The 68364-nt window shown below is 50.2% G+C and overlaps 6 protein-coding genes across 6 annotated transcripts; 4 read left to right on the plus strand and 2 right to left on the minus strand.

Moving 5' to 3' along the window:
- Positions 1-5836: 5836 nt before the first annotated feature.
- Positions 5837-20504, plus strand: C26H6orf132 (chromosome 26 C6orf132 homolog). Its single transcript, XM_075174183.1, has 5 exons — positions 5837-5981; positions 10714-10829; positions 15397-15472; positions 15817-18709; positions 19114-20504. Exons 1-5 carry the CDS (start codon positions 5837-5839, stop codon positions 19217-19219), a joined length of 3336 nt encoding a protein of 1111 aa, XP_075030284.1. The 3' UTR covers positions 19220-20504.
- A 3432-nt stretch (positions 20505-23936) lies between these two features.
- Positions 23937-29210, minus strand: WDR77 (WD repeat domain 77). The gene is made up of 10 exons (XM_075174357.1): positions 29037-29210; positions 28750-28935; positions 28521-28662; positions 28399-28448; positions 27651-27721; positions 27213-27267; positions 26883-26954; positions 26671-26779; positions 26128-26196; positions 23937-25915 (listed from the first exon to the last, which is right to left on the minus strand). Exons 1-10 carry the CDS (start codon positions 29185-29187, stop codon positions 25756-25758), a joined length of 1065 nt encoding a protein of 354 aa, XP_075030458.1. The 5' UTR covers positions 29188-29210; the 3' UTR covers positions 23937-25755.
- Positions 29211-29271: 61 nt separating this feature from the next.
- Positions 29272-32466, plus strand: ATP5PB (ATP synthase peripheral stalk-membrane subunit b). The gene is made up of 7 exons (XM_075174361.1): positions 29272-29411; positions 29520-29562; positions 29970-30115; positions 30643-30806; positions 31194-31319; positions 31542-31721; positions 32308-32466. The coding sequence occupies exons 1-7, from the start codon at positions 29384-29386 to the stop codon at positions 32377-32379; spliced, it is 759 nt and encodes a 252-aa protein (XP_075030462.1). The 5' UTR covers positions 29272-29383; the 3' UTR covers positions 32380-32466.
- A 259-nt stretch (positions 32467-32725) lies between these two features.
- On the plus strand, positions 32726-37105 carry C26H1orf162 (chromosome 26 C1orf162 homolog). Its single transcript, XM_075174360.1, has 5 exons — positions 32726-34527; positions 34882-34981; positions 35331-35419; positions 36032-36111; positions 36674-37105. Exons 1-5 carry the CDS (start codon positions 34497-34499, stop codon positions 36731-36733), a joined length of 360 nt encoding a protein of 119 aa, XP_075030461.1. The 5' UTR covers positions 32726-34496; the 3' UTR covers positions 36734-37105.
- Positions 37106-41683: 4578 nt separating this feature from the next.
- Positions 41684-43633, minus strand: ADORA3 (adenosine A3 receptor). Its single transcript, XM_075174358.1, is given in 3 exon segments — positions 41684-41736; positions 41739-42298; positions 43284-43633. Coding segments are annotated over 3 exon segments (963 nt in total).
- A 334-nt stretch (positions 43634-43967) lies between these two features.
- Positions 43968-47872, plus strand: LOC142093306 (adenosine receptor A3-like). The gene is given in 3 exon segments (XM_075174362.1): positions 43968-46437; positions 47026-47118; positions 47120-47872. Coding segments are annotated over 3 exon segments (939 nt in total). The 5' UTR covers positions 43968-46096; the 3' UTR covers positions 47625-47872.
- The last annotated feature ends 20492 nt before the right edge of the window (positions 47873-68364 follow it).

The following is a 68364-nucleotide window of genomic DNA, read 5'->3' on the forward strand; positions in this document are numbered from 1 at the left end:
CTACCCAGTTTCTGATGTTCCCGCTGTCAGTCTGACCTGGCTCACCCTTTCATCGCTTTTGGGGGATACTACGTTTTCCTTCTGTGTTTGGCACAGTGGAGCCCTGGTCCCAGATCCGAGTCTCAATTATAATAGCTATAGATGACAGCAATACATGCTCCTTGTAAAGTCTTTACCAAAGCACAGCCATGGCAAACCAGCCATGAAGATGGTTCAACCCAGTCTGACTCACAAGACGCAATGGGGCCTATCAGTGGTGACAGAAACATAACGCTGTCCTTTACAAACACAGCCTGGGGCATCAGCTCAGCAGGCTCCTGGTCCCTCTGCAGGTACCTACCATCACGCTGCACCTTGTACTGCCGTGCTAATTGCTCTTGCCATAACTCTAAGTGGATTTTTTCCCCCAGAAACGTGAAGGGAAAAACAGGGTTGTTGATTCTTGTGAGGCAAGCTCTTCCTTGTCATCAGTTGGGTCACATTTCTCAAGTCTTGGAGCAAGTCAGTGCCATCACCCGTAGGCACAGCGCAGGGGACCAAGGGCTGTAGAAACAGCCTGTTTTGCCTGTGCATTTGCATGAACCCTTTGCAGAGGAGGCGGTGTGGATGTGTGCCCCAAGACACACGTGGGGCTGGCTTGTCACCCATGGCTGCTCCAAGGCTGTGCTTGACTGGGAAAGTATTTCTGCTGCTGTTATTTAACCGTGACTCAGTTATCTTGTTTTCATTGATGACACCTCTGTGCTAATGGAAACTGGCTTTTCCCCCAGCAATTACCCGATTTACTCTTGGGCGTCCTAAATAAACACTTTGCTGTCTGGCTTTATTTTTAATCATGTAAAGAAGTTTCCTAGTTTCCGTGATGCCCTGGCTTACTCGGTGCTCTATTTCTGTTCCCTGTAGCTGGCTCTGAGCACCGGCTCTAAACCTATTAAGAGGGGGACACCTGCAAATTGTTTAGAAATCTCCTTAACACCTTTGAGGGAAATGGCCAGATCCCCACAGGTTCACCACCTCTTTTTGTCACTCATTTCCCCAGTACAGCCACCTGCCAGATGCTTGAAGGGCTCCGTGGCTGGAGCTCAGGACAAGTGTTATTTCAGCAGTTGCTGCCGTAAGGAAACGTCAGCCCATTTTTTCCACAGGGGATAAAATACTGGGATTTTGACTCCTGAAGAGCAGATTTTGTACCACTACAGTCATTTCAGTGTGGTTTGTGTATCCCTGCTCTGAACACACTTAGGTTTGTTCAGAAATGATAATATTCACATACATGCATGATTATAGCTCATGGCCTTTCTCGCTTTGGAAGATAAGAGACAAGTATGCACACGACCGCTGCTGCAACTGCATCCACCCAGCAGGAAGGCATTAATGTTATTAAAGCAGTGCATTTGGGGTGTGGGGGTGAGGCTGTAGTTACTTTGAAAAACCCAACTGCTAAGTCATGTAGATGCTTTCGAGATGTGCAAGCCTTGCATGCGCTCGGCGATAGAGGGCTGACAGTCATTTCCAGTGATGGGCAGGATACCGTGCCAGAGAGTGCTGAGCTTTGGGCTTTGCTTTTACGATGGGGTTCGTCTGCCCTGGGGGTTCCTGCCCATCCTCTGGGGCATCTAAAGCTTGGCAGAGACATCCTTCTGCCTGGGTGAGTGCACCTGCTTACATGATCACTGTCTTTGAGGGGGAGCACCAGCTCAATGTCCACAGCGCTATTTATGGCACTGCCAGAACTCCGTGCCTGAATTAAGAGTCCCACATAATCCTATTGCATCAGTCATACGTTTAGAGATCCCTAATCCCTCCCAAATTGCCTGTTGTGTCTCAAAGAAGATCCTCACAGGTGGGGTCAAGAGAGAAGACTGACTTCAGTAATCAAGAAAGCACGAAGGGTTCAGACGTCCACCCCAGATGAAGTGTTCTCCGGGGCGGCTGCCGGAGCCCTGCCTGGCTGCCAGCGCTGCCCGTCCTGCCCCTGCGCCGCTGCCGCCCCCCTCGCTCTGCAGCGGGGGGTCCCCACTCCTGCAGCTCCTCGCTTGGAGCCGCCCTAGGACTATCACGCGCGGTTTGCTCCGAGCTCTCAGCCGCCACGGGAGCAAAGCCAGCTGACGGCGGTGCAGCCGGGATTTGTGCAGCAAGGGAGGGACGATGCATCCCACCGACACCACCAGGACCTTTTTGTCCTGGCCACCCTCAGGGCAAGGGTCTTCCAGACCCCTGCCCGCAGGAAGGGGACACGGCGAGCTGGAGTCCCTCCTCCCAAACCGTGAGCCCCTCCTGCCAAACCGTGAGCCCGGGGCTCCCACCTGCGCGGTCATTTCCCCAGCGGGGAGCCCGGCATGCAGGGCCGTCTGGGGTGAGGCTGGAGGCAGCGCTGCCAGGGTGGGCAGTGCCGGCCGCCAGGGCCGTCGGGGCCATTGTGACCACTGGTGTGTCACCAGGGTGGTGGCTGTCATAGGCGTGCCCAGGCTGAGCAGGGTTGCTCGGGCAGAGGGTGCGGAGGAGCACAGGGGCTCGGCCATGGAGGGTGCTTTAGGAGGGTGCTGTTTCTCCTGGGTGGCTGGGACAGGGGAAGACTCGCACCGAAATGTGGCCTTGGCAGCGCGGACCCGCTCCCCCCTCCAGACAGGAGCTGTTTCTCTTTCCACATGTGCAGCTTGCTGTTCTGCAGCCACGCGCGAGGCTTTCTCCTCCCGTCCCTCCCTCCCTCCTTCGGGTCCGGCCGGGGAGCTGCGCTGCACAAGCACTTCGCACACCTGCGAGCGCAGCAGGGAAAGATCTGCATCTGCAGGGTGCAGCTCCTCACGCTGATGCAAAGGCAGATTGTTCTGGGGTGTTTACCCATATTAGGATCAAAGGCAGCCTCACACTGCGGTGTGTTACATCAGAGCAGTGCTCACATGGCTATTTCTATGCCATAAAATCTGCTGGCGATCTTCCAAGTGCTTTCCCGTGCTTTGTGCCCAGCCCAACCCACCCGTCCCTTTCGCTGGTGGCCTCTGTCGCTCAGGAGATCACGGCGAGTGGCAGTCGTCCTCCCTTAAAAATACAGCCATGCCACCAAACTGGGCATCTTTTCCACATCTTTTGCGTTTGCACTTTGCAGAAGTCAGCCCGCCCAGCACCACACCTAGCACGCTCTTCTTGCTAGTCCTGAGCTTGTTCTGGGCTTCTGGGGGGAGGTCCACGCTTTACTGGGAGGTGGAAGGTAAAGAACAAATATTTTTCATCTAGAACAAATAAACAGGAGTGTGCACATGAGCTCTTGCAGAATTGTTTACCAGCTTGTGTTCATTGGGATAATAAATTCAAACTCAAAACACACATCCCTTCATGTTGTGAGGAATATGTTTTCCTACGCTCACCACCCAGGGTGAGGCAAAACCATCGTTGGTGGGGTGGGACGGCTATGGCTCAGCGCCCCCGGAGCTCACGGGTGCTGCTCTGGAGTCCCCCCTGCCCCTGCCCCGGGGGCACAGGAACACCTCGGGAGCTGAACCACGCTTTCCCGTTCCCGCAGAGCATCGCAGCAGCTGTGCGGCCCCTCAGAAGTCTCTTTGTGTAATGACATTTTGTGGGACACCTTCGTGCAGGAGCCCAGGCTTTCTCATTCCATGGGATTTTATTGGCTTCTCTTCTTAAAATAGTTCCTCTTCTCCTTCCCCTTTTCCTTGACTTTGTCTCTCTGTATATCCTGTTCAATTTGTTCAGTCAAAGACTGTGAATATCAGCGAGCACGTACGCCTTGCCTATCTTGCAAAGAAATTGTGTCCTTTGTCTTTCCAGTAGCGAGTGGGTCCTTCATTTCATCTGGTTTCTGCTTTCGAGAGGTGTCAGTGAATTTCCTTTAAATGTCTCAGCTAGGTGGGTTCCTGCACAGCGCTGGTCCAGCACCGCCCTCTCAGGAGGAACGTTGTTTCAGTTTCCATCCTATTACCACTCTGATCTGCAGGCAGGATCATCCCTTTTACTACGATCTCAGCTAAAACACGACTGCATGGCCCTGCGGCGTGTTCCCTGTGCAGCGAGCTCCGGGCGTGCAGGAGTCACGCTGGTGCAAATGTTTGCAGGATTTGCAGGATTGTTTCCTTTCCCTGTCTCACACAAACAACAGTTAAGATAACTGTCAGAAAGGGTGCGAGTCCCACTAATTGCAGGCCTTGTGCGCGGCACAGAGCTGTCCCTTCGGCATCACTCGCTGCTCCTAGAGCGGATTCAGGAGCGGCAGCAGGAGCTGGGCGCAGGCTCCCCACGGAGCCTCCTCGCTCCCGGCCGGGAAAAGGTGTCCGACCAGCTGGATGGAGCTGCACGCCTGCAGACCAGGCTAAATTCTCTGAAAACTGTCTTAAATAATTATAACCCCTATATTACAACCACAATATTGAATCCATGTGGTATGACATTTTAACTCTCCTTTTCTTTCCCCCTGTTTGCCATTCATGTTAATTCACTTTATTTAAGTGCTGCCTGACAATTTATGCCATGATTAGATTTTCCTTTTGAAATATCGTAACAGTACTCATTTTTCATTGTTCCCGGGTGATTTAATGTGTGGCCCTAATTTGTACTTTGCAGCAAGAAAAGGTTGTGAAAAGCATAATTTCAAAGTGATTAAATAAGTGATATTTATCACTGAAAAAAGAAATCTGTTATCATTTTCACTCCACACATGTGGTGGAAATAGAAATAGATACAAGACAGGATGACCTTACCCTGAAGCTGTGTTTCAGAATTAGTGTTTCGACAGCTATTTGGGGTTTAAAGTTTTCCAGAAATCTCAGCATTTATTAATCACCAATGTTACTCATTAACTCTCAATTTTCACTTGCATGACACAGAAAATTGTTGGCAATGCTAGACACTTGCTTTTGTACCTGAAACAAGAAATTATTTGGGGTCAAGTCCCACTGTCCTTAAGCTTTTGTATCAAAAAAATCCCAAGCCCTAATAACACAATGCAGGTCGCATCTGGCAGTGGTCAGATGGTCCCACCGAAGCCAGTATGGATCTGCGCAGGGGCTCATATGCGTAGAGGCGGGGGGCTTTACCGCTTAGTAAGACACCTCCTAAAAACTCAGTGCTAATTTGCTTTCTAGCGTACACACAGCAGAGGGAAAGGATTACAGTTCGGCTTCCCCTGACTCTGGCTGACATTTCCTTGTATTGCAAGGACACTTGCAGATCCCAGACAGGAACTTCAGGTCCCAACGCACTGCGCAAATGGGTACGCAGAAAGTCTTGGGGGGAGCCCAGCCCTCGGGTCAGGACTACAGCAGCAGGCGAATAAACAGATAAACAGTGAGAGAAAGATCAAAACTCTCAAACCTAAATGTTCAGTATACGAGCAGCTTGAAAAGATTGATAGTTTGTGTTGGGTTGGGTTTTTTTAAGAGGAATCAGATGTCCAGCTACATTTACACCGCGGACCCCGCTGACCCTCGAGGTTAGCTTGTCTTACGCACGCTCCCCAGCAGCGGGACGGGGCGGACAACAGCCCCGCTCCCGCCCGCGGCACGGGGACCCCCAGCCCCTTCGCGGCTGCAGAAGCCCCTCGGGCTGGGAGGCCAGCTCAGCTCCGGGGAGCCTCGTAACGACCCGCGGGGGCAGCGGGGGCTTCCTCCGCCGGGCAGGAGGAGCTGCGCGGCCCCGGGCTGGCGGCTGCCGGTGCGGCGGGACGCACCTGGGCCGAGGGAGGGGCCGAAGGTGGGGCCAGGTGGGCCCGGCCCGGCCCGCCCCCGCCCCGCAGCCGCTGTGGCAGCGGCCCCGGCCCCGCGCCCGCCTGCCGCGGCGGGGCTGCCCGGCTGGGAGCGCGGCGGGCAGCGCCAGGCTCGCCAGGATGAAGAAGCACCACTCCGTGCAGGGCACCTTCAGCCGCCTCTTCGGGAAGCGCCACGCCAGCCCCGCCGCCGCTTCCCTCTTCGCCACCAACCCGCCCTGGATCTTCACGCAGGAGGTGACGGCGGACAGCGCGGGTGGCACCGGTCAGTGTCTCTCCTCCTCCTCCTCCTCCTCCTCCGGTTTGCCCCGCCGCGGCCGCTGGGAGCTCCGTGCGCGGCCGCGCGTGACGGCGGTGCGGGAACGGGCCGGTCCCGGCGGGCGAAGGGGCCGGCCGGGGCCGGGGAGCGGCGGCGGCTCGTTCACCGCCTGGTTGGGAAACTCCGGGAGGCGTTCGGTAGGGCTGGGTTAGAGCAGCGCAAGTTGAAACCTGCGCTCCCGCGGGCCCGCAGCTGGAGCGAGCTCCGCAGCCGCGGAGGAAGGCGCGGGGGCTCCGCACCCGCTGCTCGGGACCAGCTCGCTGCTCCCACGGGGCCGTAATCCGCTCCGGGGAGTTCAACTTGACTAAAGCAGGCTGATAAATAGTTGAGAATCTGTTTTATTGCTTCCAGGAGCTCTTTCCCACGCCATGTTTGATCTGCTCCTTCCCAGCTATTAGTTATTTACTTGTAAACCTGTTTCTTGAAGGACTGCGTGCGAGGGGGGAGTTGAGGGTTGCATATTCCTCAGGATTTATTTGTATTTCTTTGTGGTTTTAATTGCAATACTGTGCCCTGGAGGCACATGTAGGAGGGAGCCAAATTAATAGTAATGGAGCCAGGTAGATAAAAGATAGCAGTTTGTGGATGAAGTTTGGTGGCTGTAAGATTCCAATAACCACTTCCAAGCTTAAAAATGGAAGCGCCGCGTGCTGAGCTGTGTGCTGTGAAGCAGTGTCCATTAAAGCTATTGCAAGGTGGTTACACCCTGAAGGCCAAGCTGGTGAAACTAAGATAAAATGAAAATGTGACAGAGAGTTTCATGCAACTCTTAAACACAAAAGGAAAATTGCTGATTTCTAACTGTTGTAAATCTGAGGAGGATTCAAGCCTCCCTCTGATGTGGTTTGGATTTTTAAAAAAAAAAAAAAAAAGTCGCTGTGTCTGCTTATTACAAGCCTGATTTCCGTGGCTGCAATTGCAGTACAAAGGCATTCCTTTCAGGTGTGGGGAACTGCTGTGTGGATCAGCTTGCAAAGTAAAAGCCAGCAGTCCTTGAAATCTGAGCATAAATAAAGGCTATTGAATCACTCCTTAGCATCCTCTTCGCATTTGTATCATTAATTTAATTTGTGTAGGGTAGCGTGACACACAGAAGCTGAGTGACCATGTTCGGAGTAATGTGTGTTGAGGTGTGGGCTCGTTGCGAGGAATAGCATGCGCACAGCTAAGCAGTCCAAGGGGCAGATTTTATCGTATCCTGACTTCCACAGTGCCACGCTCTTGTGAAGCCCCATCCCTGGCCCTGTTTGTTGAATATTTGCCGCATAGCTTCATGCCATCGATGCTGCCAAAAGGAGTCCACTGCTTCTGCTAATCCCCACCTTAGTTTTTCATACAAAGTAAACACAAGTTAAGCAATGTGGAATGGGTGTAGGTTTGCATGTCACTGACTCAGAGATTCCTGAATACAGTGACTGATGCCGCCTCCTCGCTGTGAGCTGTGGATACCCCAGCGTCAAACCTGCTACGCCTACTCCAGGTGATGCAACCTTGAAGTAGGAAGAAGTTCCATTACCTGTGTTGTAGATTGCTTATTTTGTTTCCCATGACTGAGAGGACACAAACGTCTCCAGAACAGGTTGAATGTCAACAAGTGGCCAAAGTGTAGTTGGGGCCAGCCGCTTCTGACAGCCTCCGAAGGCGTGTTTCCTGATCCCTCCTTCCAGGAAAAGAAGCTCGCAGAGCACAGGTCTTACTGGTGACAGGCTCTCAGCAGGCAAGTCCTGTTTATCTAGCAAAGAAAACACAACTACAAGCACTTCATTTTACTTTAATTAAATGCATTCAGGTTAGCGATGCTTAGTAATCTAGGATCAAAGACCTTGTGATCTTTAATCCGGTTTCTCATTGAGTTTACCTAGTGTCTTGTTTAATGTAAAACTGTCATCGTTTCAAGTCTCTGAACTACTCTATCGCTGTTCCACAAAGCTGTCTGAATCCAAACTCTCACGTTGCATTGGCCTTAATTCTTGCTGCTTACTCGCCGAATGTGGGGTCACCCAAGGGGTTATGCAAAAATAATAATAATTTGCTGGCATCTCTGCCATCCTCGGGACTCCAGCAGCTCCTCCTTTGCGCTTGGGCCCCTCACAGGCAGGGAGGTGTTAAACCGTTGGTAAGACCACACTAACTGAAGTGCAGGCTGGTTAGTATTTTGAAAGCTAAAGAAAATATCCTTTTTGTAAAGAATCCCTTTAGAAGTTTGGGATAAGGGAAAGGAAGTCGTGACTGACCGTAAGGACAGTGATAGGATGATGGATACTCCTGGGTGTATCCCAGGGTAACTTGTGGTGTAGTGGGTGGGAGAAAGGAAAAGCTTACATGCTTGCTGGACTCAGTGGCATGTCTCAAGGTTATGCAGAATTCATCTGCCTCCAAACCCATACCTTCAGCAGAGGCTGTGGTAGCTCATGGCCAGAACCTGGTGTGGTCAATTCTTCATTCCAGGTGTTCATGCAAGTGCTTTTCTTCTGTGGGAATACACACACGAGTATTTGCTCTCCTTTTTTTTTTTTTCCACTAAGCTCAGTGTAAAGCTGTGTTCCCTTGTGAGCTTCTTGCCTGATCTCTGCCCGTCCAAGGAGGGCAGAGAGTTAGTGACAACCACAACTACATGCCATGGCAGTCTATGATGGGTTGGGGACCCCGGTCATCGGTTCCACTGGCACGAGGTGGGTCCAGCAGCGTATGGAGGGACCAGGCTGTGCCTGTGAGGGAGCAGGGACACTCAAGAGGGAGCGGGGACACTGGCTGGGGCCGTGGCAGTGGCCGGTTGCTCGCACGGTCTCAGTCAGGGACTCTCAGTCAGGGCTCTCAGTCAGCGAGCGCGGCCCTCGGGTTTCGGAGGCTCAGAAATGCAGCCCAGCCCCTTTGCCTGTGTGCGGAACTTACATAACCTTCACCTTTCTGCTCCTTGGCTTTTAATTGCTGTACGATACTTGAGAGAAACTGGTTTTGTGCTTCACACTGTAGCATGGGGTCAGGTTTGAGGACTGCTTCCAAACTTTTTAGGGGGAAAAAAAGAAAAAAAGCTGTTTACTTCTTGGTGTTTGTGTTTTGGTGCGGAGGGGGAGGTTGTTTGCTTCTTCCTTCTCACTGAAACCACTATCGAAATCTGTTAGGTGGGAACACTCCTGCAGAGTTTTCTCTCTGATCACAGCCATTTCAGTCGCTTTCCCCCTCCTTCCTCAAACCCTCGTATTTTCTTTAATGTTGGTCTCCTTGGCTACGAATTATTTGTGTATCTCCTTCCAGCCAAGGTGGGGTTTACATGCTTCAGTGCTTCTGCTTGTTAATTCATGCTGTTAATCAGACACAAAGAACATAATTAAACTAATTTTATGAGCTTTATTCACTGTCAGAAATAAACCGGCCCAAAAGGTGTGGTTCAAGGTAAAAGCACAGGGCTGGGAACCAGGAGTACCTGATAGCTTCTCCTGCGTGTAACACCAGGGCTCTGTGACTGCCTTTCTGCCATAGCATCTCCATTCATGGTGGTATTTCGTGGAAAGACATTCAGAGCATTTCTCTGTAAGGCAGGCTGAAGTGTGAAAGTGTTGTGGCAAGCACAATTTGTCCTCCAGTGCCAATAGCATCAACAAATTGCTCCAGCAGCATGCAGAAGGGTGCTGTGGGCACTGGTGGTGTCCGTCCACAGCAGGGAGAGCAGCCATGGCACCTCCCTCCCACTGCCCTCAGCCGCTGGCAGCAAAACACGGAGGGGGAAAAACCCCCTTGGGAAGCCCCTGTGTGTCCCGTTTCCATCGCCGTGTCCGAGCAGTGCAGCGAGGCGTTCCCCTCCGCTCGCCCCGGTCCTGCTCGGCACGAGCCAGCGGGAGTCCCGAGGGACGGTGCCGCTGCCGGCGGGCAGCCAGGGGTCAGGGACACCTCCGCTGTGCCTCTCCGCTGCATAAGTGACAGGGACCTGTTGTCATGATAGGGCTGAGCGAAGAACCTGTAATTAACTCTGCGCTTTGATGCAACCGCTCTGCCCACAGAGCGGTCGGCGGGCGAGGAAGGGCAGGAGCTCGCTCTCTCCAGTTGGCGTGGATGGTGGTTAGACTCTGCTGTTGCCTCCCCCCCAATTCTAGCCACTGACGGATCGGCCAAGATCAGATCCTGCCCGTGCTTACGAGCTGGTTTGTCACCTCTGCAGGCACCTGCCCTGGACCCCCCCCCGCTCTCCTGGGGGTCGGAGCCTCGCCGCGCTATAAAGAGCTGAGCCAGTTGCTCCTGAAGCATTTTCCTTCCCTAAACGTAATCTGGGTGGGGAGTGAATGGAGTGCTTGTGTTAACTTTTGACCCTCCTGAGGTAAATTTAAGTTAACTAGTATTAGAAATAAGCCTCTCGGAAGAGACTTGACATCTGTGCTCTTTAAACTCCAGCGTCTGGAGCTCTGGGAAGGGTCTCTGCACCCTGCGGGTGTGTGCCAGGGCTGCCAGCGCCTGCCCGGGGGTCCCGCTCACCTGAGACCTTTCTCCTCCCATCTTCAACTCAGCTCCAAAACACCCAGATACTCCTCTGATGGGGGATCAGAATCTGACAGGTTTTGCCCATTCCTGGGAGCTGATACAGCAAATCCTTCACAGCACTTTTTAAAATTAGGTGGTGTCCAATGTTGTTTTTCCTGTTGCCTCGAACGCAGTGCTGCTGCTAACAGTCTTCTCTTCCCCTCAGGTGAGGTGATTGAAGTGTACTACGGTGACAATCGCTTTGGGACAACGACCGACTCTGGCACAGCAACGCTTAAACCTCGTCCAAGAGTCCGGCCGCTGCTGACTTTCTTACCCCTCGTGAGTATCCGGCTCCCCGCTGGGATTCGTTATGGCAGTGCGTGTAACTGGTGCCCAGAACCAGCTGGGCTGGCTGCTGCTCTCATCCCCTACCTGAAGGAAGAAAATAAATGAAAAGCAAAACCACTCTATAATAATGCTGGATACGAGGGATTAGGAGGTGATCTGAGTTCAAGGCTTGTGTTGGACATAGGCAAGATACTCAGGCGAGAGACGTAAGCATCATCAGACTTGTATTTTCAATTAAAAAAAAAATTGCTGAGCATGTAGATGATAGATCTGGCTTGCACTGCATTTTATCTAACCGCTACTGGCAGTATCGCTCTCTGGATCAGGCATGTCGCTGGAGAGAGCATTAGCAAAACTGTGTCCTGTTTACAGCAGTGGAACGAGGAGGCGATGCAGGAGGTGTCTGTGCAGAGGCTGATTTTCCAATCTCTATATGAGGGAAACTGTTCCCTGCAGCGCTACCGCTGCAGGGACCGAAGCAGCAAGTGCCAACACAGCTGGACCCAGAGGTGGCTTTAACCCAGCGGGGACCCTCCTGCTGCCTCCAGAAGCCACACGTGGTCGTTTCTGGCTTCGATGCTCCGATGCTGTGTGGGCTGAGCAAGCTTTCCTCCCCCAAGTAATGCACCTTTCCAAAGGTCTTATCCCCTAAAGAGTACAGCGAGGGACATGATTGCTCAGCGATATTTTGGAGATGGCAATAGCTAAACTCTGAAGTGATACAGGCAGGTCACTGAAGGTCACTTAAGACAGTAAAAGCTCTTGGTCTTGACGAGGGAATCCTCTGAGAGCAAGGGATGTTTTTCCTCGTACATCCTGGTCCTTTAGAGCAGCCATCACCTTCAGCAGAAACCGGGCTGGTCTGCTGTCAGCCGGGTGCAATTAGGAGTTAATGGGGTTGTGCAGGTGTCATCTGGAGGACAGCTGCGGGGGGGGGAAGGAGTTTATATATCTATTTGAGAGCATAATTAGGAAGTTATGGCATTACACAGGTTCCACAAAGGGGTTTGCCCTCTGTGATGCCTTCCAAAAGATCACAACGGGTGAAAAATCTCGCCTGGGCTCTGAGTCGAGTAACTATAGGACTGGTGCCTGAGAAACTCCTCTCCAGTAGCACAGGCTTGGGTGTGTGATCATAGCTGGCACCCCATATCACCAGTTTTTAGAGTGCAACTGGCCTTTTGCATCTTTTTAGAGCTTTCACATGCTTTACTGGTGGAAGTGTATGTGGTAGAGGAATAAACAGCACAAATGTCCCTGGGATAAATACTCAGGGCTGTCACCATGGTGCTTTCCTGCTGCCTGCAGAGGCACAGCTGGCCCTGGGGCTTTTTTCCCCTCAATTGCCCTTGTGAGGGTCCCTCTCGCTGTGCTTCTCTTCCAAGAGTAACAGGTTTAACTGAAGAAATTAGTCGGAATAAGGAACGCTCTTTAAGGACCAGTCTGTGTTGGATATTTGCATTATTTTGATTAGGTTTGATTATGATTTGATTTGGCACAGACGCTTCTGCTGCCACATACATACTTGCACTGGGCTGTTCTGCAGCTCCTGCCTTAACCCTTTCTTTCCACCCACCCGCTCTCCAGAGCGGGGGGAGGCTGAGGAGCGGCTGCTTGCCCAGCTGTGAGTCAGGAGGATGCACACACCCTGCCCGCCAGCCGGGCCCGCCGGGCTTTGTGTGCCCGCGCGCCTGGCAGCTCTCCCCACACGGAGCAGCTTCCTTCCCCTGACCGCCTGGCCCTTGGCCGTGCCGCGCTGCACAGTGAGCGGAGTTGCAGCAGGGATTGCAGGAGAGGGGGCTTCACTGCCTGCCTCTTGGGTACCACCACGTCCCCCTGCCCACCCCGCTTCCCAGGCACTGCAGGTGCGGGCAGAGCTTTGGCATCCTGGGGGAATAAATTCCTTTAGATAGCCACCAAAACTTCCCTAGCTCTGCTTCAAAACAAGGAGCTTGGGGGTGGCTCTTCATATTTGGAGAAATCCTTGGCCTCTCTGAGACCCCAGGATGCTAAGCAGTTGTATTTTGCTGCGTTTTTTGTAACAGGCAGCCTCAAACCTAGCTCATTTAATGCGTGGGCTCCCGAGAGACCAGGGAGCTGGGGACCGTGAGGACAGTCAGGCTCCCCTTCACTGGGGACAGGGATCTCTAACTCTGTTCCAGCACTGAAAAGCGATTCCTGGTGGTTACAGCGACAGCTCCCCTCAACGGGATCCTCGGCACACGTAAATCTGATTCAGGTACCGCAAACTGGAAATGCAGGTTCCTGGCGCACCACCCCGGGCGCAGCAGCCTGCTCTGAATCAGCTGGAGGTTTGCTGGGCTGGGCACTCCCCTCGCGAAGACAGGAGAGGGAAACAATCTTTCTAGTCATCTCTGGAGATGCTTTCCATTGCAGGAGCCAGCTCGTGACGTGAGGATGGGTGTTTTTTGAGAGAGATGCTGAGCATTAGCAGCTGCAACAGAAATTTTTGGTGTTAAACAGGCTTGCCCAGTTTTTAGGACCTGTTGAAGTGACATGTCCAAAATTACTACTCGTTTATGAAATGCGGACTCTGTTTCCTCCAGCTTTGCATAGATCTCTTCCGACTGTCATTCCCTTTCTACTCCTGTCCAAACATGTGATGCATATGTTGCTTTTAATTCAGTGCCCAGACATCTTTGTTTCCCTGTAGATGGGCAGGTATCCTCAGTGTGCTCTGGAGACCGGCAGCAATGAATTTCCATAGCAAATGGGAACTGCTGGGTTTTTTTCTTTGTGGTTTTTGGTATCTCATTGCTCTGGACAGTTTCATTATCGGCTCTTGAAGTGCCTCTGTTAGCCTTTGTCTTCCCTCTGGCTTTCAGCTGAAGTTAAGGATCTTTCCTCTGCGTTGTACTGTATCTTTGGGACCAGTAAAGAGGTTTAGATGGGGCTATAAGGCTCACCTAGTCTGATGTTTTGCCTCTAACAGATCTGTCCTAATGCCTCAGCAGACCTTGGCTTCTCCATCAGCACCAAGTTGTCTGATCAGTTGTGCAATCCCAGGAATGTGAATTCCCACGCACTCTCTCCTGGCTCACCAATAACTGGCTCATTCCCTTGTGGTTATAGAGGATCTTTGGTCATCTGCAGGGTGACAGACTTTGCAAGCAAAGCGTGTGTATTTTCTTATTATCTTGTCAAAAGCTGGGGGATTCCAGGGCTCTTCGGAAGGAGCCCAGGCTGCTGCTGTTGAAGTCAGCTCTGCCCCAGCAGCTCCTACGTTCCTGAACTACACCCAGGGCGGTGTGTAATGTTAATGTGCTGTCTGAGCCCTGCATGGGGCTGGCTGTATAAACCCAGCTTGACCTTTGATCAAGGATACTTCGGAATGCTATGGCAATCTCTTGTAAAGATAGTGATAATGCCAGTGAAAGGCAAAGGGCACAGGCTCAGTCATTATTGGCTTTTGTATGCAGAAAACCACCGCACTGAGCGGTGCAGACTGGTGGTAGGATAACGTTTCCTTTGCACAAGGGGCTGTTAACAGCTAGTGCAAACAGCTGCCCGGGGTGAGTGGGGGTGCAACAGGGTGGACCCCGGAGCCTGGGAACGGGGCGGTATGTCCCTGCATCTGTGAGCTCCCGCTGCTCATGGAGTGTTACTTCCTTGCTATGGGTCTCTCCCAAGGCTGGTATGTGAAAGCCCCGTCCGCTGCTTTGTCGCTTACGTCTGTGCTGACAGCCTGCTTCAGCATCAGGCTGTGACTTGGGTGCGTTAGTGTACGTTTCACGAGCAGCTCCAGTCCCTCTGCAGAGCTGTCTTAGCGGTGAGTCACTGGAGGAAAGGAGAGGCTTTCTGCTTCTGGCAGGTGTAGGAGGCAGGAGCCCTGGTCAGCTCTCCAGGTGAGTCAGCGTGCCGTGAATATCTCACGGTGGGTGGCTGTAATTATCCAACGTGCCCTAGCTGTAAGCATCCTCGCAAATGTGTAGGCTGCTAAATTGCATGGTCCTGTACCAGCTAAATGCACTGCTGAGTTTTCAGCATGAATGCGAAGGGAGTAATTGAGAGTGAAACACAAACCACACAAGTAGCAGTTTTCCCCAGACTGTTCAGATATGCTGGTGCCAGTTTCCCAAAAAGCTGGAAGTCTGTCTGTGACTTCAGTGCGGTGTGTACGTGACTGCAGCATGGGCTGGCAGTGCTTGCTGGAGAGCGATACCCACAAAACCAGTGGGAGCTCTTAAATTTGCTTGGTACGTGAATGGTGAGAAACTAGTGCTGCTGAGCTTGGGCTGGGGAGCCCTAAGCTTGGATGTGAAATAGCCGTGCTCCTCTCCGGCCCCTCTGCACCTGACTAGCCCAGGGGAGTTGTGTCCGTGGCTTGTGCAACCTTGGTCACTTCACTCGTCCCCTTAAACCCTGCCAACAGCCGCTACCGCAGGGACCTCCATGTCTCGGAAATGGCCCTGGATCCCATCCGGCTCCTGTTTGTGTAGACAAATTACCAGCTATACAGGCTAGGACCTGCTTGTCAGCGCTTTGCTCTGATACCCTGGGTGTTAAACTAACAGCTCCGTTTTCTCAACTATTGCAGAATGCCCAAGAATCCCACGGGGTGGCTGTGCCAACGCCGTCGGTGCCAGAAGACTTTGAGGAAAAAGCAGCTCTTGGTAAGGGATCTTCTCTGCTGAGTCCGTGACTGGTGCTAAGCGCTCAGCAGTACTGTGCCCTCGGGGGAGGAAGTGTGTGTATATCAAGCTGTGGAGCAGACAGTCTGATCATGAGATTTTTCATGCTAAAATAGTCTACTATTAATTATTTTTTGAAGTCATTGAAAATGAATTAACTTCTAAGGGGTGAGGCATAGTGGCTGTCACAGTTCAACAAGCTTTAGGCAGCTGCTGAGGAAAATAAACTGGCTTCCTAGGAGGACAGCTGGCCAGGGGTGAAGCTAGCCATCACGGTGCTGACTGAGAAGGTGCTCACACTGCCATGCTCTCGCTCTTCCTTGCAGGCTCCGGCTCCCAGATCAATGGGAACTACCGAATGTACAGCTCGGTGGGGGACCTGCGCCCACAGGCTCTCGAGGGGGATGACCTGGATGAAGACATCCCTCCACCGCCGTCGGTACCCCCGCCACCCCCTCCAACGGCACTGGCACCTGTGCCACCACCTCCCGCCTCGCCGGTCCCTCCACCACCTGAAACGCTGCCTCCACCACCGCCACCACCTGAAATGGTGCCGCCACCTCCTGCCATGGCACCTCCGCCACCTCCAGCCTCTGCACTGTCCTCCCCCGGCACACCGGCTCCTCCAGACTTCATCCCACCAGCCCCGCCGGGTGCCTCGCCGCTCAGCCAGGCTCCGGTGCCCTTCACCACCGGCATCTCCAAGTGGAAGTCCGAGACGGTGCTGAACACTAGGCAGGCGGACGCTGAGGGGCCGCTCCACCCTGCCGAGGCTGGGGTGCCGGCTGCCCCTGGCCCAAAGGAAAGCCTGCAACCCAAGCACTGCCCTGAGCCCCACCTCACCTTCCCGAGGTCCTTCAAGGTGCCCCCACCGGCCCCAGCCCGGTCCTCCTCCATCCCCGTGCAGGAGAGTCAGCCTGTCCGTCAGGAGCCCTTCCCCAGGCAGCCTCACGCCCGGCCTCCCCTCCCACCCTGCTTCACCATAAGACCCGCGGCCAAGGCTCACGCAGGAGGAGAATCCGAGCAAAGAAATTCCCCGCTGAGACAGGCCGTTGCGAAGCCGGCTGTGCCAACCCCCCCACCGCTGAGCCCCAAGCCGGGTCCAGGGCTCAGCCAAGGGGTGAATCCTGCTGGTCGCCGCTCCCCGCTGCCAGGCGCCGAGATGGAGAAGGTTCCCCAGCCAAAAACAGCCGAGAGAGACTCTCCTCCAAAATCCGAATCTCTCTCTGCGAATGACCTGGACCTCCCCCCTCCAGATTACCCGACCTGCGAGGATGACTGGAGGGACGCCAGCAACCTGAGCAGGCTGCGGCACGAGCTCTCGGCCCTCCTGCGCTCCCCTCGGCGGGAGGAGAGGCCGCTGGAGAAGCCGGCTGCTCCCCGGCCCGCGGATGGCAGTACCGACCATGCCGGCAGCCATGGGCCCAGTCTCAACGGGCCCCAACTCGCCAGACCTGCTGGGAAGGACGCACAGTTACCCGCGGGAGGGGAGAGCGAGAAGAAAGGGGTGCCCAGCAGCCCACGCAGTGCCAAGGGGGGGTCTCCCAGCACGGCACTACCTGCTTCAGAGAGCAGCCCTGCCATGCAGACCCACAGCGTGATGAAAATCAGGAATGAGCTGGAGGCTGTGCTGTCTCTGAAGAAAGAAGGGAAACCTGCTCTGGGGCTCGGCAGCCAGAAGCAGGGCAGCGAGGATGGCAGCAGCACCCCATGTACGAAGAAGAGCCCCCCTGACTCGAGGAAGAGCCGCCCTGACCCAAGTGACTCGGTGCTGCCGAAACCAGCCCCAAGCCCGCTCCCAGCACCAGCGGCTGCAGTGGAGAAGGATGAGATGGAGCACGAGGACCATCCCGCTCCTGCTGCTAGCAAGGCTGCAGAGAACTTGAGCCCTGCTCCCGGGTCCCTCGACAGCAGCGTGAGCCCCCCAGACCCACCTCAGGGACCGGCAGAGGAGCCCCGTGCTCGCACTTCCCCCTCACCCCCCATTTCTCCCGCACAGAGCCCAGCACCACAGCCCAACACGGCCATCTTCCAGTACAAAGTGCACCAGGCTGGGGCCAGCTCAGCCGAATCGCCCCGTGCCTTGAGCTCGGCCGAACTGCCCTGCCCCACAAGCTTGGCCAGGAGCCCGCCGGGCGCCTCGGGAGCGGGGCAAGAGGAGGTGCTGATCCACCCCGTGACGGGCGAGCGGGTGGAGCGGGGCTCCCCCATGGCGCTGCTCCTGGCAGCCCGGCAGCGGGCCCAGCGGGGCCGGCAGGGTGGTGAGGTGGGAGCTGCGCCGCGGGCGAAGCTGCCCCTGAAACTCGGCAGCGCCTCGTCAGACACCACCTCCACCAGCTTCTACCGCCACGAGTCCAAGCCCTACTCCTTCACCGTGGTGCCCCGGCTGTCTGCGGCAGGTACGGCGGGGTTAGGACAGAGCAAACCTCCGTCCTTCTCCAGCTCCTCGGAGCAGGGCCGGGACGTGCGGGCAGTGGGTGAGGCGCAGCCCCCGAGCCTCCCCGGGCACCGGCGGGCCGCTGCCTCCAGCCTGCTGCGGGGCCTCCTCGAGTCCGGGCAGCTGAACCAGCCTGGCCCGCCCCGCCATGGCATGCCCAGGGAGGAGGAGAACGGGGAGTCGGCGCTGGACTACGGGATTATCCCCCCACCGCCTGAATTCAGCAATGAGGTGGACGAGGCCGAGGGGCCCCTCCCAAGCCGGGAGGAGAACCGCAAGTGTCCCAGCTTCCCTGACTGCAGCCGGGGCTCGGAGGCGCCGCGGTATTTCAGGTGGCCCGGCTATGGCCGTGGCTACGGGGGCAGCCGTGAGCTGCCGGCTCCGCTGCCCTCAGAGAAGAGCAGGAGGAATGGGGACTTCATGCCCCAGTACCCAGACTACAGCAGCTCTGCTGGTTACTTCAGCCGCTGCCCGAACCCTCGCCCGCTGATCAAGAAGCGCCTGTATGTCTCTGAGCCCGACAGCTCCTACCCCCGGGCAGCCGCAGCGCCCCGGGGCACGGGTGCCCTCTCCTACGGCCCCGGGGGATACAGCTCCCCGGCCGGGGAGGGGGTCCGCCGCCTCGGCTCTGCCCACAGGAACGGCCCCGCGAGCGCGCAGGGCAGGCGGACGTCCATCGATGCTGCTGGGAAAGCCGTGCCATACGGCAGCGCCGGGGCCGACGCCAAGTACAAGGGGCAGAATGGGGATTTCTCGCCTGCCAGCGTGGTGGCAGCCAGCAGGTACGTGCCCCGCTGAGCTGACCCCTTCCCTGTCCTCTGCGTCCCTTTGATTTGAAGGAGAGGCGGGCTGGGCCCTGGGCTGGCCCCAGAGCAGCCCAGAGGCCCGAGAGCAGTCGTTCCGTTGGCTTGTGCAGTGCTGCCGGACGCCTGGCTGTGCTCGCTCCCGGCGGGGGCTCCTCCCGCTGCCTCGGTCCAGGGCCGCGGCTGTGGCACGGCTCCTCCCTGCTCCCAGCCGTAACCCTGGTGCCCATCGCCCTCTCCTCCCCGTGTCGCCGAATGGAGACGTGAGGTGACAAAATTCACCCTCCTCCACTAGAAAAAAAAAAAAATTTATAGTTGCAATATTGAATAAAACCAACAGGTTTCCTTGGCTTTCAGTGACTTTCCCTCTGTTTTCCCTCCAGACCTGCCCACGGCAGCTCGCAGTACAGCGGACCTACCAACACCTTCACGGTCAGGCCCGGGGCGCGGCAGCCCATCTCCTACGCCTACCAGAGCGGCCACCGATAGGCTTGTCCGCAGGGCTGCTCCGCCGCCTTCGTCCGGGAAGGGGCAAGAAGGCGCCTGGGTGAGTCGTCTCCTTCTCCGCGGGCACCAGGGACGGTCCCAACCCGGCCAGCAAACGCACTGCTTGAAGCTACTGATGGAGAAGGCGGGGAGTGAACCTGGGACTTGGACTCTTCTCAAAAGACTGTCATGGAGAGTAGTTACTACAGAGGACAGGCTGCTGTCTTGTTACGTGAGCAAACATGGGTTTCCTCCTCCTATTTCCCCACCATATTATTTTCAAAATTGCAGCCTGATAGGTCTTCTAAAAAAGCCAAAGAGCATCCTTAGTTCTCTTTAAAGAGCATCACCACTGGAGAGATTGTTTTCAGTTTGTTTTTTTAATTGGTTTAAATCCAACATGCTTGGGAGTGGGGAGAAACCAACTGGGAGATGTGCATAATGGAAGCAAGCCAGTGTATCGCTAAATGTAGGGGAATTAAATAAGAATGTGAGGCCAATGGGATAGAAATAGAGTTTAGGATGTCTAGATCCTTACCTCTTCTGTCCCCACCTCCTTCAACAGCCTTGAGCAAATCAATTATGCCGATGCCTTAAAAACAGCTCCTGGCTTTCAGTGCCTGTCCTGCCGAGCCGGGGCAGCTCTGCTGCAAAGGTCCGAGCCCCCTTCTCCAGGGAGCAACTGCGGGGGGGCAGCAACTTCGGGAGCACGGGCCCTTGCTTTCCTGCGCCTTTTGGTCACTGTAAATGTTTCTGCTGGTAATTATTCCTCATGGAAGAAGGCTGTGAGGCCTGGATGGGTGGCTGTAAAGCACTTTGGAGACTTAAGATATTGAGCAATCCTTCTTTTCCTTTATCAGCTGGTGGGTGTCAGCGACTCACCGAGGTGCTGTGCTAGTGGTGCTTTCCTCGAGGGGTCTCTTGCCACTTCATACCCACGTAAACCCCACCTCTAAAAGCTAAGCCACAGAGTCCTTATAAACTGTTATACTGAGACTTGGCTTTAGTTTGTCTGATTTGGGGGACTAAGAAGCTAAATTTTGGTGTGACTGTGGAGTATTCAACGCTCCTGGTGTGTGGAATGTCTGCAGTGAGATGCCCAAGGGACCTGGCTCCTGCTGTTCCCATAAGCGCTTCTCTGGGCGCTGGGCGGGCGTGCAAGCCTGTCCCTGCTCCCTGCCAGTGCCTCTCTGAAGGAGCTAGTGGTGCGGGTGGGTGGGAGGTAGGAGCAGCCTTACAGAGGGTATTTTGTACTGCAGAGCAAGCAATACCGTCATACAATAGCTGACCAAAGTTTTGAATAGCCAACTTCCTGAAATTAGAAATATGTAATTTTCCTCGTAGGTAAACTTGCTGAAAATCACTGTAAGATAAGTGTAAAAACTTGTAGAGAATGTTTTCTGATCACTGACAAACTAAAAGCACTTTGAGACATGAGTCTACTTTTATGGAAAGCACTTTCTATTTTCAATACTATACAATATCACTAGTTCCACTCCGACTTATCCTGCATTGCATGCACGTGTGTGTATGTGTATGTAAGCAGATTTTGCTTTACAATTCAACTCAAAATTCAGTCATAAATTTTCCTTCACGGTGGAGTTTGCCAAAGAGTTATCTTGATATTAATGTCGCGTCGTTGACGTTCTATGTTTCATGTTATTTCCAACCTTACTTAATAATTTAACAGCTGTTTCAAATATTGCAGCAGCTTCAAAGTATTCTGAACTTTACTTTGCTGTGAATAAAACGAAAACGCAAATACCATAATCGGTCTAATAGCTAATTCAAATGGCACTTTTATGCCAGTAAGTCACAGTGACTTGGAAGATTTCCAGACATGCTCATCCCAGCCAGTATTAAAATAACATATTTTAAATATTGGATCGTTGGTTTTTAAAAAATGTTTATGCAGAAAAGTGACTATGGAGTAACTATCTGGGTATTTAAGTGTGCCAGTGTCATGTAGAGTCGCCCCCCTTAAAACAGGGAAGTTTCTCTATGCGAGGAGCATCTTGAGAATTCTTATTTATCTACGGAAGTAAAGCCATGATCCTGTTTGAGTGGCTTCAGGGTCATGTTTCAGTATTGGATGAAGTTTCACCAGTTTAACCTGAAACAAAACAAAGAAGCCTCTCTGATAATATTGCAACCTAATTGTTTTGTCTTCCTGATACTTTTTTTTCAAAATAAGAAGTTATAACTGCAAATTAATGCTCAAAAGCAGTTTTAAATGTAAAGGCTTGTGGGAAGACTTCGGCCTTCAAGATTGAATTTGCCCCGAAATGGTGTGTGTGCAGTTTTCCCCCTCAAGAATTCATATAAATTTAAGCGTGTCCCCAACACAAGTTTGTTTTGTTTTGTTTTTTAGCAAAATGTGAAACTCCAGTGGTGGCACTTGCTTTGAATTTCACATTTACTGTTTCACCCAGACACGCAATTCATACGTAGTTGTAATATGCTGTTATATAGTGTGGAGCGTCTTGTTTCTAGCAGATGTGTATTTGTTTATATTAAATATTAGAAGCATGATAATGTAAGTCAGCTTTATGAAATAGCCATTATTCATTCAAAGAACACCCATTCTGGGAATGCATAGTGGACTAGGCTGTAACTAAATCAGGTAGGACTCTGCTTACAGTTGTAAAACTGGTTAGCATGAATGTTTTAAGCAGAGGAACTATTCTATTCTTTAAACACTCGGGCTATCCCTGCTTCTTTTGAATGCATGAAGCAAAATTCTAGTATTTCAGTAACAACTAGACATTTATGCTGGGGCCATTGGGAACTGTTTGTGTTACAAAGAAACCACTGTCAGAGCTGTTGGCAGCCAAAGCACTTATGGAGAAAGTTAAATCCGTAATGAAGAGCGGGGACCTCTCAGCTGCAGGGATGGGGAAGAGCTCTCTCCTCCTTGGTCAGGTAACTTTGTCAGGACAGCACGTAGATAAACTCTACTCTGATTCTCATTTCTGCTCCTTTTCCCCAGCTCTGTTTCACTATATAAATTTAGCAATAGAAGAGGAAGAAACTGAGGGCAGTAATGGAGCAAAGCAACCTACCTTATTGCCCACTCTTAGTGCTGAAAGCAATCTTGAAGCCTGACAATGGAATTATTCTCACTTCAACCCTCTGATGCAGTTTCGTCATTCAAGTCTTGATACAACTTAAATTATCCCCTGCAGCTGCCTCTTCCTCAAAAGTACCTGCTAATGTAGTATAAGCGATAGCTTTACTTGTAAAGTGTCAAACAAAGTCTCTTATTTATGAGTGCCATTGAACACCAACCTTCTTGCATTAAATATATCTGGACGTATTGTTTTATTACATGTGTGGTCTGACTTTATTTAGTATTGCTTAAGTGGTCCGTCTGCTGCGAGATTGAGATCTTTGCATGTAAGATTAAAAGGACAGGAAAATGTAGCTCAAACTGGCCTCAGCAACAGGCTGAATTTCAGCTTACCTAGGGCTTGGTCCGATTTCTACTTACCAGTTGTTGATACAAACCCTGTAGCAATTTAGGTGTTTTTAGAAGCCCCATCAAGGAACGAACGGGCAGCTAGCCCTAACTGCCCCGTCACTCTGCAAACACCCCTCACATCCAGCTGGTTAGGCCGGCTGGTAGAGGCGCTTGTGCAGTTCAGCCTGTGCTGCTTCTATAAATAGTTCTTGGTTTTGAGCTTTTCATTAGTAATGAAACTTGCATACTTATTTGCAAGTCCTAACTAGAACGTTGTACTTAAAATTGAAAACGCAGCGTGAGCAATGCAAGCAGCAACATAAAAGGCAGGCTTGTCTTCATAGTGGCTTATTCTCTCCACTCCTCAAAATTATACGTAATTGCATTCTCATCTCTCTAATCCAGCTCTGGCTACAGAACCAGGTTCTTCAGGAGGGAAGTGTGCAATGTGTATCTCAAAGCTTTTACTCTACCCGCAGTGTATTTATAGAAGTGTCCCCAAACCTGAAGGGCATGTAAAGCAGTCCAGGCAGTGTGAGCATACCACAAAAGCCAGAGAATTCTCCAATTCCTTTGCAGATAGCTACGAAGTCAACAAGCATTGATGTGGTATTGTCAGTGTTTCTGCCGCGCTGCCTGCGCATCGGTGTGACTATTTAATATAGCCATGCTAGCCATGGTACAATCAACTAGGAGCCAGGCTAACACAACACGAGTGACTGTTGCTCTTCTGTGCTTCTCTCACAATGGAGGAAAAAAACAAGTGTAAGTGGCTAAAAAGAAAACAGTGGATACTCTTTAAAGGAATGGGTAAACGTTTGGGGGAGATGCTGCCTTGCCACTTGTCAAGCTGGCAGTTGCTGCCCTCCTGTGGCAGAACATAAACCTTCACCCAGATGCTGAACCTTTGCCAGAAGCTGAAGCATTTTATTTTTTTTTGTGCTGCCATACTAAGTCTTTTAGCAATTGTAAAAGAACAAGATTAATATATCAATAATGACCTGTTGTCCATCTAGGCTTCACCTTCCACCATTATGCTTTTTGCCATGGACTGTTGCGTTTCGCTCACAGGATGTAATGTGAGGAACTTAGCGTGGTTTAATACTTGATATTTGAAACTTTCCTTTTTAGCTATGTACAATGGAAATCCTACTTCAAGTTTTGGAAAGAAAAGCTTTGTGAAAACAGGACTTACAGCCTGCCTTGCACTAGGGCTGAAGAATCATAGCACCCTAGCATTAAACAGTAATACGGTACACATTTATTTAAGAACAGTTTTAATTTCAGGGACTGAAATCACAACTTCACTTTAACTGTGTGAATGATCTCAGCTGGCTCTTCAATGCTACAGAAGTGGCCCAGTGAAACTTACACCCAGTTACAAATGAAAACTATGATTTATTTAAAAACTGTCTTCCACTTTTTCCAAGACAACTTTTTCACAAACAGCACAAGACCTGTTTCAGTTTTCAGTACACCATCAGAAGTCCATAACAGGTAACTTTTTTGGTTGTTCAAGGGGTACTTTTGAGGAAACTTGTCAGTTTTTATAATCATTTACCTTTTCCTTGTCATACACTGCTCTAGATCAGGTAGTTTGCTCTGTAAACACCTGTATGACATGGGAATTATAAAAGCAGCAAATGAGGTTTAAAAAGAGCATAAGAAAAGTACATGGGGAAGCTTAGTCTGCCTAAAATTAATTGTTGGCTCTGCATAATTTGGATCAGCCAAAACCTATGTTTACGCAGGGATAAGCCCACTGGAAGTGGTGTACATCTTAGTGTTCCTATCATGCTAAAGAAACAGGAGTAGCATCCATTTCAATAGTATTTTTTTGTTTCATTAGTCAGGACCTGCTTTATTCTCTCTAGGAAATATTAGGACAGACCAAGCCACATCTAGAGCAGTGGCAATGCATGCAGAGCAATGATTTTTTTCAGTTATATATGTTCCAGGGAAACAGTTTAGTTTGAAAAGCATGTGATATATTACAAAAAAACACCTTTAAGGATTATGTGGAGTCTGTTTTGGGGATTTTGGGAATGCTTGGTCCCCTCAGTCTCCGGCACAAAAAGTCACTCATCACAAGTGCATAAGGAGTCTCATTTATCACTAAGCAGAGTCTGTTTATAGGAGCAAGCAAATGAAAACTGAAGTCCTTAGTCCAGTTTTTCCCTTACATAAACTTTTGTTCACAGGTCTTATCTTAGAATAAGTTGTCTTCAGCACAGAGGAGATGAAACATGGTGTCAAACAGCATAGCAACGGCTAACTTCTCTTGGCTTTCAGCACCCTACAGTAACAGCCCCTTTGAGCAGGCCTCAGCTGCAAGCCAAGGCTGAGCATCACAGGTCCCAGTATTTCAGCATGTCATGCACTATCACGAAGGTGTTTAATTACAGGGCTACAGCTGGGATCCTTACCATAAAGCATACAAGACTCCTCACACCAAGCACTGGTATTCCAATACGCATCAAGGGAGCAGAAGTGCATGAACAGTGCTCACCATAGGATCCACACTAGTATATAGTGAAGACCAACCCTCTAAACCACATGCTGCATTAAGGACAACAGTGGAACCCTTCTAGTCGTTAAATGCTAACCTGTCTTCCCATTCAGCTGGAAGAACTGATTTACATAGCAAAGAGCTTTGCTCAAGGGTGAGGCTCTGCCATCCAACTAACAAGAGGTGTTGTTTTCAACCTCCCCAAAAAATGTTTCTGTAAATTCCATGGATGGTTTGGAGAACTGAGGGAGTAATTGAGCTTTTTTTTTTTTTTTTTTTTTTTTAAATTAGACCTAATTCCCTATCTCTCCAAGTCTCCTCTGTGCCTGAAGTCAATTTTTTTCTGGATAAAATACTGAAGTTTTATCACAGGTGAAGCCAACTCCTGAGGAGAGGGTAAAGCTTGGTTTGTAACTAACTTATGCCTAATTCAAAACTACTACAGGAACCTTCTTAGTCACAAGCTTCAAGGCAGATAACAGACCATACCCACTCCAGTCCACACACACCTTTGACTTCAGCAGAATCAAAGTAATGCCAGGAAGGAATTTGGACTGTGAGTTTATAAAACTATTCTTTTACACAGTTGACTCCAGAAGCTTCACCAGTTGGTATGGGGACAGTGTGATGTAAAACCTGATGATCCCATCCAACTGTAGTGAGCAAGGCATTGTCTGAAGGAGACCACGATAAGCCTTTTACAAAGTCTCGATGAGAACGGTTTCTGAACCTGGAAAACATGAACACTGCATTAGCAATAAAGCATTGTCACCAAGAGTTTATGGGCTTGGGCAATTCCTAACTGCTAGTTTGTTAGGATGATGCTCCCCTATTTAAGGAGTACTTTCATCTTCCACTCAGCATATGGATAAAAAAATAGCTTACTGAGAAGTCAACAAGACAAACAGCTACAGTAGTGAATACATTCTGTCTAGTACTTACACCTCTGAGAGGTCTGAATCAAGAACAGCTACTGAACAGTCTTCACTGATTGAAGCCAGTAAGGGTGAACTAGGGGACAGAGATGAGACCATGGTTAGAACAATCAAATACAAGAAAGCTTCTTAGGGATAACCTTTTGAAAAGCACATTTCTTAGTGAGCCTGACCCAGGTACAGTGAATTAACAGACACCAAATCTTACAAAATTTTTTTCATCATCACTTGGAAGGTTGCCAACACACTAAGCAAGAATATTCTATTGGCGTTGGAAAGCAAGTAATCCTTCTTCAAGCAGAGGTGACTGTAATTAGAAAAATCCCCACAGTGATTGGGGTCAATAATTCTGAATACTGCAAAAGTGTTTTCATGTACATTCACATGCTTCTTCGCAAAAGTGAGACGTTGTTTGGTTTATTCTATTCTTCACTATCAATCTTCTTGATAAAAAGACCAAAACTAGTACTCTCACAGGTTTTACTCTAAAAACAAATAAGGCTTTTAAGTGTATGTAGTCACACATTCTATGCCAGTATATCAACTGTACCTATGTGCAGAAAATGCAAACCCCGTGATACTTCGGGCATGCACAGTGGAGCTGAGGGCAGAATCAGGATTCTTTGTGTCTACTAGTGCAACTGTTCCATTTTCATCACCTTTAAGAGAGGAAGGGAGAATGAGGTTATTAGCAAAATTGTCATGTGAAAAGAAAGACCTTGATTTGTCTGGTGAAAGTCAAATAATAAGATCACTTCTTACCCAAAGCAAAGATGTCACTTTTCTGTGGATGCCACATGACTGAGGTAGGGAGGTGATTACAGGCACTGCAAACTGCGAGTAAATAAATTGGCATGAGCGTGAAAAGAGTCAGTAAAAGGATATTCCTACACTATCTCAGTCAGCACTGCTACGGCACTAAGAAAATATTTAAAAGCTTATTGTACTTCTGTGCTTAGTTTTAATAGGCTTTTCTGCCCAAATGGTCAGATTGCTAGAGTTGAAGTTAGACATAGTGAAATCAGGCATAAAATAATTTTTTTCTTCCAACAAAAACTCATGCACAAGCAGTGACTGCATACAGAAACATACCAATTCGAGTAGCTGGTTTCGGGCATCTGGTGTCCCAGAGTAAAGTTCTGCTGTCCTATAAATCCAAAGTTAATGAGAAGGTTTTTACAATTTCTTTGTGGCAGGGGGTAAGCATAAACTCAGATACACTGCAGAACTGCTACTGACCCGCATTCAAACCCACACCACCTCCTCCTTTGTGTTAAAATGATACTGCCATTAACTGCAAGTTAGCTCCTTCAGTCATCCCCAGGACAGAGCTGGGAACTCCCACATTTTAATACAAACCTGTAGAAATCAGCTTGGTAAGCTGACTGGCAACTTATCAGACCAGAACATTGAAATAGCACAGGTATGCAGCTTGTAACACAATAGGTGGTTTCTCAGTATGTGCATTTAACTGTAAATAACTAAAATAACACTTTTATCGGGTAGATTTAGACAGAGAGAGCGCTTTACCTCTGCACAGGACAGGAACACAGTGTCCTTACCAGGACAGGAAGCCACACATGTCACTGAACCGGAGTGAGCTATCAAAAGCACAAAAGGATAAAGAGCCTCAAAGATTGTATCCAACTTTCCCACATGTTCCCAAGGACCTCTGAAGGCACAACAGTATAACAAATAATAGTTTATGCCCAGATACAAGGTTAACTTCTACTCAGCAATAGCCAACTGCTTCCTACCAAACCGATGAGCTGCCAAATCCAACCAGAGCCACTGCAGACAAGTCCCTGTGACGTGCATAAGCTTGAGAAAGCCTCTCCAGAGAAGAGGTCGGTTACCAAGGGGCCGGGGGGGAGAGGGTCAAGCAAAGTACGGTCTCTGCTGTGGCTAGAGATCACAATACCGCATCTCTAGAAAGCGGCATCTCCAACAAGCTGTTGTTCAACACAAACACGGGTTAGGAGACCACACGATCGTATGCAGGTTGAAGAAAAATTTCAGTACAGAACAAATACTCTAAAATACACTTAGAGATGCAAGGCAAACCAAGCCTTATAGCATTCATTTTGTGGGGAGAAATGAACAACAGACAAAGAAATAAGGCTGTGCCAGAAACTCCACAGACTGGCAATCAGATCACGGCCCCGAGTGAGGTTTGGCAGATGGGAGATAACCAGCGATGCTGCAGGACTGAGCTCAGCCTGCAGCAACCGGTGAGGGGCCAGGAGGTGCTGGGCGATGGGGTCGGCGTGGCACTCACCTCTGTAGGAGTGCAGCACCGTTTGCTGTGGGAGGTCCCAGACCTTCACGCTGTGGACAAGAGCGAGCAGTCAGCACCCGGCACCGGCCCTCGCGCGCAGCACCCAGGCTGGCGACACTCACCAGAAGTCCCTGCCGCCGCTGATGGCCTGGGTGCTGCTGGCCAGGACGGCCACCGTCATCACGATGTCATCGTGCTCGTATTTACAGAACTTGTTGACGATGAGGGTTTCGTTCTCGTCCAGCTCCCACAGCTCCACGGCACCTGGGGGGAAGCGGGGAAGGGCACCCACCTCAGCTGGGGGGGTACCCACCTCAGCGTGGGGGCCCCGGGGGGATTCCCGTTGCTTACCGGAGTCGGAGGCCACCAGGATGCCCCTGTCAGCCACCCAGCGCAGGTCGGCGACGCCCGCCTCGGTCTGGACGCCGGCGGTGCAGAAGCCCTCGCTGGGGGCGCGGCGGGGGTCGGCGAAGACCCAGAGGGAGCCGGCCCAGCAGCGCCCGCTCAGCCCCGAGGCGCCCAGCAGCAGGGCCCCGTCTGCGGGAGAGGCGGGGGGAGAGGCCCGGTGAGAGCCCGGCCCGCTCCCCCCCTCCCCGCTTCCCTCCCCCGGGCCGGCGGCCCGCCCGCGGCCCCGCTACCTGCGCGGTAGTGCGCGCCCTCCAGGTGCCGCTCCATGCAGGCGGGCGCGTTGGGCGGGATGTTCCACTCGGGGCCGGCCGCGGCCGCGGCCTCCCCGCCCGCCGGGGGTGCCGGGGGCGGCGGGGGCTGCTCGGGCGGCGGCTCCTCCATGGCGGCGGCGGGAGCGGGGCCGGCGGCGCCCCCACGTGCTCCCGCGCCGCGCGCCGCGCCGCCTCTCGCGAGAGCGCCCGCCCCGCCCCCCGCGCGCGTCTCGCGAGAGCTTTTCTGCCGCCATCTTGGTGTGGAGGCGGCCGGCGGTCACCGGGACGAAGGGGGTTGTGCCGCTGCCTGCCCTGTCCCGCCCGCCATGCTCTCCCGCCTCGTCCTCCGCGCCGGTGAGACGGGGGGAGGAGCGCCGTCTCCCTGGGGTGGGGGTGGCGGGCGGGGGGTTGTCTTGGCTGAGCTCTGTCCTGACGCGCTCTCTGCCCCCCTTCTTCCCTCAGCCCCGGCCGCGCTGAGGAGCCTGCCGCCTCCCGTCACCGTGGGGTGAGTACGCGGGGCGCGGGCGGCCCAGGGGCCTGGCGGGCAGCGCTGAGGGCTTTGACCTCCGGCTGAGGCCTAGCGGCGCCTCTGGTGTGCCCGGCGGCCCGGCCGGCTGCCGTCCCCTCCTAGAGACAGGCTGCCTGAGGAGGCCTGGGAGCGCCTCAGAAACCTACCGGTCGTTGTTTTTAAATAACGTTATTCCGGGGTTTTGTCTTTATCCTTCTAATTAATGTGGGCTTATAAAATAGTTACGGTCGGAAGGAACCTCTGGAGGTTATCTGATCCCACCCACTTCCTCAAAGGAGGCGGGTCTAATGGATGCCTCCCTATTTAATTGGAAATGTGTTTGGGTCTCATCTAAGGGTGGGTTTTTTTAAGAAGCTTAATGGAAACTTTCTCATTATTTATAGTGTATTACACATCACAAGACCACTGCATACAACTCAGCAGTGTTTGGCTCCTTTGCCACCTCTGCCTGAGAAAGGAGGAGAAGTACGTTATGGTTTGATCCCTGAGGAGTTTTTCCAGTTTCTCTATCCTAAAACAGGAGTTACAGGTTAATGTATACTTTTTTTTAAAAAAATGTGTGTTTAGTTGTGCTTATTTAGTTCTGTCCACCACTTCTGGCTGCTGAAAAGGTAAAATATTAGGGAAAATTATTTTTTGCATATGCAGAAGGAGGTTGTGGAGAATGAGCCAGTGCAGCACTTCCTGGCTCTAAAGCTAGGCACCCGTGGTTTAAATAAAGGCTACAAGAATGTCGTGAGCTTGATCTTGCAGGGAGATTTATTTGCCTGCTAACCCTCAAAACCTGTAAACAGAGATTTTTGCCTGTTTCTGAATGAGCAGAAGCAGCAGGTCCTATGCAATGTGCAAGTTGCTTCTGCTTCTGGTGAGCGCCCTCAGGGCACCCGTCCCCTTGGTGGTGTTGGGTTTCTACTTTTTGTCATGGTAAAAGAGAACACTTCCTGATCTTCTTGTAAGCCTTAAACTAGCTGCCTCTCAGTGAGCAGTCAACTAGCTTGACTTTAGTGAGCCTCTTTATGCTTTGTACAAATAATACTGCTTTATTTTTTTCTTTAGGGCCTTACATGTTGGGAACTGGACTCCTGCTTTACTTTCTCTCTAAGGAAATCTATGTAATTAACCACGAGACAGTTGCAGCTGCCTGCATATTATCAGTCATCATATATGGCATAAAAAAGTTTGGGTCTGATGTAGCAGCTTTTGCTGACAAACTTAACGAGGTAATAAAAGAATCCACAATCTAACTTTGTAGTAGTTTATAACTCTTCTAAGTTACCTGCTTAAATATTTAAAAGAATACTGTGTCCAGGCTGTTGTAAAAATCTGAGTCTAACATCTTCAGAATGTTGCTTAAAAAAGGTATGTTTTAGATCTTATGTTGGTATTGTTACATAAGTCTTCAAAAATAAACCATCTCATACCAGCACGATTGATTGTGAACTTTAATTCTTCTGTCTTGCCATCCTTTAACCTCAACCCTGGCACAATCCAGTTTAGGCAGACATTTCTCAAATCTTAGTGCAGCATTTCAGAAGTGAATTACAGATCACTTGTTTTCCTTGCATCTTACTTTCATTCTGAAGCATATTTTTTGTTTCTTCTTCCAGGAGAAAGTTGCTAAAGCTTTATCTGTGAAAAATGAGGCTATTAAAGATCTTGAGACTGCCATTGAACAGGAGAAGAAGGAGCAATGGCGGGTTGAAGGCCGCAATTACCTCTTTGACGCTAGGCGGGTACGCAGTTCCAGCTCTATTGTTCACTTCCACTGCAGTCTCCGCTATGTAATCTGCTTGCCTCTTAAATTGCTAGCGAGTAGCAAACCATTTACCCTCTGTGTTTCGCAGACAGGGCCAGTTCCACCACCTGATCCAGTGACTTTTGCTATAGAATGTGTTCTGCTGCTATTTTGTATTCTTGCCAAACTTTAACACTTTGATTTCATCTTCTGTGTCTAGAATAATATTGCAATGTTGCTGGAAGCTAATTATAGAGAAAGATTGCTGACAGTGTACAATGAAGTAAAGAAAAGGCTGGACTATCAAGTGGCTCTGCAGAATTTAAAGCGCCAGAAAGAACAAGATCACATGATTCAGTGGGTGGAGAAAAATGTTGTTCAGAGCATCACACCTCAACAGGTACTTGCTTTTTTTTAATCTGCTTTACATTTTAGTCTGTAAAAATACTTGCTGTCCAGTGATTCTGGCTTAAGCCAGAAGATGATAGGTCATCTTTGGGTGACTTCCAAACATGGCTGCAACACGTCCCTACTGCTGAGTAAGAGCTAACAAGCCCAGTTACTAGGTGTTGCTGGTGGTTTAAGCTAGAGTCACATGTGATGGTGGTTGTTGCAGCCTAGTGCTAAGCTTGGGATAAGATGCATAGCTAACAGGTCAGGGAACTCACTTGTAAAATTCTCTGAGTAAGACCATGGCAGCTTAAGATCTGCAGATGAGCTCTAGATGTCCTTTCTTTTAAGGAATGAAGCTGAGAACAAAAAAAAGAAAATATGTTCCTAGCACTGCATGCAGATGCTTTAAGGCAGGTCATTGTTTGGATTTGAATCTCTGGCTTCATGACCTATAATTATATCCTTTTTAATCTGTAACTCATTTTATGGGTCTAAAAAGGAGTATCTAAAATGCGTTAGAATGCATATTTTGCTTGCTTAAATGTCTTTTCATAAAGTCTTTCTTCTGAAAGCTGTTTTCCTTTCATTTGCAGCAGAAGGAGAGTATTGCAAAGTGCATTTTGGACCTGAAGGCATTATCGAAGAGTGCACAGGCAGCAGTGTAACTACGTCTGATTCCACTGACAAGTCTCATTACTTACTGTTGGAAACTGTATGATTCTAAAGTATCATTAAACAAACAAACAAACAAACCACTCTGCTGTCTTTCACTAGCAGTAGCAACGGTAATTTTCTTTGTGTGTTTGAAGTGGCTAGATCGGTCGCACAAACCACTACGGTTAGTTTATAGTGGGGGATTATTTGCAACCACAGTATGTGTGATTGTGTTTGGCTCCTTGTTTGGTCATGAAGACTTCCAGAGATAAGATACAGAACTTCACAGTGAAAAATTATGGTGGTAATACAATGATCAGTTTTTGTTTTAGAATTCTGTGTGATAATGACCTATAGATATATCTACTGTAATTGTAAACATGTTCTAAAACCAAAATGAGGGCCAGTGCTCCCATTCACCTAGTCCAATACTTGGAGGTACTCTGAATTAATGTCCTTGTTTTAAAAATGAACTGAAAAAACCACTTCATAACAAAGCTTCAAGTAGTGATGAAAATGTCTTCCTGTTCTGTGGAAAAGAGGAAGCAGCTGGCAGGAAGGATATCAAAAGCTACCGGAAAACTTGTCTTCAACTGAACTTGCCAGTATTAAGTTTAAAACTGTGAAATGGCTAAGTTTATGGTGGTTTAGAGGGTGGGTTTTTTTCTGGATTTTCATAGGAAAAAAAAGTTGCTTGCTTTTTTTTTTTCTCTTTTTTGAGTAACAAGGAAAATAGTTTTATGTGTATTATGATAACATACAGTATAAGCCTTTTCATTTTCTTTTTATAGGAAACTTTTTCCCTGAAGGATTTTGTTATATCTCAAATGTCTCAGCTGAGCAAAGCACTTACCTATGTGTAATCTCATCCTTTCTGTGTTGGGAAGTGATGTATTTAGTAAATAAACCTAAGTAAGCAGACTAGGGTGTGCTTACATGCCTCTTTTATATGGATTGGTACTACAGTAGGGAAATGCTTATTTTTAGTGGACTTAGTAAAATAGCAGTTTTCTACACTTTTCAATACAACAGTTCAGCAAAAAAAGGTGTTCGTTAGGGGTAAGAACCTTTCTTAAAAGTAAGCTAACTTAAGCTGAAGCTGGCTGACTTTTTTTAGATCAACAATTCCTGAGAATGCAGGTGTTTTCATAGTTTCCTGTTTCTTGTTTGAAAAAAAAAAAAAAGTGAAGTTGCTCAACTTCCACATCTGTGTAACCCCACATTTGAATGATACTTGAGCTTTAACTACTTTGACAGAGGTTCTTTTCACAAAGCAAATGGTTAAACCGCTGTGCTAAGGCTTCAGGAGTTCTCTACCAGCAGGTGGGCAGCAGTTCTATGGTGCAAGGTAAGATGGAGCTGTATCCCTTATGGTCGTTTCTGTTATTACTGTAAACAACGCACTTTTAGACTTGGTGCGGGACACTGGGAGGTCTTAACCGTTTGACTCTTCTGGAATGTGGGCAGCAATGGGCATGCAGTAGAAAAAGATGACGGCAACAGAGGGCAGGATGTGTCCTTTCATGTTGTCGGCAATACTTTCATGTTATTCACACTGTGCAGTTTGCAAGCCATGTAGCGAGAAATACCAGTAGTAGTATAGTAGACTGGTATTTCCCTACCTTGAAGATTCCACCCCCAAATTTGAAGAAAGTTATCGTTCCTGCTTTGGTGGAAAAAGTCAGTCTAACTTGAGAAAGAAAAACTTAAAGGGGCATTTTGTTAAAGCTGCTTCTGATTATGAAAATGCTCATAAAGTTCACTCAGTTCTAGCTGCTGCAAAAATAATACTGTGGGCACTTTTCTAATTATTAAATATACTCCATCCTCCTGAAAGAAGGCGGCGTGTTCATCACAGTGTAGTGAACACGCGTGTGCGTGCACAGGAACAAGACGTTGGGAAGTAGGATTCATGCCGAGTCATTGCCGGGTTTGCTGCTGTGGCTTTGTGCCAGTTTGCATAAGATGTCTGAAGCATTGATAAAAACTAAATAAAGTCTGTGAGGTAGAAGAGGGTGATAGGTTTGTTTTGCTCTAGTGTGTGTGTACGTATGCATATATAAATATAATTTTCTTTTCCCCTCCCCTCCTTTTAGCCTCTTTTACTGTTCATTAGTGTTTGGAGAGAATGGGAGGTGGTTCCTCAAAAGCAAATGCAGGTATTTTCTTCTTTAAAGAATTTTCTTAGATGCAGTATTCTCGACTAAGTTGATATCGCCCTGACTAAAAAAGGGCTGCTGTGGGCGTAGCTTAGCAGGAGATGTATGCATTTGGGGAAGAACTGCATGGCTGCCAAAGGCTGCTGTGGGACAGTAATAATATGAATAAATTTTTCTATCTGGTGTTTCCACTCTCAGTCCTCTGCTAGAGAAATGTTATACTTACAATAATACTTACTTGAATAGGTGCATGCTTCTATGTAGTTCTTGTTGTAGTGCTTGTAATATTTCTGGAGAAATTATCATGTTTTAAAACCAGTTTTTGATTTTTTTTTTTTTCCAATTCATTTCCAGTTACACCAGAACCCATTTCCACTACTGTCACTGTACATACCACTGTATATACTTCTGCGGCTGACTTAAAAGCTTCAGAATTCAGATGCTGGATTGATAAGTAAATGCTCCACCTTTATTTCTTGACTTCAAACATGGAGTTCCCTGAGACTGCAGACTCCTCCTGTAAGGAGGAGTTATATTACATATAACTCCTCCTGTAAGGGAGGAGTTATATGTAATACACTTTGTCTTGAGGGTTTTAAAGGGTTGCTTAGAATTTCCTAGTCTGTGCACTAGATATTTAATTCATAGTGATGCTTAATGCAGATATGCACCTTTTAATCTCCTGGGGCTTGGGATAAATGATGTATTACATTTCGTAAAGTTTGTTGAATTTGAGCACTGCTGATTTTTCAACACCTCTGTTAAAACTGGGGATTCTGACACTATTTTCTGTGTATCAACAGCCATGAAATACTCTACATATTGCTAGCCTTTATCTCTGGCATCCTGTTGACTGTTGTGGTTTTTGCAATCATCTACCTCTTCAGAAGACGTAAGTGGAGGGAGTCACGGCTGCATGATGATCCAGACCTCGTGGCAGAGAAGTGCTTAACGTCTTGTGCTGCACATCTTAATACGGATGGTGCTAAGTTTCCGTGCTCTTCGGCCTGCATCTTGCAGCACTAGGGTTTCGAAGTAACTTCTACGGAAGATACTTTGAAAGAGGCTCAAATGATGTCTCCTTTGAGTAATTAATGTATTGATGAACAGGTCATTCCTGGCAGTAACTCCTCCTGAATCATCCCAGGGGCTGTTTTCATGGAAGAATTAACTTTAGCACTGATGAGTTGTGGTGGTTTTTGTTGGTTGTGTTTGTTTTGGTTTGTTTTTTTTTCATCCTAACACTGGCTGCAGGAAGTTCTCACCAAATTCATCAGCTGCTTTCATCCTAGCCACTTCCAGCAGGTGGCCAGGGACTTGGGCTACCCTCCTACTTGGGCTGCCAACTGCTCACTTTGCAGTGAAGGGCTGTGACAGGTTTTACAAGCTACATCGAAGCCATGCACTCTCTGGTGCCACTGTCACCCCACTCTTGCGCCTCTCTTGGGCTGCTGTCTCCAGACACGGAGCAGACAGCTGAGACTGGTATCCCTCTCCTTCCTAGACTATAAGAGATCCCACCAAAATTTACAAGAGCAAGTTCCCTCCCAGAGAGTGACTGAGGAATCTGCTAAGGACATCCAGGTAAAGGTCACAACTATTACTTGCAATACTTTATGCAGAGACTTCAGATTCTTGATAGAATGGTAAATATTAATTTAGGAGGGGGAGAAAAGAGGTTTGCTCTTGGAAGACTCAAGTGTTAGTCAACAGTTCTTTTGACTAAGGAAAAGTGCTTTCTTTTGTGCATCCAGGGCTTCAGCCTGTGTTTGCAGGGAGTTACCCGAGGAGGTACCTGCACAGTAGGATCTCTGTTATCACAGGGCTCAAATGCCATACTCCCCACATATTTCAAGGGTTCTGGGGCTAAACTAAACCACTAATTACGCAGGTTAGGGGAAAAGCTTTTTAAAGGGGAAGCATTTCTGCAGTTTTCCTTCATGATATTGATTCTTTGGAAGCCCCTAATGCAGAGTTGACCCAGGCTAACAATTGGTCTGATCCAGCGTAGCGTTTAGTATGTGCAGGGAGAGACTGTGACTGCTTATGGTGTGTAGTGTTGAGGACAAATTAAAAGCAGGAAATTCATGCTGAAATGTGATGCTTGCACACTCTTTAATGTTTGCGGCTTCTTTCACATCCCCAGAATGAGGTTGCCTACACCACTCTGGTCTTCCAGCGGAGTCGGACACCGACAGCTGTGTGATGATGAAGTTCCTAGTGAAATGAAGATGCTTGCACTTCCTGCACATCAAATGCTACCAGAACATTGTATCAAGGCCTATAGTGCTCTGAGAAATGCCAGCGCTGCCGTATGTAACATCAGCTCGTTTTATAGTTATAAGGGAAAACTAATGTCTCCTATTCCAAACTGCTTGCCAACAGTTGTGGACAAATTGCTTTTTATACTGTGTTTCCTCATCTGCAGAAATCTCAGTGAGTCCTTACAATACACTTGTGAAGTTTCCATTTGTGTGTTTGCTATTGCTTTGAACTACCAATGAGAATTGAGAAATTGAAATGTTTCTCTGCATTTATTCATGTCTGTGCCCTTGTTTCCCTTTTCTGTCACTGACTATAGCATTTTTCTTGTTTTTTGATTGCCAAGTACTCTGATTAGTTATTTTCTGCTTTTTGAAGTTATGATAATGAAATGTTTGTAGGCAAATGTCTGCTTCCCAATTGGGTCACATAAAAGAAATGCGCAATCACAGCGTAACAGTCAAAATTTCTGGAAATGTTCATTCATGTGTTATTACACAGAGTGTTCTAAATATACTGTAAAAAGTTAAAAATCACGCCCTTTTCATAAGCTGGGGAATAAGCTACCATTAGTGACTCAGCCTTAGCAGCCCTGGAGAGGTTTCTCTGCATGTTCCTGTGCCCATGGGTGGGAGGTCTGGTGTCCGAGGAAGTACAGTGATCTCCATCTGTGGTACAACGCTTCTCTTGCAAGGCTGCATCGGAGCCAAGTTTCCTGCTGCCTCAGGCCTCTGGGCTCCAGAAGTCTCCTTGTTTCTGGTCACCAGAGAGTGTCAGATTCTGGCAGGTATTTCTCTTCTCTGAAAATGCAGATGGTTGCGTGCGTGCTATTGTAAACAGCTCTCTAGAGGAATCTCTTAGGCAGGGCAAGTGCCTCGGGTCCTACAGCCTCCTGTGCGCTGCAGCTGAAGAGAGCAAGTCTGACATCTGAAGGCTTCGGAGGAGTGGGGCTGGATGTGCCGCCTGATGGCAGCACGAAGCCACAGATGGGCAGCTGGATTTAGCTCAGCTTAGACTGGTGCGGTTGGTGTCTTTCCAACAGTTAGCAGAGCAGTGGCTCCACTCTGCCAGCTCCGTTGGGTTGTCCTGCCTTCGTGACTGCAGAAGCTGGTGGAAGTCCGGGGGACCACTGAAACGCAGGTGCACAAACACCATTACATTCTGAAACCTGGCTTGAGAGGTGTCCTGGCTGCTGACTGTTTTACAGGGTCAGGAGTAGAACTTGTGGTCTTTTGCTGTGTCTGCTCTCATCTCAGTCTTGGCAGTTTTTTCAAGCACTATTTAATAGAGACAATACTATATTATTTCTCAAAAATGTGCAGCTGCTGAGAGGTTCATGAGGGATGATTGTAGTTGATTCACAGTTTTTTTGTTTGTTTAAAGTTAATAACAATGTTAGTCTGCTGCCTGACAGCAACTGAGAAATAAGAATGTCTGAAAATTTACCTGGCTTGCACAAATGTTACTTCACCATACCAACAAGCATGCTACCTTCCTGTGTTACTGTTAGATCCTGGGTTAGAAGTGCGAGAAAAGGTGACTCACCGTAGGCTTCCCCCTGCTGTCCCGGAGACCAGCTAGGATGTTGGGGTTTTCATGTAGGTGTTTCCTCACTGTGAGTTGCGCTAAGACTTAGCACAACCATTTCATGTACTTTGTGAAATGCTGCCAACCAGTGCAGCAATTTTGTGTGCCTGCCTAGAGAGCTGAGTGTGGTATAGCCCTTGGAGATGGAGGCTGATAGAGAACCTCCGTTTGTTGCATCGCTGCTAACAAGTCCCAGACTCATCCCAGAGCATCCGTCTGTCTCTCCCTTTCGCACACCAGGAGCTCTCCATAGTCATACGCAGCTTTTAATGGTAGCCATCAGCCAACTCTTTGTTTTATAGACAGAGGAATTTGGGACAACTGTGTTTGCTAATTAGAATAGAGGAGATGGTGTGTGTCCTCTGTTTCTCTATTCTGGTTCTCCCATTTTCACTATTTCAGTAGGTTTCTACTAGAGATGTTTGTACTTTTGGTCTCCCTAAAGACAAGCTTTCAGAGCAGGAATTTGCCTGGGTATGGGAAAGTCCAGTACAAATTGTCCAACCCTGGGAGGGTGGGTGGAAATGGCTCACAGGTTAAACGGTGCTTTGAAGGATGCATGGACAGTAGTGGCCTGTGATATTCCCTGGCATTATTGACATCTGCTTGCAATGTTAAAAGGATGGATTATTAGAGCTACACCGATGATGTTGATGTGACTGTCGGGCTGCATTTCCCTCAGCCAGCAATGAGTCAGCTCTCGCAGGAGAGCTAAATCCTTTGCTCTCCCCGAGTGGTATTTGTATACATGCGCACTGTTGGTATGTGCCTTCACCCATCTTCACATCTAGTTTAAGCATTATTCAGCCTGTTTGATCTCTGTCTGGAGCTGAATGGCACAACTATTTCCAGAGTAACTGCTGGAAGTGAGAACCAGGGACCTAGACCTGCATGAACGTTTTCCAGCCAGCACCACCACTGGCAGAAGCCAGCTGATGAACCCTCTCCCACAGCAGGGCGAATGCTTCTCTGGTTGCCCTATGGAGACAGGCTGGGTCCAGCCGTGGCGAGCGTCTTGCTTCATCACGAAAAGGTGAGCTGTTGCCCGGGGTTCCCTCTCGGGGGGCTGAGCAGCGTCAGTCAGCTTGCTGAGACTGCTCTCCTTTGCAGCTTTCCTTCAGAAGGCAGGACAGCTTCCTCTGCTCTCAGTCCTCTCTGTTTCTGTTCTTTCTCCATATCCTTATGCCTTGTTCTCTTGGAGTTTGTCAGGCAGCCTGCTAGGAATTTGGTGCGGTGTTGCTCCCTCTTTTCTCAATTTCTCAAAAATACATAGGCAAAGTTTGCTGTGCATCATTCTAATGAGTAACTTTCTGCTCTTTAGGTGGGACCTGTTTTTCTGCTGAAAGCAATCAGCTTTATCAACTGATAATGAGAGATCATGTAGCAAAACTCTGATGTACTTATGCAGTGACTTCCTTTGCTGGCCTGTTTATTACTAGAGTCGAACTATGTAACAGGGCAGAGCTTTGGCCTGTGACAAGGGTTACATCAGATAATAAATTGAGATGTCTGATCTCAGCTAAAGGAGCAGATGCCAACACTTTGAGATAAATAACAGAATGATGCACTCCCTTTTCTGCTTTTTCTAGACCATTTTTATTATTTAAAGATGGAGAAAAAAGAGCCTGGCCTTTAATGACGTATTTTCAGCTTGACCCTTGTTCCCCGAAACCAGACTGTGTGAGCTGTGGTGTAATACTTACTGCAATTTCTGTGCCGACCTAGTCAGGACACGGACTAAAACAGCATGGAGATTTCATGCAGGCTGCTTTTTTGATTGTCATGGGAGATAAGCAGGCTGAATTAATATAAAATCCATCTAATATTTATTATTATTCATGAAAATGTGACAACACTGACTGCAGCACAAGTTGACCAGACTCAAATTTACTCTAAATTGCCAGAGAAGACAAAGAATGTAAGAATAGTCAGTGAGGACATGCCTTGATTGCGAGCTGCTGTGTTACTGACAACAAAGAACACGTTTATTCTATTTTTCAGTGGACCCAACCAATCATTGTGTAAAAAACAAACAAACAAAAAAACCCAACCAAACAACAACAACAAAAAACACTGGGCAAAATTTTTCTTAAGTCTCTCTTCTGTATCTTGAAATTATTTAATCCAAAGACATATATAGACACATATTTACATACACCTTTAGAGTAGTCTTCAGATCTGTTACAGACTGCTACAAAAAGAGCAATTGTTCTTCGGGTTTACAGAGGAGACTTGCAGCAAATTACATTTAAATCAGGTGTTAGGAAAAGAGTTTGTGACTGTAGGGAGAATTAAGCATGGGAATATGCTGTGCAGGAAGAATCCCCCAAATGGATGAGTTTTAGTAACAGATTAGGAAAATGCATCCTTGATGGTTTTGGGATAGTCGATTCTATCCTTGTTCAGGTAGCTGGGGGAGGAGGGAAGAACTTAAAGAAATAATTAGTTTATTTTTTGACAGTCATCTCTTCCTGGCACGCTCCCCTGTGCCCAGCATATCTCACTAATGAATAGCTTCAGTGTATTCGGCAGTTCAGCTCTTGCCTGGTGCTCTATGTCTGAGGTCAATTTTGCAGGCTTCTGGGGTGAGCATTGTCTTGGTTTAAAAGCAATGAAAGTCTCCCACTGACAGGATCTCCCCCAAAGAAGAGGAGGGTCACTGAAGTCAGTGCAGCTTCTGGCCTTTCAGCGGAGATGGTCAGCAGTGGGTGAGGTAATGTCACAGTGCAGGTGGAGGTGTCGCAGGAGATGCTATAGTTTTATTGGACAGGCGCTACTGGACAGAAAAAAAAGTCAGGGCAAGTCTGTCTGTGTGTAAGCAAAGGGCCTATAACTGGGCAAAAAGAAAATCAAAATTATAACAAAAAGACTCCTCAGTCTTGAGTTAAAACTAGAAATGAACAGGCGCTGGTTTTACCAGCTGGTCCTGGATCTGAGCCAGAGAACTCGGAGCAAGAAGTCTGCCTTGTTAACAGTGCTTTGGGTCACTGGTCTACCAAATAATGCTCAACCCAATAAATAAAAACTGGAAGGTCCTGTTAAATGAAGATTTGCCTGGAAGGTCTGGGCTTGGTACAGTAACCACCAAGCAGAATTCTCTGGGGTACAATAATGCAGAAGATCGTAAATGATCCTTTTGGGCTTAATGTCAAATATGCATCAGATTGAGTAAGAGGAGTTTGCGCTTATCGTAAAACAGTTTGTGCAAGAGAGGCAGTAGATGAAACAGAACACACATTTTCCCATGAGTTTCTTAACAAAGCAAAGTGGTTTATCAACAGTCTGGTATATACTGGCAGGTCAGCATTCATTCTACATTTATGACTGTTGGTCTGTTGTTTGCTCTGTAAGAACTGGGTCTGGTTTTTTGCACAGGATATAGGTCCTTAAAATTAAAAGGTACGTGGTTTTGAACTTCTTTATCTTGCAAGCATAGACAATGGGGTTCATGGCAGAATTGGCATGGGATAACAGGATTCCCAAGTACATTAAATACGGAGGGATCCGACATTCAGGGTAAAAATAGGAAATGCAGTTTATAATGCACAGAGGCAACCAGGATATTGCGAACAGGAAGAGAACAAGTGCTAGAGATTTGGCTGTCTTGAACTCCTGTCCATAAAAAGCTCCTGTCCCTCTCACATTGGTTGTACCTTGACTTAGCTTTGTCCGGATGATGTAAAAGATTTCAACATACAGAGCACACATGATGAGCAGAGGGACAAGGGTCCATGTGAAGAAGCCAAAATATACCATGTAATCCATCCTCATCACGGAGGTAAATTGACACCTCAGAAAGTCAGAGTTTTTTTGTTCTGATTTGTTCCATCCAAACATGGGGACTAATCCTACCAGCAGAGACACAGACCAGCACAAACCCAGTGCCCACCAAACTCTTCTCTCTGTAGTGATTATTTTATATCTGTTGGGGAAGAAAACCCAGGTCGTGTTAAACAGAAGTGTTTAAAATAGTTAAGGATGGTTTCAAGAACTCACTACAGTTTCATTGTTGCAAAACGAAGCATTAACTTTTTTGGGGGAGGAAACCAAATCTTACTTTGAGACAAGCCCTAATTCTTCATTTGTAACAATTACTTTACAGCACCCATAAGAAGAACTATGCTTAATTTCCCCTCTTTATAATTGTATATTTTCAGCTATTTTGCTTCTTGTTTCATTATGATCTTAGTGCTCCTCTTGCCTAGGTACCGCTTTTCTACTATTAGCAGTCCTATCTTATTTCTCAGCTTCCTTGGGTGTACCTTACTCTTTACATTTGGCTTATGCCATTTGTAGGACCAAACTGTTCTTGCACTCTTCAATTTTATAGGTCCTTTCCCCTTAAAAAATATGACTTCTTTCATGCTTGAGGTTATGCTTTGCATTTCTAGCTTACGTACTTTTCCATTCAAATATAAAAAGTGAATGACTTCTTAAGTTAGCCCTTAATAAGTCTGTTACTTCTTTTGTATTTTCAGCAAACACTAAAAGGAATTTTCTTTAAAAGACTAGCCTCAGAAACCCAAGGAAATCTATAGTATTCTCAGCATCCTGAGCAATTACAAAACATCTGAATAATTCAACTGTTTGACCACAGGCTCATCCTGTGGCCAAATTCTGATCAGCAAAAACACCGAGCTCTCAGCCTCGCACAAACACCCGCGGGTCTGTCCACGCTGCATTACTAACTGCAGGGAGTGGCTCCTGCTCTAGGAAGCTCGTCTTGGGTGGGCTTTTAGGCACAGGTAATTTCTCCATGCGCAAGCATGCACCTAGAGTAAATATTTGTTAGAAAAGGGCCAAGTTAAGGAGGAGAGAGGAGATGGCACCCGTGGGGCAGAGGCTGGGCATGGGAAAGCTGGCAGGAGCGGGGCGAGCGGAGGGGCCCGTGCTGGTCCAGTGCTCACCTGGTTGGCAGCTTCACTCGCAGGTACCTGTCGATCGCAATGGCCAGGAGCGAGAGGATGGACGCGTTGGTGAAAACCACCATCAGGCAGCACATAAAGAGGCAGGTGTAGAAGTGGATGCTGATGCCCAGACTCACCACGATGGCCAGGGGCATGACGAGAGTCCCCACTGCGATATCAGCCAGCGCCAGGGAAACGATGAAGTACAGAGTCGTGTTCTGAAACGTCGAGTTCAGCTTCACCACCCAGATGACCAGGATGTTACCCAAAGTGGCAAACAAAGCAACCAAGCACTCGGTTCCGATGTAAATCCCATCCAGGCTGCTCAGCACCAGGCTGTCATTTGGCATGGCGAGGTGCTCCCACCCTGGCTTGAGCTGCAGAAGGGAGCATGGGCATCAATGACCGTGTGTGGGATTCGTCCTCGGTGTCTGGTGCTCAGTTATTCCAGTGACTCTCCAGTATGCAAACCTCTTCCAGTATTTCACGTCCTTGGCACTTGGGCAGCAAATCAGCTGTTGTCTTTCCACAGAGCTGCAAATACCTTAGCATCCAGGAAACGTTCCCCTCTCTGGACACACCTCCTGAAGTTCACAGCATCCCTTCAGCAGCCTGGTATCAGTAAAGTACTTTTGGAAAGCTATTTTGAAGGAAAAAAAATGGAAAAGCTTCCACAAGCCTGCTTACCAGCAACCTATAAATAAATACTTTGAACTGCTTCCTCTTCCAAGCCACAGTTTTGTAAGTGGGAGAACTGTAACCAGAGTTGACTGTGCAAGGCTGCCACTTATCAATCTAGATAATCACTCTGCAGTCACTATAGGAAATGAGGCAGTGCAGGGGATGTTAGAAGGGTGTTTAGTTAAATTCCAATACTTGATTTAATTCAGGGTATATAATTTCAGTTAAGGCCCTAAGGTGGCTGAAAAATGCTCTTTGCTTGGACTTTTCTCAGTCTGACAAGAACACTCGTAATGCAGGGGACGTTTTCAGTGAGAACCCTCATTCCAGGTAGAAATCGGTATGACAACCAACCAAGTCATGTTCAGAGAGCGGCATACTTTCTTATGCTTTGTTTATGGAAGATGGAAAAACTGGGGAAAGGTGTGGGAAGTGATGGGAAGTGGCGGAGCGAGGGTGTGAAAGCTGTGATCGGCTTGCTGCGGGTGAGCCCTGCAGTGCGTGATGCCTTGCTCCTTGATGTGGGTCTGCAGTGAAAGAGCTGCTCCCATTTCAGATGAAACTGAGGAGAGATGCAAACATGTGAGCTCGTGTCAGCCTGCGAGTCACAGGGTAACCTGGCTCTTGGGCAAACAGAAATGCACGCTTTCCAGGAATGAGCAAATAGCAAGCGAACGATTAGGTGGATGGTGCCATATTAGTGTAACGAAGCCCTGAGCAAATATGGATGGTGTTCGGTTTCCCAGACACTGAGTCCTCCATCTCTTCCACCCAACTTTCTGGCAAAACTGAGGATGCGGAAGTGAAATCAGCCCTGGGAGGAGACAGAGCCAAAAATAAATGAGACTTCTTTATTCTCTGCTGTCAAAAGAGTTGGACGAATTCCGCTTCCTTGAAATGGATGTAAGTGCTTCTTGCTCCCTGACTGGAGGGTGTTTTGGTAGAATTACTGCTGGGAGAATGGTGAGCTGTCTACAGACAGTCCCAGTCTGCAACTGAACTTGGCTGTGCTGGTTTTCTAATGAAATCTGACACAGGATATCTGTGGGTGTAGGAGATAAATTGAGGAGAGGCATGTGAAGGTCACAGCTGGGATGTATGCTAGGCTTTCATAAGCTGAATGAGTTACTTCTCTGGGAAGTACCTGGGAAGGAGCGGGCAGCTGGCACTTCGCAGCTTTGAGCAGACATAGGAAATGTCTCTGTCCTCCTGGCTGCCGGCCGTGCTTGGGCAAGAGGGCTCCCCGCCTCCTGCGCTCGCTGTGCATCTCCTCTCTTGACCTCACTGCCAGCTTCCTTTTCCTGTCATCTGCTCCTGTGGCTGCAGCCAGATGCCTCTCGTAGACAGCTACTGCAAAGCTGGTTATAGGGGCTTCAACAGGGCCCACCCCACTCTGCCTGCTGTAAACGCAGCTCCTGAGAAGAACTTGGTACTGCGTGGGACCTTAGGGGAGCAGCTTGTGTAAGAGTCAAAAGAAAATGTTTCTCCCTCCATTTGCTCACCCAAAATCCAGCTGAGTGTCTTCACATTTGCCCTCCCCACCCCTTCTTTGTGTCAGGGGAGCGGACTAGATCACTCAAGGTCCCTTGGCCCTGTTTTCTCTGATGCTACACCTACACTGCATGTAGTACAGGCTGAGCAGGCTTTAAAGAAGCTCAGAGACAGAGCAATCTAGCCACAGTGCCGTATAGCTGTGCATCGGCTAATTCACCCTGCTAGGCAGTACAGAGCACCCAACTGGGGAGGACATTGTGCATTTGGGGCTCAAATAGACTAGCAAAATTACCAACAGGTAGTCCCTGTGGTTTGCTCATAGTGTGATGCTGCCACTGTATAACGTTGACTGTTCTACGAAAGCATACATAAATGTGTTGAAACCTCAAGGAGACAGAAAGAAAGATGTTATGGGTTTGTTACAGAAGATCTGATAAATGGATCTTCATGGACAATTTGCTCTGCTCATCTTTAACGAGTGAGTTGTGTATGCAGGTCAGAAAGTGTGCAAAATTCTGAATGAGGGACTTAATTTAAGGCAGATCAGGGAGGAGCTGGCTTCTGACCTGGCTGTTAGAGGGGAAAAAAAAAAAGAATTCAGCCCAGCATTTCTTAATTTTGGTTTTAAACAGCCTCAGATGTCCAAAATGTTAGTAGGCAGCCTGGATGTGATCTGTATCATGATGGAGTCTGTTGTTGGGATATTTGCAGTGGTGGGCAGTACCTTGGTGATCTGGGCAGTGAAGCTGAATGCAGCTCTTCAGAAGACCACCACCTTTTACATCGTTTCCCTGGCACTCACTGACATCGCCATGGGGATCTTTGTCACACCGCTGGCTGTCACGGTGAGCCTGGGAGTCGTCATTTGTCTCTACTCCTGCCTGTTCATGTGCTGCCTGACGATCTTTTCTAATGCCTCGATCCTGTGTCTCCTGGCCATCGCAGTGGACAGGTACCGGAGAGTGAAGCTGCTGACCAGGTGAGTCTGGGCGAAGGTCCCATCTCATCACCTTTTCCCCATTTCTCTCCTCCTTTATATTTTCCTTCTCCCTTATTGGCAGCATCGTAGGGCTTCCTGAGCATCGTTGGTTCTCTGAGAGGTAAAGGCTCCCAAAGCCCAGGCAATGGAGCACCAGCAGTCTGGGCACTCCTGGAAACTCAGCAATGCCTGAAAACCTTAAGCTACAGAGAGTCAGGGGAAGGTTGCTCATAAATGTGTATATTCTTGAAGTCTGGATAAGGTGGTGGTCTTTAGGTTTTCCCCTGGGAGAAACCATACTGCTCTACTGTTGTGAGTTAAAATGAACCAGTATTGCTGAGGAAGCGGTTTGACTCTGCACCTGTGGGTTCTCATTTAAAAGGGATCGATGACCATTTGGAGGTTCCCCTGTAGTTTCAAAATACATTTTAAATATCAGAAGCTGCTAAGGACCAACTGCACTGAACTGTGCTTAACTCGAATTAGACCAAGCAAAAATGAGTGCTTAAAAGCCCAAGCTCCTGAATAATGTAGTTCTTTTTTCTGAAAAATCGCATCTAATATGGCTGGTGCTTCCTGCCCACCCAGGTACAGGGCAGCCATCACAAAGGAAAGGATTTGTGTGATTCTGGGACTGTGCTGGTTTGTGGCCGTGCTGGTGGGGCTGGAACCAGCACATGGGCAGCTCCAGCTACATCAAGTGTCACTATTTGGCTGTGATGAGAACGGATTATGTGGTGTACTCCAGCTTCTTTGCCTGGATCCTCCTTCCCTTGCTTACCATGTGTGCCCTCTACACCGAGATTTTCTACATCATGTGGATAAAACTAAGCCCAAGCTTAGCAAGTCCTCCAGGAGGAGGAACAGTTTGTGGGAAGGAATACAAAATGGCCAAATACCTGCCCCTCACCCTCTTGTTTGCAATGTCTTGGCTGCCTCTGGGCATCCTGAACTCCATTTCGTACTTCTGCCCCTCCTGCGACACCCCGCAGCCTCTGAAGTACCTGGGCATCCTGCTGTCTCATGCCAACTCACCCATGAAGCCCGTCGTCTATGCCTTCAAAATACAGAAGTTCAAAGAAACCTACACTTTCATTCTGAGGACTTGCATCCTGCCCCAGAAGTCGGAGTCGGTTATTTCTAGCGCAGAGCACACAGCGGAGCAGCTGGGAGCGAGCACCATCTGAGCTCATCGGTCTGCCCGGGCTGGATACAACAACGGAAACAGCGTGGGAGCAACAAGAGTGGGGTGAAAGTGGCACAGACACCAAGACTCTTTCTCAGATCATGCATTCTGGAGCAACGATTGCGTGTACATGTCTGCGTTCAGCTAATTAAGCTCTGGGCAGTGCAATGCCGAGCTCAGGTTCCCAGCTAACTCCCAAAACAACGAAACTCCTCTGCATTTCCGAGGCAAAAGGTGTGAGAGGTTTGGAACAGGGCGAAGTGCGGGGGAGAGACGGGTGTTGCTCACGCTTACGGGCGTTCTGCTCTGCTGGTGCAAAGCCTTCCCGCCCCGGGGCGGGCGGGGGGTCCGGCAGAGCCCGGGCTCCAGCCGGCGGCTGCCGGGAGGTGGCAGCGGTTCCCCGCGGGTGCCCTGCCGAGAGGCGGGCTCTTGCTCACCCCCCCGGGTACCCCTCTCCCAAGCCCCGGCCCTCTCTCTTGGGCTGGCCCAAATCTTTCTGCAGCTGCTGGGTGAGCTGGGGCAGGAGCCACCTCTGCAGAAGCTCCGACTGACCATGCAATGCGGCGCAAGGCTCTTGCACGCAGCCCAGGAGCGCGGTTGACTCTAGCAGGTTGACAGGAGACTGACATGAGCCTTTGGCACTACTTTTGACCTCCTAACGGCTCTTCCTTTGAGAGTATTTGCTTTGCCTGTTCAGCTCTATTTAAGGAAACTGTTTCTCAAATTGGTGGAGCTACGAAGAAATGCTCTGGCACGTTGCCACAGAACAAACCTCTCTATAAATGCTAAGGTACTATAGGAAGAAGCCAGACCCTGGCTGCCAGTTCTCTGGTTGCACAAAGAGCAGCACAGCAAAATGCAAATGCAGTCAAGAGGACCCAGGCCTGGGCGGGGGGCTCAGAGGCCAGCTGCTGGCAGGAGGGTGCTTCATGGTCCAAAAATACTCTGACTTAGCAAAATGGGGCAGCAGCACCTGCTTGTGGAAAGGTGCTTTGGAACGGAAGGAAAACGAGCAGCCTTTGCGCAAGGTTTTGTTTGCCATAAACAGCCCATAAAATTTAATAGCATTGGATCATCCCATAGCTTTTTCTTAGAAGGCAGGTGCTTTCCCATGGGGACCCTGTTTCTGTCTAAAAGATGCCCACAATGCTGCTGATCCTACCAGGGCACAGGCTGCTGGGTTTCTTTTTGTCTGTCCTTTTTAGCGGCTGTGGACTGGAGACTGGACCCATCTCCACGTGCCTGCGTAGGTGTGTAACCTGGGACTGGAAACCTGCTGCTGAGCAGAGGGAAGGGGTCTTGCTTTGTACCCAGACTGTGCGGTACACCGAGCCCACGTTTCCCGGCCTGTAGGAGTAGTGAGAAGTACTTCATCAGCTCCTTTCATGACCCTCAGGCCAGATCACACAAGGGGCTGCTGCAGCCGATACTGTGAGAGGAGGGGACCATCGCCTTCCCAACAGGTACATGACTAATCCGTGCTTTCGTTGTCCCAGCTCCCCGTGCTTCTAAGGAGAAATAAAAGACCCAAAGGAAAAAAGCCCTCTGGGCCCCTGATGCAGCTGCGGGCGATGCCATCGAACCCAGCTGAGCTGCACCTGCCCTGACTGGGGCCGAATCGGGGCGTTTCCGCCCAGCACCCCCTGTTCCCACCGGGTTCCTGCCGGGGAAGGGACAAGGTGCACTTAGTTTCTTCAGATGCTTCCTCCGCCCGGCAGCATCTGTTTCCTGTCCTACGTATGAAAGGACCGGGTTGCCGGGCTGCTGCGACTCCTCTGTCACCAAAGGAGGACGAGCCTGCGCCCTTCCGCTGTCTCTGCCTGGCACGAGCGCGGCTTCGCCCCCAGCCCAGGGGCACCCGGGGGTGCTGCGGGTGCTGCATCCCTCCTCGCGGCCCCGCATCCTCCTTCCGTGGGCACTCGGCTCTTCTCCCACTGCCCTCCTTCAGCCCCAGTGTCAGGAAACACTGGGCTGGAGGTTTTTAGGGCTTGCAAAGTGATTAAACACTCCCTGCGCAGAGGAGCCAAATGGGGCCGGGGCGTGGGATCAGGGAGCGTTTTGGCGCGGAAATCAGCTCTGCCCTCCCCTTCTCCCTATTTATTTACAGGCATCCAACCCCAGATCCCGACCGAAGGGCTCCCTCCTTTACTTCTCTACCAAACGGCTCTCCCATAAGCATGCGCTGTGCTCCCGCCGAGAGGCTTAGGGAAACATATGGCTGAGCTCAGGCAGCAGAACTCTGTGCATCGGTGCTAACAATCCTCTGCGTACCGCTGCTGATGGCTATACTCTCCGTGTGTGCGCATGTGTATACATATAAATATATGCTGCTGTAATATATAATCCTTCTGCTAGTTGTGTTGATGTGGTTGGAGTATTTCGACGCCTTTGCTGCCACATACAGTGGAGGAAAGGACCAGACCCCTCTTTGTTTCCCACTACCTTTCACCCCCAGTCCTGCTGCGTGGCACCCAGCCGGCTCTCCCGTCCCCTGCTCCTGCGGGTGCAGGCTGCAGACTGGGCTCTTGGAGCCGGGGCCGCCCTCGGAGCGCTCGCAGCCCGAGAGAAGCTCAGCCGTGGGTTTGCTGCCACACAAAACTACCCGCCTGCGAGCGGGTTGCAGCTGGAGTAAGTTTGTGAGCCAGCAATTTAAGGCTTTGGTTTAGATTAGGATTCGAAGGTGTATTTTTAGATCATGTTATTTAGCTGACGCGGCGGTGCCCGCAGAGCTCTGCGGAGAAGGCGGCTCGAGGAGGAGCCCGCGCCCAGGGCAGGTCGGGCTGCCGGGGCGGTTCCCATGCGGCAGAGTCCAGGGATGCCGTAGTTTGATGGGGTTAAACAGTGTTTCATCCTGGTCCCCCAGCACTTGATGGATTTGCCATTTAAAGGCTGTAGTCAGCCCGCTCGTTTCTTGGATGGCTCCAGCGAAAGGCTTCCAGCTATTCCCCAGGGATCCTCCTACATCCTGGTGAGATAAGGATCAGGAAGGGAATGGTCTATCTGCAATCTCAGCTGTGGCTTTGAGCACAGATTCCCTCTTCACATTGCGGGTGGAGGGGAGGAGAAGAGATCTTCCAGAAAAAAATTTATTTCTAAGTGACACACAGATGCAGGAAAAAAAAATCCCACAGCAATGATCTTATCGTGTGAGTCAACAACAGCAACAGCCGCCTTTGTTCTGGCGGGGCTGTAAAACACTTGCAGGGAGAATAAGGCAGCCTCCTTGCCGGCAGCCCTGCCCGCACACCCCGCTCGGGGCTCCCGGCCCCCCGAGCCTGTGCTCGCACGGTGCCGGCGTGCCCCGGCCGCAGCCGGGCTTCGTCGCTTTGAGGCATCGACATACCGCACTCTCATTCCTCTTCCCTTACTTTCCGGCAGCTTCTGCTCTTGTGCCAGGAGGTATGGAGGAGGTTTTTTTCGGGGACTTTAAATTTTAATGTTTACCTTAAAGGGGAAAAAAAAAAGCAGCTTCTCATAAACCAAGAGGGGGTGAGTGGCGAGTGCTGTCCTGGCTCTTCCCTGCCTTGAAAGGAAGTGAAAGCAAAGCAGAGAGAGGATGTGAATGTGAAGCAGAGTCACATCTGGTTTAACAGAGAGTGATTGTGGTCTGGGGAGTAACGAGCCAGAATGAGAGTTTGGAGCCTGGCGTTGGTGACCAATGTCACGTCACTGCTCTGTGTCTCAGTTTCCCCATCCATGGGAAGAGGAGGGTCAGTCTGGTCTTGACAGAGCGCTCTGTGAGCTGGGAAGGGCTGGACAGGAGCAGGATCCTTTTGGTTTCCTTCTGAAACTTCCCGTTTCGGCATCGTTTCACCTGCCCCTTGGATATGGGGGCACGGTGATGTTAAAAAAACGCTGTCAGTATTTCTCACAGATGGGAAGACCTCCTCGATATGCATACAGCTTTGCTGGAAGACAAAGTTCACTGTCCTTAGAATCCAGATTTTGTTCCAAAGATGATTTCAACCACTGTCGAAAGCAAATTGTCAGTGGAGAATTGGATCTGGAAAGCTCTTCTTCCCTTCCACATCCCATTCCCTGAGCTTGAACTGTGCTGGAAATCGGGGGATTTCTCCTGGTGACTCACCCGCAGTGTTTTGAACAGCCAGGAAAGGGTGCAAATGAGTATCTGCTGCTGACTGCTCTCCAGTGCAACAGCAGTGCATAGTCTCAGTCTTGGCTGATCCTGAATGTTATTTAAAGCAGAGCAGTAAAGCTAGAGAGTGTGTAAAATGCTGGACTCGGTTAGCACAGCGGTGGCCGGAGCTGGCAGATGGTGCTGCCAGATGCACCGGTGCCTGCGGCAGCCGGTGTCCAGCCGTGGACGGCCGCGCAGCAGCGTGGGATCCCCCCGGCCTCTGCTCCCGCTGACCCCAGCCCTCTGCATCGCCACTCTGCACTCCTGGCTGCCGGCAGCGGCGTAGCCCACAGCAGGCGTAGCCCACAGCAGGCGTAGCCCACAGCAGGCGTAGCCCACAGCCCTCCGGGGCAGCCTGAGCCCGAGGTCTGAGAGCGGGAGAGGCCAGGGTGGTAATGAACAGTGTTAATGCCACAAGGGCCACGGCAGCACTGGGATAACCTGCATCGCTGGTGTTCTCTCGGTACTTTAATTCCTGGGAGACAGCAATCTGTGGCTTCACTTGATTTCTCAAGGAGCACACGTGGCAACCCAGGCACCTCCTGCAGCGACAGCCCGTCCCTCCTCCCCGCTGTTTGACAGGGGGAGTGGAGCAACCGGCATCGCTCCCAGGGCACCGCAGCGGGGATGAGCGCACGCCGACGACCTGCCGATCGCAGGGAACACGGCCCCAAACTCTCGCTGGGTGAGCAGGGAGGCTGACGTGGGATGTTTCCTGCCAAGTGGGCTTGCACGTCTCCCGTGCAGGCTGCCAGCCTTTGCCCTGCTGTGGGAAGAGCTTCACTCCTTTTAAGTCCAGGGGGCCGGTAAAGCTCTTCCGCGGCAGCCGTCTCCTTGTACAGGGATGGCATCCCTTCCCGGGAGGGTGCTCGCCACTGCCCGGCTGCTCTCCGCGGGCACGGCCAGCCACTCTCACTGCCCTGCACCTGGGCGGAGGGAGATGCTGCTCCAGAAGTGAAACCAGAAAAGAGCAAGAACTGGTGCGATACTTATGCTCCCTATGTGGTTTTGCTCGGCTGGATTATGTGGCTTTTAATTTTAAACCTCCCGAAACCCGGGAGTGAGTGTATCTGTTTGCTCTTGTTGCTCAGCTCGTTAGGGAGCACAGTGCCTGTGTAGGAGGGAGCCCGGGCTGTCAAACCAGTATGGCTCAGTGGGTTTGCCCGCCAGACAGCAGGGACGCAGCGGCTGCAGCTTTGAAACGGCTCCTGGTTGTCAGTGCCCGGAACTCCAAGTAAAAACAGGGAAGGAACACAGGGATAGGGGCTTGGATGCATGATATTTTTGTGTGTTTCAAAATTAATTGCATTATAACTGGAGTTTTTTATGGTTTTCTTCAGGTGTGGCTATAGAGCGGGTAAAGCCGCAGTCGGGCAGAGCAACGGGCACAGGACCCCATTTGGTGCCAGATCTGCTCACCCGCACAGCAATGGTCTTTCCCAGCCCGTGGGAGCAGCGATTCCCCCTGGTGTCCAGCTCTCCCGGCCCAAGGCCGTTCCGTTCTCTCAACGGGGCTGTGAGTGAACCGTCTCACGCTGTGTTTTTCCCGCTGACCCATTAGTTACGGGCCAAAAGGGTTTGGGGGCCGCTGCAAACAGCTGCCCCATTTGTGCAGTAGCCAGGACCCTGCCGTGGTCCTGGCCCTCCTCTCCCGTCCCCATTAACACCAGACGACTTTTGGCGCTGCAAGACATCACACAGCGTGGGCTGGTCCTTGTCCCACCGCGTCACGTCAGGCTGGAGGAGCCGGGCAGAAAGCGCAGCGCTGCCTTCGCTGTTTGTGTCCTGCCGTTGTGCCAGCGGCCCAGGACACGTCATGGGAGCTGCCGCTGCCGCAGCGCGCCTACCCCGGGGTGAGGCACCCCCGGCCGTGGAGGTCTGGCGTTCGGTCTGGGTTTGGCGAGGCAGGGTGCGCGCGTGCACGTGTCCTGTGCTGCCGGAGAGGCTGTGGACACTCACCGCGTCCCCCCGAACCGGCAGGGCTCTCTCCTTGCTCAGCTGGCACCTCTCCCAGGCCCGGCAAAGCCCGGGTGACACCGGCACTGAAGCATTCACCCCTGTGGCATGAGCTTCACCTGTGTGTGGGGCAGGTTTGCAGGAGAGCTGCTCCACCGGCACCACGCACCCCGACAAACCTGGCAGAAGGGGAGGACGACTGCGACCGGGGCGAGATATCCTGATGCTCGCGGCCATCCCGGGTCCCCAGCAGAGAGCTGAACAAACCCCATCGTTCCCTCGTGCAGCAGTGATGATTTAGCAAAGCAAAGTACCAGGCTGGCCACCCCCTTTCCCTGCGGATAGTGCCGTCACAACGCTGCCATCGCCCGCGTCCCAGCCAAGGGCTGTCCCTGCCCAGTCTCCTGTACATCAGAATTTCTCCACGTTCACCTGAGCTTACTGGCACGGTGATAGCCTGTTTGTTTTGCAGAACAAACAGGACTGAGATGGTTTCTTCTGATCTTTCAAGTGGCTTTGCAACACTTAGGAAATGCAGCTTTTTGGAATATTTTGTTCCAGAGGTGCTTCTCCAACTTGTTGCACAGCGATACAGAGACATCACCCATCAAGCGACAGCATTCACCTCTCAATGTCTTTTTAAAAGCCTTTCTGCATGGCAGCAAACACGGGATCCTGCCGGAGCTTGGTGCCTGCCACGCACCCGCCACCACCAAGGGCTCTTCTGCACAGCACAGAACTTTCCGTCCTCCCTCTTCGTTAGAGATTGTTTTAAAATCCCATAAAAATAGCATAAAATAAATCATGGGGAGATGAAAGGGAGGGTTGAGCTGGCAGGAGATTCTTTAAAGAGGCACTATTTATACAAATTGTCTAGCTGGTGTGAGAGAAACTGTTTTGATGTTTTATAAACTCTTCTGCTGATAATTTTGCATCAAAGTATGGCAAGGCTGGGGAGGCAGAACGGGCTGAAACACCAGAGCCAAGGGCCTGAGCTCTCTTCCCAGCTCTTATTTTTGACACCAGCAAATTATTTAACTGCAGCAGACTGCAACTTACAGTAGCCTCTTTCTCTTAAAAGAGAGAAGGAGGAAAGTGCCGTTACTCCGCTGGTGAGCAGCCGCTGGAGCAGACAAGCCGCCCGGCACAGGCAGCGCTCGCTGCTGCTGCTGCCCTTCCCGGCCCCGGGGCAGGGGGGGTTGAGGACATGGGGTGTAAACCCCATTTAGCAGCTTCTCCGTATCGGTTTGTCTCCAACAAGGGCTGAACGGACACTACCTGAAATGAGTGGCTCTAACACCAACCGCAATAAATATACGTGTTTCATATGGGGTCTGAATTATTAATTTTGAATGTTTAGCTGCATCTCAGCCTACCAATGTCCCGGATTAGATGAATATTACCGAGGTGTGCAGAGAGACTGCACCTGGGCTCTAAAAAGCCCTGCGGAAACAAGCTGTGTTCGTGGTACTTAAACAGAGGCCTGCAAAGCATTTGCTCACTTTCAAACAACAGGCGCCTGCCTTTCTTTTTCCTGAGTGAAAATCCAAAATTTAGACAAATGATTGAAGATGCAGCCTCTTCGATCCAACATCAAGCCGAAGGCATGGCCATTTGTTGTCATTTAAAAGCCCATTAACACGTTCTGAATAGCACTGCTGGCTCCTTTGCCCTGGCTACCTTTCAAGTTAGACAATTATTTTCAGCCTCTCCAAGCTCTCTGCGTACTTGCCCGGAGTTCGCCCTCCCTTCCGCCCGCGCCTGCGCCCGGCGGGGCCCTGGGCTGGATGGGGACGGTCGCTTTCATCCCGCGCGGCTGCAGAGCGAAACGATCGCGCTGCAGCTTGTGAAGATGAAAGATGCTCATCGTATGCAGAATGTTATTTTTATTATTACTAGTAATAAAGCTGATAATGCCTGGTTTCTGCCCAAGGAAAGACCTGTATAAGGCAGTGGGGCCCTGTGGCTACGCAAACAGCAGCGGCAGCATGAGAAGCATGCAGACTCGGGCTCTCCCTGGGCAGGGACACAAGCTCCTGGGGGGCTCGTGCCACGCTGTGCCTCCTCCGAGCCACACGGCCCGTGGGTCCGGATGCTGCTGAAGTCCCCAAGGGGCAGTGATGAGTGGCGAGGGTTAATCAAGTCCCATTACCCCTTTCTTGGTGCTCTCCATCCCCTCTATTGCCCCGGCCGTTCCCCTTACCCGGGTCCCCTCCTGCCCTGCAGCTGCAGGGAGCCCGGCGGGATGTCGCCCGCCTCAGGAACTGGGGATTCCTGGGTCAGGACCAGCAGGGATTCGGTTGCCACGAGGGCAAAGGCTGTGGGCTGCGGGTGTGCCTGGCTCCATCCTTCGTCTTCCCCCAGGTCTGGCTTCTCACCTGTCGTGTTTTGTGGAAATCTCCTGCCGTGGGTGAGTACTCTGGGACGGGGAATATCTTTGTGTAATTGATTCATGAAACATGACTCACTCTGACTGCCATTCATGGACTAATTCATCATCATCGTCAGTGTAACTACTTGGAGGGGGGAGAGCTGCTATTTCCCCTGGATATCTTTAAGTGCTTTTTCCCTGCCTTTAGTTCGCTAATCAAACTAAGGTCTTATTTATAGTACGGCCATTTATGTCTGGGTAAGCCCAGAGTGGCCCCAATGGCTTAAAAGGATTTACTCTAGATTTACATGGGTGTAATGAACAGAGGGATTTGGTCCTGTGGCTGCAGTAATCCTCTCGGAGGTGGAAGCAGAGGCTTTCCCCCGAGGAACAGTAATTCACATGAAAATGAAGAAATGAAACCCCACAAGGCCTTTCTGAAGGCGTAAGGAGCCGATGGCTCCAAAACGAGAGAGGCGCCGCGGTCCTGCTGCTCGGGGCGGCCGCGGGGCCGGTGCTCCCCACGTACCCCAAGCCCCCACGGTGCCCCCACGCAGGCTCCCGCAGCAGCAGCCCCCGCTCGCTGGTCCCTGCGGCTTGGGCTCTGCTGGGAAATTCGGTCCTGTTTTGCAATGCATCACGGCAGCGCGGCTCAGAGCAGAGGAGGCACGAGGCTGCAGTGCCCATCTCACGCAGCCGTGCAGCAACAGCTTCCCGGGACAGAAAACAAAGGACAGTCACAAACGAAGGTGCCGGGGAGGAAGGAAAAACTTTTGGTCTTTATTTGATCAGAGATGCTACTGAAAACAAACCGTTTTCCAGGAGACTGGTCCCGAGAGGTACAAAGTGCCTGGCTCCGCTCGGCTCCGCGCCGGACCAGCCTCCGCAAACAGGAAGATGAGCTGGAGGCAGCCGGGCTGGGGAGGCTGTCAGGGTCCAGGCTTACCAGGGAGGCTCTTTAGGAAGGAAGCATTGTTTATACCTTTTTATTTTTAATTTATGTATATTTGGATCCAGCCCTTTCCATGAGGCATGGCAGAAATCAAGGCCTCTTTTGTTCTACAATTAACTCAAAGATGTTATTTGGTTCCTTAGGAAAAAAAATGGGATTTATTTTTCTTTACTGTCTATTTGCAGCAAAACACACACAGATCGCTCACTGGAGTAGAAAACTCAGCTTTTCTAATGACACTCGTTGCCAAGATTGCTGCCCTGATTTTGGGGGAAATAAATTGTTCTTAAACACTTGTCCCAATACAGTGGAAGGGAATTTAAACTGAGTGTATTGCTGGCTAAATAATAAGGCAACATTTGTTACTGGCCTGAGAATAAGATTTAGTACTTATTTTGTGCAGCTTTACAGCACCTCAGCGCCCCAGAAGGAGCTGCGAGGTGATGGGATGGCTGTGTGTATGGGAGATTGGATGGTACAACCGTTACAATTTTTTTCCGAGTAAGAAATATGGGAAATGCATGTCGGCAAGCACGGTGAGATAAAGCGTTAGTGTTTCCATCTCCCAGCTCCTTGCCGTTTCCGCTCTGCTTCAGACGCGTGGGGCGGGGGGATGATACTGCTGAGTTGGGCTTTGCTCATTTGTCAGACGGGAAATGCAAATCGCGCTCGCTCAAGGTTTCCGTGCGGGGATGGAGCGGGGGGAGCCCACGAGCCTGCCAGGACCACGCCAGCGGGAGTGGGACCCGTGTGAGCAGGGCACAGGGAGGGCACCCGAGCTAAGAGCTGGGTCGGACACAGACGTACAGAGATAGATTTATATATGTATAAAACTGCCGTTATTAGTTGGCAGGACGGCGTCCAGGCAGCGTGGGGCTTGCATCGCCCGGCCCCAGCTGCGAGCACCTGCCGCCCGCAGGAGGGACGGCTGCCGCAGCTCTCGGGCTGGTCCTCGTCCCCAAAACTCAGTGCTGGGCTGAGCGGGGAGAAGAGCGGCGCCCGGAGCAGACAGACCCATTGCCTAGCGCTGCCCCTTTACGAAGCTCTCTGCTGCGCACCAGCGAGTGTTTGATTTCCTTATCTCGTGGAAGTTTAATTTGCGGAGGAAATCCTGTCCCCCCTTGCCTGCCTGGCATCGCCGTGGCCTCATGCCGTGCTCCGCAGTCATTAAGGCAGGAAGGATCTTCAGAGCAGCCCCGTTACCGCCGGCCTGACGAGCACGCGGCCAAGGGTCTGCGGCAGATAACGCTGCGTGAGGATAAATCGCAGCATTTCAGGTTCCTTGGTTACCCAAGGCAAACATTGTAATCGGCTCTCAAAATAGCAAGGCCACTGACAAATGGGCGATTTATGGCCACCTTGAGCTGCAGCCTGAAAGGCTCGTTGCCATCCCAGGGAGCAGAGGCTCAGAGATGTCATTCGGGGGCCTTTGCTGGAAACGTACCCGCTCCGGACCCAGCTTTGTAAGGCCAGGGAGCTCGCTGCCCTGCCCGGCACCCCGTGGGTCCAGCCTGGCCATGCTGTGGCGCATTTTTGAGGGAGTGGGTCAGTCTTTGTGTTTTAAAGGGTGGAGAAGCCACAGCTCTCACGAGCATCACCCAGGAGCTGCTGGTCCGCCCTGTCGAAGGGCTGCATCTTGCTTTTGCTGTGAGTCCTTCTGGCTCCAGCTCCCTGTGCCGTGTAATGTTCTGCCGTCCAAAACCGCCTTGTCCGCACGGTGCCATTTTCCCGGGTGGATATTTTGAAGCTGCAATTAGCTCATTTTTAACACCCCTTAGAGCAGTTCCAGTCTTTTCGAGTCTCAACCCAAGAGAAGAGTTTCAGGGCAGATGGAAGTCTGCTGGCTCTTCTCTCCCATGTTTTCACACCAGTTTGAAGTGTGGACCAGGACCCAGCACCGTGGTCAGTGCTGGGCTCCAGTGGCCCTCGCAGACCTGCAGCCAGCTCCTGATTCCTGCCCACCAGGAAGGAAAAATCAGCACCGGCCGCGTGCATCACTGTGCAAGGGGGATCGGTTAGCACCAGGCAAGCAGCTGTGGGCATCGCTAGGAGGAGGGACCCCAGTGTCTGCAAGCAGAGCCCACCTCAGCCCCTCTGTTTGCTCAGGATGGGGGGCTGGAGGGCACCCGCTGCCCCTCCACGCCACCCGGCCGGGGCATGGGAGCTCAGCTCGGAGCAGGCAAGGATGGCCACTGCTCCATGAGACATGGGAGAGATGAGTCTGAGGGAGCTGCACTCGCCTTGCTTCGGGGTCATGAAGTTTGCTGCTGGCACCCCTCGCTCGCTCACGACCCAAGAAAAACATCCCTCCCAGCCCTCCTGGCAGAGCGCGGATCCGCCAGCGCAGAGGCAACGTGGCCGTGGCTCTGCATCGCTGTCCCGCCATGCTGCCTTTGGGAAGGAGCACTGGACCCGCTCCATCCCTGTGTGCCAGCTCTCCGAGGCAGCTCTACCGGCCGTGGGCTTGCCCGTGGCCCCGCGAGTGGGAAGCTCCTCTCCTCCTCCTCCTCCCTGGCACAGAGGCTGCGGGGTCAGGACCACAGGCTGCGTCGCCGGTGCTGGGGGAGTATTGGCTGGGTTTGGAGGAGAAACAGCTCCGAATCAGAGGCTCCAGGCCCAAACCCGCCTGTTGTCCTCCATAACCGATGTCCTTGCCACCAGCAGTGCTCAGCCAAAAGCACCACAGATTTACAGGGTGACGGTGGTGGGCAGGCAGCACGGAGGCTTGCTCTGTAGGGATTTGCAGGTCACAGTACAAGTCACCATGCACAGAGGAGATGTGGTGAAGAACCACACCGAGGACATTTCTTAGCAATTGCAAGATATTAGTCATTCTCATTCTGCGTCAAACCTCAATGGAAAAACCCCGTGTGCGGGCTGCCAGGACACCTGCCAGTTGGGAAGGCTCCTGGTGAAGCAGCAGAAGCGACCAAGCCCCAGCAGAGCCAGCGTCGCAGAGCTGCTGCTGTCCCGCTGCCGTCGAAGTGGTTGCAGCGGCTGCCTGGAAGATCCCAGCGGGAGCGACAGGGAGGCCGTGGAGCGCCGGCAGGCTCCGCGCGCAGGGGCAGCGTGAAGGGGCTGGAGCCTGCGCTGAGCCACCCCGCCGCTGGCTGCCGAGGGACAGAGGGCACAGAGCAGGGCGGATGAGCAAGGAGCTGCTGGCGGGGTGGGGAGCCCTGCCTCCCGCCCGGGGACGTGCCCCGGCAGCAACGCGGGGTGGTGACAGGAGCCATCAGCGAGAACCCGTCAGTCTGGTATGCGGCACCTCACCACAACATACAGCGCAGGCAGTAAAACAAGTGATTAAATGGTCTGATATCTTTGCGGTTTCTGTAACTCTGGAAATACAAGTGAAGTTTTGTGTTATTAAGGTAACTCTAAGAACTGGCCCCAGCCACCCCAGGAGCTCGGTACACATTCTGGTGTATCAAATGGGACAGCAGCACTTGGGAGACTTCCTGGCTGTTTTGAGTAAATGTGAGATCTCCTGGCAGATGAGTACCCTCTTCCCCGGCATGCTGCCTCCTTGAGAAGACAGCCCCGGGAGCACAGCTTCGTTCCAGCCCTCCCCACCAGGCAGGTACAACGCCGGTGACTGGCTCCGCGCTGGCACTGCCGGCCGGCTGGAGCGCGGCTCAGTCCGACGCCCACCCGCCGGTTTTAGTGGGAAGCCAACAAACAGTGACCAAACCCGGCTGCTTGCCCGCACACTGCTCGGGTCATTGCTCAGCTGCGTGCTGTGCCGTCAGTGGGTTTTTCCCAATACCTGGCATTGCCTGGCATAAATGCCAATACAGCTTTAGTCCATGAGACCTTAATCTTCACTGCTGTCAGTCCTACACCTGTACCATCATCACGTTCACGTACAAGAGTTTGTCATATCCAAGCGGGCATGCCTTTGGAAAGCACGAGATTTTGGTGGCAAATAGAGAAGGAAACCAAACTGTGTATGAGAATAAATGGCTGCTTTTGTTTTGAATGCTTGTGAGTTGAAGGAAAAGATCTTGAAGGTTTTGCATGTGTGTGCAGGGAGAGGAGCCGTCGTTTCGTGCAGTTGGTCACGAAGCAGTGTCAGCCGTAAGCCTGTCCTGAGGTGAAGCTTCTCTTCTCAGACACAGCCGTTAAAAGAGTCCTGCTTCCGTGGGAGTTCAGAGTCATTACACGTTTCCTTGTAATATGGAAATGATTACCAAACAGTGCTTTTAGGAAATGCTCCACTTCCCACCTTCTGGGCTCAGTTATCAGTTCTGCAAAGCCAAGCACGGGTGACCAGCGATGGGAGCAGGGAAGGCGGCAGCTGCGCCCCTGGGCTGGCCGTGCTTCGCAAGGAGGGCGCGGGTCGGGGGGACAGCACTTGCCACGCAGCGGGACAAAGGGGCCCCCGCAGCCACTGCCCCCGAGGCTGCCCCGGGGGAGGCAGCGCCCGGGGCTGGGCCACAGCAAAGGGGCCCAACATGCACTTGCTGGGCTCTGCATGCGTCTGCACCGTAGCTCGCTGCATCGAGCCAGCACCTCACGTACAGACACTCTCATTAATGCTGAAACAAGCAGGCAAAAAATCTGCAGCACTAAGAGCACGTTTCTGCTGGTGCTGCGTCCTAGGAGGGAGCTGCTGCAGCCCCGCGTGCTGCAATCTGTGCAGGCAGAGAGCGGCAGAGTCCACTCGCGCTGACACAGACAGCGCAGGCTGGCCTGCTTCTCCATGCAGACCCATCTGTTATGTTTCTCACATCATATGCAACTGTTTTATCTTTGCTCATTTCTATTGCTAAACACTGGCTGGGAGATGAGCTATTTTAAAATGCATCTGCTGTTATTTATACAAACACTTTCTTTTCAAAGGGCAACAGAGGAAAGTGTTGAAAACCAAAGCACCCCCAAATGTTTCTAGGATGTAATTGGGCTTCTTTTCTGCTGGCGATGCAGACATGCATGCTGCTCGCTAGCGACAGACACGATGGCTCATCTTTTGAAGAGTTTACCACTTTCCGTGATCTTTAGCTGCAGAAAGGCAGATCAGCGTGTGCTGCCGCAGGGGTCCGGGCACCACAGGGTGACCCTGCCAGTCCTCGCGAGCCAGTGGCAGCACTGATTTGCTTGCCCACGGGCAACCTCGCGAGGGCTGGAGAAACACGAACAAGACATCCAGCCCTTACTCAGGCAAAGTTTCCAGTCAACTGAGTCATAACTGGAGTGGAAATGACTCATGATCTGGTGAGGAGGCAACAGCTGATTTCAGAGATGAATTCGCGGCTGCGTTGCCGGTCGGATGGCGACTGTGATACGCTGCTTCTGCCCAAAAGGGCGAAGGACTACGGTACTTGGGAGGGGAACATTTTCTTTTCAGCACAGGCTGTGAGGAGACACAGGTGCCTCGTGCTCCCTCTTATTCAGTGTTTGCTTCACTGTTAACATAAAGTAACAGCCTTTCTGTAAGAAAGTTCTTTCGCGAGCCAGAAGCATGAAGCCAGTATTATTAGCTTGCATTCAGGAAGCAATCAGAAAATGAAGAGTGCTATCATAAGGCTAAGTGTTATTGTAATTGTAATTATAGTGGAGCAACTAATAAAAAGAGCTGAGAAATAGCCTCTCCTGAAACAGCTGTTTTAAGACGAGCTCCCGCTAACACCTGAAAGCAGAAGGAGTAAGAGATTGCTGGAGCGTGCCGGAGGGTCTCCAAGGCTATGGGATGATTAAGTCCACTTAGGACAGCAGAGCAGCACTAATTGGAAACACACATCTCTTATCCAGGTACAGGTGAGTTCATTATTAACTCACTGATGTCTTTATAAACCCTGTCCTGCAGCCCTGTGCCTGCCCTGACTGGCGGCTGGTGGCTGGCTGTGCTGCTGGCCTGGGGTAACTGGTGTGGGTGGAAGAAGGGCTGTCTGAAGACTTGTGGTTCCTGCCATGTCCGATTCCTGGGTGCTGGCAGTTGCCAGGACTGACCCTGGACGGGACCAGCTATAACTGGCAGAAATCAGGAACAGGTAGTGAAGAAATATCATAGATCTCAAGGGGTTTCCAGCGGCTTGTAGACAAGTAGCTGGATTGCTACTTTTACCTACTAATCAAAAATTACCCCCTGGCTATAATACAGTCATTGTGTGACCATGTTTAAACAAAACAAGTGTTTAAAACCCATGAAAGGAAACATGGGAGCAAGCACTTGTTGAATTAGACTTTCTCCCATTTCAATGTATATGACATTTAATCTCGAGGCAATGTTCGCCTCATTCTGTGTGGGTACCAGCGTACCGACAAAGTCAAATGGAAGCCGCATCTGTCCTAGAAACAGGCGAAACCAGCTGGCAGCGATGGGGTTTGGTCCCTGGGTGACACACCGAGGCACCACCTAGTCGTGTGGGGGGAGCGAGCGTGGCTCCAAAGCGCTGTGCAGGAAGAGTTGGGTAATAGCAGAAAATATGTGGTTGCAGCTGCCTTTGAGCAAGCGAGCAGAGTTTGTCAGCCAAAAGAATAACACTTGTTATTGCTCATTTTGAACTCTGCTGTCCCAGCCTTTCATGCCTGGGACAGTGCCTCTCCTGGCCAATGCTGCGAGGGGGTCTGGGAGCGTCAGTCCCTTCTCATTTGGCTTTGTCTCATGCAAATCCAGCAGCTTTGATTAAGTCACTTTGCAAATTGTGCACGGGATAAGTGAGGGCAGAATCAGGCCCTGGGCTGTGCTGTGTTAGGTGGGTCTCTGCGTGGAGATGCTAGCCAGACCTGCCGGGCACACTTGTCGGAGGATTTGTCAAGTATCCTACAAACGTGCATCATGACGTGCTCCGTTCTCATCAGCTACCATTATGTGAGTGAATCCTGGGGCGTACTGCGAGGCCTTGTATGGCCCTCGCCTGGGGTAAGTAACTTTCCTTCTCACGGGTGAGTGAAATATTTCGTTGTTGTTATTGTTTTCACTTTCACTGGCCGGTACAAGCAAGCGGCTTGCCGCTTGGCAGCGGTGTGGGACTGCTCCGGTGTTCCCCCTTTGCAGATACCTGTGTTTACAAGTGGGCTGGGAGGAGGAATGAAACAGCAGCAGCTGGAGAAAGCCCCATGGTAAAGGACCTGCAGGCAATACATCCTCCAGTTTCCTCACCGGAGAAGAGCTGAGTTTCCCACTGAAAGCGGTATGTGCGTAGAGCTGTGTGGGGAGGACTATTTCCTTCTGGGCCTCCAGCCTGCTGCCAGAAAAATTATACAGACCTCCCCATCGCCCTCTCTGATTCACTCCTGTATTTCTACTTGGCCAGATGCTTCATGCAGGTATGAGCTGCTGCTGGGTTAGATCCCACCACGAGCTGGGACCATCTCCCATTGTGTGTCCCAGCTTCTGAAAGACAAAATCACCTCTCCCATACAAAAATAGATGCGGCAAACTGCTCGGTAGCAGCTCTCTGCCATGAATAGACTGGCTAGGTAGTGGGGAGATGCATGGACAACAGATTGCTCAGAAGACTAATTCAAATATAGCTCCACAACCACCACCTGTGATTAAAGACAAGAGAGAGGTACACAGGCTAATGTCTCAGCTCCTGTTTTAGCTCTCTGAGGGTCATTTCCTTGCCAACAGTCTCCTCTGATAGTAAATGCCAGGCTGCTACAGTTTTGGACAAGTAAGTTCTTGCTCGCAGAAAGCAAATAGTAAAACCAGCCCATTATGTTGCCATTAGACTGAAAAATGGGAAACCCTGTGTATGATAATAACGGAGTTCCCTGCCATACCTGAGCAGCGGGAAGTGTGATTTGTGCTTCCTTCCCCAGCGAGTTTCACAGCCTCCTATGATACTTATTTATAAAACCCTTGAACCAGAAACCCATATCAGCCTCTGCCTTTCTACCTGCTCTGCAGAATCGCAATGAGCAGGTACCAGACTGACACCAGGCTTTTCTGGCATGCTTGCAAGGTAGGATAATGTCTGGGAAGCTGCGTAAGAAGCCTCCATCCTATGTCCCTTTGGAGAGACCAGTCAAAGTCACAGAGGAGGAAAGCCCAGGCTTCCTGGTACACATGATAAAGGGAGCCCTGTTCCTGCTGCCTCATCCTTTCTGCAGTCCCTGTGCTCCCAGGTGGGGACATTGTCTTTAAGGTTCAAACCTGGAAAGTACTTTAGTGTTTGCAGCTACCAGTCGGGGTTCAGCCTTTCCTGTGTTTTCAGGCAACTTTAATGATACTGGCTGAATTGGGAGAGAACAGCAGCAGCACAGCTGCCCCAGGTTTGTGGCTCATGGAAAAGCTTTCCCTTTGGAAACCTGCTAGACCTTTTGTGGAATACTGCCTTGGGACCAGCCATCCCCCCCCAGCTTCCACACCTCCCAGCTCATCTGCCTAATTACCTGGTGGCTTCAGCCAGCCAGCCAGTGGGCATGGGAAAAATAGGTCTGCTGCAGTCTGAGGAGGGATGGTGTTTTCAGCAGAGGAGTCTGTTTGGTCCTGTCTGTCTGCTCTGGTAACAGGCTCATGGCTTTGGAGCTCGCCTGCCTCCACAGAACTTGTCAGATGCTGGTGTGTGTTAAACAACCCTTTACGGTCTGATCCCTGGCAAGGACACTGCACCCTCTGGAGCACTGCATCAGGGTGCTGCACGGCTGCAATGTGAGATGAAGTGCATGCTCAGTGACCCCTGCAGCCACGTTATCAGCCAAAGGAGTCGCTGCCAGTACAGTGATTTGGGAATGCACTGTTAATAACATAATTAAGTCATTACTCCTAATGATACACTGCAATCTCATCTGTAAAGAAAATATTATGTTTGGACTTCAAAAGCTCATGTTGAGCTCTTTGTAATGAGCATTTTTCCCTGATTCTTCCATGACTACAGTTTAAAAAAACTATTATTGTAAGTTTAGAGAGGACCAGTTCCTTTTTTGTGCAGTTTAAGTTCAGACAATGAGGACATGATCATCAGGCAGTCAGCACCTTTACTTTTAACAACTAGAGCAATAATAACGTGTTATTAGCCTGTACAGTGTCAAATACACTTTCATTTAAATGTGCTGTTGATGTGTGTTACTGAGCTGACTTTTGCTCTCTAGTCCTGTGATTCTATCAGCCAGGAATCCAAGCTCATTATGGGATTGCGAATTGTTTCTGGATTTCATTAAATCAGCAAATGGGCATTAGCTAGATATTTACATCAGCTGAACTTGTGATAATTTATCCAATTGGGCAATTGTTATTTTGGAATAAAAGAAGTCCTGAGGGATTATGATTCATTTTCGTCTGCATAAGTCTCAGTGCAACCCCTGCAACTCAGCTGCAAAACCAGGCGAAGAATTGCAATCCTACTGCAGGTGCTGGGGATAAGTGTTTTCCCGTCAGCCTTTCACTGCTGCCACATACCAGGAAAAGGGGAGTGAAATGCTGGTATCATTTAATGATATCAATGGATCTGGATCAGAATTCAGAAAAGACATTCTTGTGGCAACTCATGTTTTATATAAATAGAAAGGTTGTGATAAATTACAGTATTTTTTTATAAAACCGCAGTGTTAAGGGCCACTGGATATCTTGGGCTGTGTCCAGGACATAACAGGTTGTATCCTGTATGTGACAGGATGTAGAGACTCGATTCTCTTTGCCTTATGACCTTGCGCTGTTGCTGAGGTGGTGTGGAGTAGAAATCCACTGTTTGGGGATGTCAGCAGGTTTTACCCACTTCAGGCAGGTGTATGTGATGACGTCAGTAACACTGTAGATGTCCCTGAAATAATAGGATTTGTTATAAATTGGGAGAGACAAGGTGTGCACACAGGATTTAACACCCTGTTGACAGGCTGAATTTGCTGACGAGCAATCCCGCATTGCACAAGAGATAAGGTGCAGCAGCACAGCAGTGGAACGGGCTCCAGCACTGGCAGTCTGTCCGCAGGGCTGCATCCCTCCTGCTAAAGGAGAAGGGCAGCAGGTGGGCTGGGAGAAGTGAAGATCCAGATTTATTCCCTGTTGAACTCGGTAGGAAAAGTCCCTCTGGTTGCAGCTGAACTTGGCCCCCTTTCTCCTCCTCTTTTAATCATTTCATAACCAGGTTCACATTCATCCAGATCTAATTTCATGTACTTGCGAAGTCTGACTCAGCAATAAATGTTATCAGCTTCCATTCAAACCTGCAGAAAACTGAAAAAAGCCAACCTTCCCAGAACAGACATTAAGTATGTGCTTTGTCTTGCTGAGTCAGGCCCTGGACCCTTATTGTTTTGAAACTTAGAAGATGGTCTGCAACCCATGAAATAGGTAAGTGTTTGATTCATTGGATACAATAAAATTCTTCAGTCAGTAGTGCTGAGCGGGAAAAGCTGCAGATGCATTGGTATCTGGGCCAAAGTTTATTAAATCCTTAATTTAAAGGAAACTGGGTAAAGCCTTGCAAAATGTTCATGTACCTCCATGTATATTGAGCCTCTTAAAGGACATAAGAAGAGTCTCCTTGTGTAGCTTCTATCCGCAGGAATGAATTTACTGACTTAACTGCTGTTTTAAAAGCTGTAATTACTGATATTTGTCTCTGCATGTTTTCCAGATACAGCCTCATGTTTTTAACGTAGAGCTAGTAACTTCCTAAGTTCACAGATTTCATGATAATGTTTGTATTCAGAGGAAACAAGTTGCTCAACCACCAGCGTTCAGCATCCTTAAAGGCAGATGATGCCGCCACACCGACTGCCCCACTGCGAGAGGAGTGCCTGAGCCCTGCTGCTGAGGCTGGCGAGGCTGAGTCCTGCGGAGAAGGAAAATGTGGAAATCCCTCTGCTGAGATTACCCTGCCTCCAGCTATACAAATTAAGAAACAGTGATTCACCTGCTCGCTCCCAGCATGGTGGTCCCCAGGGAAGGAGATACTTCGCTAGGACTTGAGCCATAAAGAACAGGGATTTACAGATCATTATCAGCAGCCATGAGTTGTACCTGGAAGCAAAATTCTCTGTGCTGTGTATTTCTACTGCCTGCACAAAGACTGTGAGCAGGAGAACTAGAGCACGGTTTTCTCTCAATTAGAGTGGAGGATGAGAGTGGGCGCTGTGAGCTGTGTTTGCCTCCTGGCCACTGACTTGCTAGGGATTTCGGATAAGTCATTTAATCTTTGTCTTAGTTTCCTCCTCTGTAAAGCCAGATATTTAGCATTTTTGTTGGAGTTCTGGATGAAAGGCAGTGTGAATGCAAAAATACTATTGCTTTAGCCTCAGACTTCAACAAATCTGCTTGTGTCCCTGAAGTTTTGCAAGTGAAGAGGGCAGAGTGCTGGGGAGGGCACCAGGTACGCTGCCTGCTGCGGAGCAATGCTGCTACCTCGAGTCCTTCCCTGCAGCCTCACCTTGAGCGT

Source organism: Calonectris borealis, chromosome 26 (assembly GCF_964195595.1).
Source record: "Calonectris borealis chromosome 26, bCalBor7.hap1.2, whole genome shotgun sequence".
Taxonomy (NCBI): Eukaryota; Metazoa; Chordata; class Aves; order Procellariiformes; family Procellariidae; genus Calonectris; species Calonectris borealis.

Bases quoted from the DNA above. Each gene is read 5' to 3' on its own strand.
- C26H1orf162 (XM_075174360.1), top strand. From the start codon at position 34,497: ATGGGAGGTGGTTCCTCAAAAGCAAATGCAG. The intron at 35,420-36,031 runs GTAAGTGGAGGG...TCTCCTTCCTAG, and splicing joins CATCTACCTCTTCAGAAGAC to ACTATAAGAGATCCCACCAA. The intron at 36,112-36,673 runs GTAAAGGTCACA...TCACATCCCCAG, and splicing joins AATCTGCTAAGGACATCCAG to AATGAGGTTGCCTACACCAC.
- C26H6orf132 (XM_075174183.1), top strand. From the start codon at position 5,837: ATGAAGAAGCACCACTCCGTGCAGGGCACCTTCAGCCGCCTCTTCGGG. The intron at 15,473-15,816 runs GTAAGGGATCTT...TCTTCCTTGCAG, and splicing joins TGAGGAAAAAGCAGCTCTTG to GCTCCGGCTCCCAGATCAAT. The intron at 18,710-19,113 runs GTACGTGCCCCG...TTTTCCCTCCAG, and splicing joins AGCGTGGTGGCAGCCAGCAG to ACCTGCCCACGGCAGCTCGC.
- ATP5PB (XM_075174361.1), top strand. From the start codon at position 29,384: ATGCTCTCCCGCCTCGTCCTCCGCGCCG. The intron at 30,116-30,642 runs GTTAATGTATAC...TTTTTTCTTTAG, and splicing joins TCCTAAAACAGGAGTTACAG to GGCCTTACATGTTGGGAACT. The intron at 30,807-31,193 runs GTAATAAAAGAA...TTCTTCTTCCAG, and splicing joins TTGCTGACAAACTTAACGAG to GAGAAAGTTGCTAAAGCTTT.
- WDR77 (XM_075174357.1), bottom strand. From the start codon at position 29,187: ATGGAGGAGCCGCCGCCCGAGCAGCCCCCGCCGCCCCCGGCACCCCCG. The intron at 28,663-28,749 runs GTAAGCAACGGG...GCTTCCCCCCAG, and splicing joins CCTGGTGGCCTCCGACTCCG to GTGCCGTGGAGCTGTGGGAG. The intron at 26,197-26,670 runs GTACAGTTGATA...TCTGTCCCCTAG, and splicing joins TTTGCATTTTCTGCACATAG to TTCACCCTTACTGGCTTCAA.